Here is a 53,647-nt window from a genome sequence, read left to right as displayed (position 1 = left end):
ATATGATAGCCAAAGTGCAGTGTCCTGACCTTTATAAGGACAGCGAAGAAGGTAGAAACTGCTGCGCGATGTCTCAGCCTCGGCTGATCACTTTCCCAGTCCTTGGATCCCTGGACCTCTAGATCTCCGAACCGGGACATTGCACTTAAGGGGGAACAGCTCTGGCCCTGGCCTACCTGGAGGGGCCAGCTTTTCTACCCAGGCAGCTGGGCCTCAACCGGGACCCCTTTGCTTGTCATGACCAAACTACTAAGAAAGGGGAGCCAATGAGCCAGCCATACTCACTGTTACACTGCCATGGCCCACGCCACTACACGCTGGGCCGTGGGATCTCAGCCCTTCCCCAGATCCCATCTCAGTGTGCAGGTCAGGAATCACCAACCATCCGGCTGGCACGGGCCCCAACATTAACCTTCCGACAGGCACAGAGCCAGAGAGGACTTCAACCGCCTCAGGCCTCTATGCCAGCCCAGAGGACCTCAGCCCTTTCCTGTGCCCCCAGCCACCAGGGACAGGCACCCTCCTCTTCCAAGCCCCCATCAGTAGCGAAGACGACTGTGCCAGCCCCTACCTCGCTTGCACCAACCCCAGGTCCTATGGAGGACCCCACTGTTGCCACGGTGACCACAGACTGGCACCAGAATTGCGAGGGGCTTTGCCTGCAACAAAAGGCCCAGCTGTGGGAGCTGTTACTGACCTACTGCCATAGTTTCGCTACAAACCCTGAAGATGTCGTCTGGACACACACATGGTCCAGCATTCCATCGACATAGGGGAGGCACGATCCATCAATGGACTTTGCAATGCCCCCGCAATGTTTGAGTGGCTCATGGAAAAACTGCTGGTCAGCATGCCCCCTAGAGTGCCTGATGTACTTGGACAACCTACTGATCCATGGAAGGACCTTCCAGATGGCCCTGGCCTCCAGGCGAGAAGTGCTCCAACGAGTCACAGAGGCAGGACTGAAGCTACACCCTGAAAAGTATCTTCTTGCGCTAGGAGATTACCTTCCTGGGCCATTGAGTTGGACAGTATGGAGCCCTGCAAGGTCGCAGCAGTCAATCCAGTCACCCCCATCAATCCCTGCCAGCTGAGAGGCTTCCTTCTACTTGAGTCTTACTATAGATTTGTGCAGGGTTTCGCAATTTTTGCTGCCCCCCTACACTGTCTCCTGCGTAAAGACGAGCCCTTTGAGTGGACCTCGGAACGTCTGGGATTTCAGGAGGTTTATTGCTGACAAACTTTAAATTATATTTTTGGTCATTATGTATCGTGTCCACTTACTGTCTGGCATGACCCTGATGCTCCTGTTTCACGGCGATTTACTAGAAGAGAAATGGGTATCTCCATATAGATTACAAGATCTGATTCACTTTGTTTTATATATATATATATATATATATATATATATATATATATATATATATATATATATATATATATATATTTAGAATGTGTGGGTATTCATATTTTATGATTTCACTTGGATGAAAAACTGCGTATGAACCACAGCACTACAAATTAGGCGTTTTATATAACTGTCAGATGCACTGCTTTTTTTTTTCTGCTTTTCTGAACCATTTGTGTTATTTGATGTTAAGCTATACCATATATTTTTTTTAAATGATTATTATTGCTAAGGTCAACTACTGTTGGGTTTTATTATTTCAATGGAATGAGGATACACTGTGCCATTGCTTAAATATTTTAAATCATGCTATTATTTTTAAAGAACACTACTTTCTCTGTTTCTTTTAATAGGAAAGACAAGCTTCAGTTTATGACACATCAATAACTATTATCTCAAGGGTACAATATAGTAACTGGTGTTTCCTTGCCCATTCAGTAATTTATTCAAAGTACCAATACACCAGCAGAGCTTGGGATATTCTTAGCTTCTTGAATTTCCTGATGTTCTTTGTTCTATAATAAAAAATGTATTTCAGAGAGCAGTAATGTGATCATATTGACTTAATTTAATTTAAAGCTAAACACTATTAATCTCCTAAAGCTTGCCTTTTTAACTGTTCTGCCTTACTTTTAACCTTTAACATCCCATCTCCTCTGACCCACCCACAGAAAAAAAAAAACGGTTGCCTGATAATAACTCCTTTACTGCAAGTGGCTTTTTTTACCACAAAATCCACAAGTGACAGATAGCAGTGCCTGATCACTCCTAACATGATTTGAGCCCTACAGATGAATCTCTGGGGAAATTACTGTATGATTTTACCTCTTCCATGCTTGCTGAAGAAGGTAACACTGAATGAGGCAATGAAGTACTCATCTGAAACACAGACAATGTAGAATAAGCAAAAGCATTTCATCACCATGTACTAAAAATGTCATGTCACGTTTTAAAACATTTTCTCCAATAACCTGCTTGGTCTCTCTGCCACTTCACTGTCTTTATAATACAGTTTTTCAAATTAAAAATGACGGCACTTGATAAACAAAATCTATAAAACGTTAGGGGGTTTGAGAGGAAGATAGGAGTTTGTGGGAATTAACCAGATTAAATGTTTAAGAGATACAAATGGCAAAATCGTAGAGGAAGAGAAAAAAAAATAGCAAATATATTAAATGATTACTTTTCACAAGTTTTTACAAAGGAAGATACTGACAACATGCCCCACATGTCATCCAGTTCCTATCCAGTTTTAAATAACTTTAGCATAACTGAGGCAGAAGTGTTAAAAGGACTAGGAGCTCTTAAAATAAACAAATCCCCTGGGCCGGATGAGATCCTCCCAGTAGTACTCAAAGAAATGAAAGAAGTAATTTACGAACCGCTAACCAAGATCATGCAGCAGTCTCTTGACACAGGGGTGGTACCGACAGACTGGAAAATTGCAAACGTAATACCAGTCCACAAAAAGGGAAACAAAACTGAACCAGGTAACTACAGACCTATCTATTATATGCAAACTTATGGAAACTATAACAAGATCCAAAATGGAAAATTACCTATATGGTAACAGGGTCCTGGGAGACAGTCAGCATGGTTTTAGGAAAGGGAGATCGTGTTTAACTAACTTGCTTGATTTTTTTGAGGATGCAACATCGATAATGGATAATTGCAAAGCATATGACATGGTTTATTTAGATTTCCAGAAAGCTTTTGACAAAGACCCGCACAAAAAATTAATTCTCAAACTGAACGCAGTTGGGATTCAAGGAAACACATGTACATGGATTAGGGAGTGGTTAACATGTAGAAAACAGAAAGTACTGATTAGAGGAAAAACCTCAGAATGGAGTGTGGTAACCAGTGGTGTACCACAGGGATCAGTATTAGGTCCTCTGCTATTCCTAATCTACATTAATGATTTAGATTCTGGTATAGTAAGCAAACTTGTTAAATTTGCAGACGACACAAAAGTAGGAGGAGTGGCAAACACTGTTGCAGCAGCAAAGGTCATTCAAAATGATCTAGACAAGATTCAGAACTGGGCAGACACATGGCAAATGACATTTAATAGAGAAAAGTGTAAGGTACTGTACGCAGGAAATAAAGATGTACATTATAAATATCATATGGGAAATACTGAAATTGGAGAAGGAATCTATAAAAAAGACCTAGGAGTTTTTGTTGACTCAGAAATGTCTTCATCTAGACAATGTGGGGAAGCTATAAAAAAGGCTAACAAGATGCTCGGATACATTGTGAAAAGTGTTGAATTTAAATCAAGGGAGGTAATGTTAAAACTGTACAATGCACTAGTAAGACCTCATCTTGAATATTGTGTGCAGTTCTGGTCACCTCGCTATAAAAAATATATTGTTGCTCTAGAAAGAGTGCAAAGAAGAGCGACCAGAATTATTCCGGGCTTAAAAGGCATGTCATATGCAGACAGGCTAAAAGAATTGAATCTGTTCAGTCTTGAACAAAGAAGACTACGTGGCGACCTAATTCAAGCATTCAAAATTCTAAAAGGTATCGACAGTGTCGACCCAAGGGACTTTTTCAGCCTGAAAAAAGAAACAAGGACCAGGGGTCACAAATGGAGATTAGACAAAGGGGCATTCAGAACAGAAAATAGGAGGCACTTTTTTACACAGAGAATTGTGAGGGTCTGGAATCAACTCCCCAGTAATGTTGCTGAAGCTGACACCCTGGGATCCTTCAAGAAGCTGCTTGATGAGATTTTGGGATCAATAAGCTACTAACAACCAAACGAGCAAGATGGGCCGAATGGCCTCCTCTCGTTTGTAAACTTTCTTATGTTCTTACGTTCTTATGTTCAGAGGAGTAACTTACTGCACCATGTCTAATTTATCATACTTATGTTTAATGTCGAAAGGTATGACGATCTTTGTGGCAAACAATATTGTCATATGTGTGTTTAATGTACTCTCCTCAACCTAAAGGGTTTGGATCAAGACTTTCTCCTCAACGAAGGAATTTTTTTTCATACTGCACAAGAAAATTTCCTGTACAAAAAAAATGCTGCAAATTTAATCAAAATATGAAACTAGACCTGTTCGGTTACTATTAATAAATATTACAAATATTTTCATGAAAGAACGACTATCTGGAAATTGCATAGAATGACTATGGCACCTTTTATAAGCTTAAAATAAATACATTAAAACACAAAAAAATAAACACATCAGGTTAGTGCAGGGATGGAAATAATACACCTAATTCATAGCAGTTTCCTTCATTTTAGGTTTTAATATGTGCTAGATTAGCCCCACTGTACAGATAACTGATGTGTGGTACAGGCTCATAGTAAAACCTGGAGTAATATCTGAATGGGTTTAATTCAGTTCTGAGACATTTAAAATAATAATAATAATAATAATAATAATAATAATAATAATAATAATAATAATAATAATAATATAAATGACTTACATCAATGTTGTTAAATGTATTATAGCAGGGGTAGTATTTTAGATACCACTTGATGGTCAATGTCACTAACTCCGGACAGCTGAATGACTGAACTGAAAAAAAAAACAAGTTTCTTTTCAGAATTAAAGTGTCAGACTTACAATTCTAGACATTGCCATGTAATTAACCTGGTAATGTTCTCATTAAATTGTTCTTTTTAGAAAAAAATATCTGTGTTGGTGAACATATCATTTCTCAGTAGAAGTGGTCTTGAGGTCTGAGAAAACACAGGACTACACTAAACAGGCATGTAATGTGAAAAAAACAAAAAACAAACAAATAAAAAACACACATACACACAAAAAAAAACACACAGTACAGGTATTCTGGTATTACTCAGTAAATCAGCATAAAGACTATAAATCATTGCAGGTTTTTTTCACAGATGATGCTCTGCCTGAAAATGGGTTGATATGAATGGAATGAAACAATGCCACCTTCTCTAATGCCGATTTTATGCAAGCTGCTATACTGTTAATACAACGTTACTTAAGGTGAAATAACCCTATGAACGTTTTATTTTCTACAGATATAAACATTCAAGTCAATCACTCAAACCGTATTAAAATGATAAAAACAAACAACCGTGGACATTTAACTTTGGACAGGAATAGTTTAATTTATGACAGACATACTTGGTAATTTAGAATAGATGACACAATTTAAAAGCTACTGTCCAGACTGTATTCGCCTACTAGCATTATATAAAGCGTGCTGCTTTACCTAGATATTCGAACAAAGCGTCCATAAAAGCAAAAGCCAATACAGCACAGCAACCATGTTTAAAATCCAACGGTGATTGCTAGCGATGCTAGCGTCAGCCTATTGTAGAAATACTCAGGCTGTAAGTACAGTAAACTCAACTAGTGTACTAAAATCAGTAGTAAAGACAGAGTCATGTAATGACAGTAGAATACAACGCCATTAAAAAGTGGACAATGCACTACCTTCATATAATTTCTAACAAGTGGAGTCGAGTAGATCCTAGAATGAAGCGGTTAATGATAGTGAAAAAAAAAAAAAAGTGAGTAGTGTATTCTCTCTGGGAACCCCCCCCTTTAAGTTACAGTTTTGAGATTTTGTTCCTGGTGAAATGTATGTGTTTCCAAAAAGGTTGTTAAAATGTGTTATATAATACTGATTACTGACACTCTCCAAAAAAAAGAATCCTTTGCACAATTATTTTCTTATAAAAGTAAATTACTTGTATAATATTTCCCCAGTAATCATACTGAAGAAGTAATGGACAAGAACCACGTGAAACACTGAGATACTGACCAATGTCTTAGTTTTAGTGCAGGTAGACAGAATATCTTGTTCAGATGCAGATGCATTTTATTAGGGAGTTCATTCGTAAACTCTGTAAATTGGAAATCATTGCAGAATTTGTCCTGTAGGTGGCAGAATTGTTGTTCAAATGGGGCTGGTTCTTATAAACATAAACAGGTAAGCCAGTTGCATATGTTTATAGCTGATAACTAGAACTGAATTTGGGGGGGGGGGGGGGGGGGGGGGGGGGGGGGTATATTATACCGAATAAATAAGACAGATGATTCTGACATATGCCTGTCTCACAGGATGGTAAATCACAGAATTCTAAACGTTACATCAATTCAACCAAATCTGCAGCACTCAATACAAAAATAACTGATTGTAAAACAAATAAAATAGAGATGATTTAATTCATTTTTTCTTTTATAGTATCATGGACAATGTATGTACAAACAAGAGACAAAGGAATTGAGAAAAAGAAAAACTAAAAACGTGGACATCAAGAAATAAATTGCAGATTTAAAAACAGAACAAAATTGAGGAAAACATTTAGGGGAAAAAAACAAATGGATATCAATTTTCTCAAACACAATTGCACATATTTTACACATGCTTAGTCTATGTAACAATGAGACCAATATATTGACTGTATTAAATGTACAATAATATACAAATTAAACTACGTATCAGGATTCTTTACTGGCGTTTATGCCTCAGGGGGGCCTTGGATATATTTTGAAACACAATAGTATAACCCAGGAGCCACATACACGCACATTATTAAAAGTAATGTTAATGTTTGGTTGCAAAAGCCCAAAAGTATTAACTCTGCATGTTTCCCGTCACACTTGACATCATCAATGACATCAGCAATGACATCACTAAGCACATGACAAACTGTCCCTGAAGACTGGCCATACAGACATAACCCTGGGAAATCACAGTCCTTGCGATTGTTAACATGTTCAGTAACTGCATTAGCTTTCTCACAAATTACCTATAGTGTCCTTGACAAACACCATGGAATGATTCTAGTACCCTAGAATTTCAAGATCACTCATATATATATATATATATATATATATATATATATATATATATATATATATATATCATTGCTGATTTGATGTTTAGCTTCTATTTCACATTTCTGTCCTTTACTGTTTGGGTCCATGAAATAGTAAAGTAGTAGAGAATATCTGCCATTTGGAATTTAGGGACTGACAAAATAACATAATTGATTAACATAATTGATTAACTGATAGCTCACCATTTTAAGCATTATTGCCAGTTATCAGTTTATCACTTTCTGTTTCATTTGTAGTAATGTGTGAGTACCCTGCTGCATCCTGATTCAACAAGAAATTATGTGTGTGTGTATATGTATATTAATAGAGTTTATTGTTTTTCAGATGTGAAAGTCAGCAACACCTGCCATAACACTCTCAGCGTGACTTGTTTGCAAAAAGTTTAGTGGTACTGTACCACAACTCAATAGGAGATTGTAAAATATTGCCTCTGGCCGTTTATAAGTAAAACATTTCTTTAAAATCAATAAATACCTCCAGATACGAATACATTATATACGTAAAAATGTTTATACTAGAGAGGTCCTTAACAATAAAGCTTCCATGTAATCAAATACTTAATACATCTACAGTAATGCACTGCTCCAAACAAGTATGGGACATTAAGAGATATATAATGTATATTAGGTGTTGATATATAGCCATCTACAACTGACCGATTTGTTTGACTGGGGCCATGGATAAGATAATGGATATTCTGAGAGCAGTCAGTTTGCTGTGTCAAGGTGAGATAAGACAGGCTAGTGCATTGCAATGTCTGGAGCAAACAGTATTTAAAAAATAAATACATTTAAAAAAATACACAGGAAGCCTAGGAATCAGCTATGAACAATCCCCCGGCAGGATTATTATGTTCTGCAACAGCACATATTAATTACACCTGAAAACATGTACCGACTCATCACAATACCGCAGTTAATGAGGGAAAAAAAACACAGTAACAAATGTAGTCAGTCATACATGAACACATCCAACTAGGGCATGTTTACATGTATCAAAAGACACTTCAGTTTTTCTTTCCTTACAGCAAAATAACAGAATCCTCGGAAGACTGGTCTGCATATGGCAGATCATGGGCTATTCCACTGCTGGGATGCTGGGATTCCCCGTTAAGTAACAATGGCGTTTTTGCTTCTCCTGAAAAGGTAGCCGACTCCTCGGGCGCAATACCGAGAACGTATCTTTCAGCGCTGTCCGTGGAATCATGGATTGCTACCGTCAAGACAGACTGGTCTGCCGCAGCTGCCTGTGAACAGGGCTCCACGGTGTGTTGGGGGTCTGTCCGGTGTTCCAGCTCCTCACTCTCCTCAGGCAGGCTGGTGTTGATGTAGATGATGTCCTCCTTGCTGGACACCTCGGGTAACCTCTCTGCCAGCTTCTCGAGCCTCATCCTGAGCTCCAGAAACCCAGGCCGGTCTGCAGGGTCGCTTCTCCAGCAGGAGGATTTAATTTCATACCTGGAGAGGATATAGAAAGTGGATTTTTAATACACAGTATTATTATTATTATTATTATTATTATTATTATTATTATTATTAACAACAATATCATAGACAATGAATTATTTGATTTCCTCCCCCCACCTCCTACGTTTTTAGATTTCCATAAACAGCACTGCCTAATAACACCTTGTTGACTTTAAGAAAGTTTTTTGGCCAAAATAGGTGACACTGAATATTGTTGTGCTTTAATTGTGCGTCCCAGCACTAAAGGTGGTAATATCGTAATGGCTCTGATGAAGATTAGATGTGTATGAAGCTAGGTTACTGTATAAAAGTTGAAAGTCAGTAACATTCACTAGGTTACTGTATAAAAGCTGAAAGTCAGTAACATTCAGAGTCTATTGAAAACCCCACCCATTTTCAACATGTCCCGTGTATTGAGATACTCACAGCTCATCCAGACAATCTGCAGGCTGCTGTAGCCGGTGCCCTTGAAGGAGATAGTCGTAAACTTCATGATTCTGAACACCTGGATAAGGAGTCATGCCTCGTGTGGCTATTTCCCACATTGTAACACCGAAAGCCCACTGCAAAGATTAAAAAATAAAGATTTTAAAAAAAATATAAATAAATAAATATATATATATATATATATATATATATATATATATATATATATGATATATATATATATATAATATATATATATTAAATTTTTAATAAAAGGCCATTGCATTAAAGTGCACAAAGGAACACACTTTTCAGTTTATGAATAATACTATTTTTAGCATTTAAGAATGCACTGATTAAAGGTTCCCTTCACCAGCAGATAACATATTACATGAAACCCAGTTGAACTTGCTTACCCTCAATTACGAAACACATGGCATAGAGGGTTTAAAAAAAAAAAAAGCTGCAATTACAGGACACAGACAAGCGCTATATTTAGCTCTTGTTTAGTAAAAAAATACCAAATATTCATTTATTTTTTTTTGCCAAATTTGCACTTTGTATTTTTTTTTACATGATTTTGAAAGTTTGTTGTTTTTGAACTGGATGTTTTTATACCACTTTATTTTTTACAATGGAAAAGTGACCTATTTCTTATTTTTGTAACAAATAGTGTGTGAATCACTCAGAAAACATTGATGTGGGTTTGTTTGAATTAACATTTCATCGGTTTAATAGGCTCTCTATTCATTTGTTGGTGTTTTATGAATGGGTATGAGATTTACTTGGTGCCCTTGGGTTGGATTTATATTTTGCCTTTTTGCCCCCTGGAACTGCTTTAGTGCCCCTGAATTTCCACGCCCATAGACAACATTTCCTTGCCTTCATGACCTTAACTTTATGCCCTGTATTAGGACTGTTTGAATGCATAAAATCATCATATATATATATATATATATATATATATATATATATATATATATATATATATATATATATATATATATAAATAAATAAATAATGTATACCACATCACTCTTGGTAGTGAAGACTCTGTCTGCCAGACTCTCGATTGCAATCCATTTGACAGGCATCTTTGCAATTCGTCCTTGCCTGTAATAATCTCCACTGTAAATCTTCTTTGATAATCCGAAGTCTGCTACACAGACAGTCATATCATTGCGTAACCTGGAACGTAAGATCAGTGAGACCAATTAGCAATAACAAACAATAACCGCAAGATATCTGATTTACAAAGAAATTATGGGAAAACACAAGTGAGGAAATCAGAATTAAAAGGTAAGCACTATGTGTGGTATGTTTAAATAAACACGCTGCTTTGACTACATTTAACACAGAGCAGTTTTGTAGCGTGCAACGCTGCAGTAGTTTTATATGTATTTTAATAGAATGTAAAAAAGGCCGCTGCGGTAGTGAAAGGTATGTATGCACGCCAGGCAGCTCTACTGTTAAACTATAATGAACATGTCAATTATAATATCCTTATTTAACTGTGCCATTATCAGACTATACCTGACCCCTCTCTGTTTCTGAAAGTTGCCTGCTCAAGCAGGATTCAGACACCCTGTTTTCTTACCAAGACTATTGTTTTGATTAATATGAAAGCACTTCCCCAAATTCACAGCACAAAGCATGCTTTTTTGTTTTCTAACATTAACACTTGTTCAGTTTTCTTAGTTCAAATCATTGTAACCTGTTCACAATTTGTTGCAATATTATGTATGCTGGTTTTATATTCTTTAAAACACAGCACAATTATTAAAATATTCTGACAGTGTCAGTTAGTACTGAACCTCTTTCATTTTTAACTGTAATATGTTCTTTCAACAATAATAAATGTTATTGGTATGACAGTTTAACTTTAAATGATTTTATAACATGTATTTCTAATTCAGTTACTTCAGTATAACAGTTGCTAATATTATTCTCCTGAATTAAGTCTGACCCCTTTCTCTGTTCATACAGAATCCAGCTGAAGCAGGTTTTAAGACAGCCTAGCCTTTTGATAATTTTTTGTGTGTTGATTAGTATGAGACATTATTGTAAGCATTTTCTAATACTCCTACCTTCTGTTATCTGAAAGCAATGAAAGCAAAGTAACAAAAGAAACTGGCTACTTTCTCTCATACAATTGGAATATGCTAACAAGGCCTTATGATAAGAGCCTGCCAAGTTCAACTCCATCCAGCAGGTTCTTTCACAGACTGCTAATAATATTTTCAACTGGTTTTACAGATCTTTTGAAAGGAGTATATACAGTATTACTATAATTATTAACAAAGAGTATATCATATTATTTCAATCAATACAGTTTATTTAAATCATCCAATTAATGTCTAATAACAACAAGGGCCTTTACTTGATAGCTGCAAAAACTTGAATCTTGTTAGCTGGGCTCTCATCTCTACATTCCCATTCCCATCGTCAGTGGGCAAAAACATTTTAATTGAATCTGGGTCCATCAAAGAACCGCACATCCTTGCAACCGAGGCCTTCCATGCAAAAGGATCTAATGACTTGTAGCACAAAACGGACGTGCCAGAACCATCTGTGTCAAAAATTTAAACACAGGAGCAGAGGAACTCAAATTTGGAAGCAACAGCTCTCGTTGTGTGTCAACACTCCCACGACCTAAGCTTTCTTCCACTCTAAAAGAGATTTCTCAGCAGCAATGAGGGTGTTTTCGCTGATAAAGACCAACATTGCCAATACATTGCAAATCCCAAGTTAGAAAAGCTAAAGCCTGGATTGAACCTGAGCTGCTGTTAGAATCAAAACATAGAGCACACCCTGTGTTCATGTCAATAGCACGCACTTACATGCAGTTCCTCGCTGCTAAATCCCGGTGAAGGAAATTCTTACTGCTGAGGTATTCCATTCCCAATGCAATGTCTATCATAAACCTCAACAGGGTCTGCAGTGGCAACAACTGAAAGAAAATGTAAAAGGCATTCAATGTTTACCATGAATGTCAATGGAGCTTTCCACAAATATAAATAGGTTATTTGACTAGTCTCACTACTGTGTGACATATGAATACAAATGCATAGAGACAATACACGGTTTTAAAAAGCAATGCATGTTGTTTTTTTTTCATAACCAAATCACAGTGCTGTTAATGTGAAGGTCAATAGCTTTTTGTTTCAATTATTGCTTAGCAAATCATAAGGTTTTTTTTTTGGTATAACAAACAGTCTAATGATGCATTTCCCACATACATCTAATCTTAATAAATAATACATATGATACACACACACACACACACACACACACACATATATATATATATATATATATATATATATATATATATATATATATATATATATATATATATATATATATATATATATAAATGTATATCTTACTTGTGGGCTTTCATGGAGTCTGGAGCGAAGCAGAACGCTATGAAGATCCCCGTATTTCATAAATGGTAAAATGACCATTGGCTTGGGGAAATTCTCCCTGGAACTAACTTCTAAGCACACGCCTACAGTACAAAAAAAACAAACGCAAAAATCTAATTAATATCCTTGTCTGGATATCATGTTACAAATGGAATATTTATTTATTTATTCAAAACATTACTCTAAACACACACTTATCTCAGATATCACATGTGCAGATAGACCTCACTGCCTGGTTTCAAGTGCATGTATCATACTTTAAGATTTGTAGTAAGCACATGTCAGTCCCCTACCTAGAAGTTTGATGACGTTGGGGTGACAGAAGTCCTTCATGCATGCTGCTTCACCGAGGAATTCTTCAATCTCTCTCTTAGAGAAGTTATCCACTGAAACATGTGAAACAGAAATTGAAAATCATTATTTAAAGCTTTGTGAAAAAGGCCCCATCTGTTCAGGCCAATTCAGCTTAAAAAAGCAGTTGAATTGTTACCATGACAACACAAACATTTTACATAGGCCAGGCTTCTGCTGCAACAGAACTGAACCTGGGCTGAAAAACTGAACTGGCTGCCCTAAGGTAAAAGGGCATGGCAATCATGCAGGCTGGGGAAAACATATAGGGTCTCTGTAACAGGGCCTGGAGCCCTGTGCAGGAGCAGAGCCCTACTCCTATAAAGTGTATTTGTTTTGTATTATTATTTATTTATGTATTTAAATATGACAGCGAGAGCCGTGCTGTGACGGTGTAGCCATGTGTTTGTTTATTGTTTAGCAGCGTGGATGGGTAGCCCCATCTGCATTAGAAAGCTTGTGCAGAAGGTGGCCATCTCTTTAATTGATTCATTTGGTGCTAATCAAGAGATGGTCACCTATTTAAAAACCCTGCCGTTTCCCCTGGTCGGGGTGGGTGTTCGGAGGACGAACGGGAGAGCGAGAGAGGAGAACGAAAAAAGGAAACTAAACACAGTCTAGGAACAGTGAAGGCGGTTTGCCCAGCCTGACCTGGAGTTATCATTTTCTTTTTGTGTATGGGATTATTTTGCATAAACCTTTTATTTGCTCTGGGAGCAAGTGTTTTTGGTTTGTTTAAATATTTTATTTATTATTGTTTTTGAATAAATGGCGCTGCAGCGCGTTTCCCACTGCAGTATCTTGTTTGTTTTTGTTCCTGTTTCTGGCCTGACATCACCACACATCCATCCTGTTACAGTCTCATTTAAAGGAAAAAAGCAATGCTTACATTTCATGGTTTTCACTGCGACTTTCTGACTGCTTCCATCTGGCTGCTTCAGGTGGCCTTCCATCACTGAACCAAACTCTCCTGTTAACATAGATGCATTATGCATATATAATATAATTCTATAAAATTATTAACAACAACACTACTGCACTATTACTATGCTGTCCTTTTACAAATATAAACACTGTATTGTTTTTGGTTCAAACATGAAACATGTTACATATAGAACAGAAGTTGTTATATTCTCTCACTTAATATATTGTTGTGATGAGTCAAAGGGGTTTCGGTCTGCAATTCAGCCTCTCAACAGTAGAAGGCATCAAACCAACTCGGGATTTCCCTTACCAAGGTCTTGTGACCATGACAAAAGTCATCTTTATGAGGGGCGGCACCTTGGTGAGGGACGGAAGTACGCGTATGTAAATTCCAGCCACTGGAGTCAAGTGAAGTTAAGGATACCTGTCAGTCTGGGATTGGTGATCCACTGACTACCGGGGCGGTACTAAAGGGAACGTGCTACTGTGTTCTGGGTTGGTCCTGAGGAATAGAGGCGGGGAAAAAAAGGCTGGAGGGAAGTACTTGCAGGGTTGGACTGTGTTATTTACTTTTAATCACAGACGGAGGCCTTACTAACTTGACTCTTTTCTGTTTTTATTCCTTTTTGTTTCATTTTGGCTTTGAGCAGATCACAAAGAGGATTAAGAGGCTTCCGTTCCTTTATTTTTGATTACTCCAGCACTCCCTCCCTCACATCCTTCTTTATTGTTTTTTTTTTCTTTTCCGTGTAATATTAAATAAAATTTTTATTTTTTTACACGTAAATCGCTGTCTGGAAAATCCATTTTTACTCACACGCCTCACAATTGTATATAAAAACAACACCTAAACTTAGCCCAACAGACCATTTCTTACATTATTCACATGCATTCTGCAGATGCTCTCCCAGATAATATCTCCAAGATAGTATCATAACTCTTACCTTCTCCAAGTATTCTCCAAGTATCAAAACTCTTACCTTCTCCCAGTATCAAAACTCTTACCTTCTCCCTGTATCATAACTCTTACCTTCTCCAAGTATCATAACTCTTACCTTCTCCAAGTATTCTCCAAGTATCAAAACTCTTACCTTCTCCCAGTATCATAACTCTTACCTTCTCCAAGTATCATAACTCTTACCTTCTCCCAGTATCATAACTCTTACCTTCTCCCAGTATCATAACTCTTACCTTCTCCCAGTATCATAACTCTTACCTTCTCCCAGTATCTTGCCAATTGAAAGCAACTTCCTATCAGTCATTACATCCTGTAGTTTGGTTTGCAGGCCTTCATTTATTCCCAAATTGCTTACTGAAGAAAAAAGTAGTATTCCATCTATTAACCATTAGCTAAACACCAGGTTTCTAGATCATATGACAAAAAAAATGTCTACTAATTATGTCTTACTAATGACTAAATAACATTCTGACAATTATTCTTACTAAATGCATTGTCTGCTCTTTTTTATAATTCTATAATGCCCATTTGCCTCATAAAATGTACGCAAATAAAATATGTATCCTATATTAATAATAACAACACATTGTAGAATTCAGAACTACAAAAAAGGTAAGTCACTATGACCTACATCCACTACATGTGCAATCTCCTAACAAATACAGCTTCATCAGAAATTGGACATGCAGGTACGAAATATAAACACACACACATACATACATGTAACTTCAATAGGTTTTCTGTTGTAGCTCTTGGCTCTGTACTGTACAGCAGGTAGCAGTGCCTCTCCTCCACTAAAAGCATACCTGTCAGGATAACCAAAGATTTAGTCACATAAAACCACTGACGGAAAAAAAACACAACCATAAAGACAACTAAACATAGATACTATGCAGCCTAATGTTAAAAAAAAAAAAAGTATTCTTAATTTCATGCATTTTAGGATTAGTTCCAAATTAAACTTGGCACAAACAAATCTGGTATATTTATTTTCCTGGCATAGTAAGATTATCACTAATCTTGAATATTGTTGTGACGGACACTGCCAAGCCACAACTAATTAATTCCAGAAAAAACGTTCAGCTGAATAAACTAGGAATAAACTACAGGTGCTGCTTCACAGCAACTGTAGGAAAAGCCATGACTTTAATAACAGCACATCTAAACTACAGCAGTTACTTTAACACTATACTCATCTACTTAGCAGTAACAACCCTTATTTTGAGACCTGTGTTATGGGATGAGGGAGTTCCGAACAGAAGCTGCAGGAGGGTGCTGGTGAGGGTACAAGTGATGTAAACAGAGCTACAGGCTAAATGCTTGGGAGCACATGTCTATTAATTGCAACTAATTAAGTTTAAATACAAAACAAAAACCCCATTATAAACCACAAAGACAATTAGCTTCAATCAGCAGGCATAGAAATAACAACAAAATCAGGCTGACACAAACAGTTAACCGATAGCAAATCACCAACACACAGGAATTTGTTCACTGCTCCTTCTCCTCTCTCGCCCCAGACTAGGCAGAGGCTTCCCTTTAATCTCTCTATCCATGCCTACCTATTCATTGCCTGCTCATTCACACGCCTCAGCTTTTCTTACAGTCCTAGCGTTCTCATACAGGAAAGCAGAGGCACTGGAAATTAACCTTAGAAATGCACATTTCTGAGCAGGGTTCCACTATGTCACAGTGCGGCTGTTTTACAGTATCTGCTTTAATGCTGTGGCATTTCCAAGCTGCACAGCCTCTCTGTTTCTAAATGTGCTTGAATAGATTTGGTACCGATGCTGAACAAAATCAGGAAGCTGAACTTACCCAAACCGGGTCTCAGTCATTCTTTTCCTGATGGTTACAAATACGGACACAAGGAGTGCCATTACAATGACGAAGCACAAGGCCCCCAGGACGATATAGAAAGAATCCGGGCTTTGGGTCACAGGGGTGGTGGATGGAACAAATGTTATACCTGAATGGTAAATGATTGATAAAATGAATACGGCATGTTAGTAATAGCTTGCATACATGCACAACGGTTTCATGAGCAGATTGCATCCAATGCATATTGCAGCATGACAGCGCCAGGAATGATACTCATTGGAAAGCTGCAGTGAAAGCAGTGGTGCACACGTTTATTACACAAAAATACACTAAACACACAGGATATGACGGCCAAAATAAAAGGTTCACTCGCCACAACTCCACTCCTCTCCTCCACTCAGCACAACCTCTCCACTCACCACCAATCCACCCCTCTCAACACAACTCCACAACTCCACTCACCACAACTCCTCCCCACAACTTCACTCTTCTCACAACTCCTCTCCACAACTCCTCCCCACAACTCCATACCGCTCACAACTCCTCCCCACAACTCCACTCCTCTCACAACTCATTTCACCACAACTCCACTCCTCTCACAACTCCTCTCCACAACTCCACACCGCTCACAACTCCTCCCCACAACTCCACTCCTCTCACAACTCCTTTCACCACAACTCCACTCCTCTCACAACTCCTTTCACCACAACCACACCGCTCACAACTCCTCCCCACAACTTCACTCCTCTCACAACTCCTTTCACCACAACTCCACTCCTCTCGCAACTCCTTTCACCACAACTCCACCCTCTCAACTCTTCTCAATACAACTCTACTCACCACAACTCCACTCCTCTCTCCACAATTCCACTCAAACAAAGTCTTCCTCCTCTTTTCATACATGTGGCCATTGAAATAGAAATTAAAAAAAAAAAAAAAAACTAAACATTTTTGTCAGACAAGCCAAGTGAAAAAAAAAAAAAAACATTAAATACACAATAGGTAGTGCTGATGTTAATGTTAAACAAATCACAAACTACAGTGCCAACCCACAGGCGGTGCCAAAGCCAATGAGATGCTTCCTCTGGTGACTTCGCCCAGTCAGGACTTGAACCTTCACTCGCCTGGCTGTATGACTCACCCTGCACACCACACGGCTGTGCCTTTACCAGGAGAGACCTTGGGGGGGAACCCTAAGCGAACAAAATTATATCTATATATAATAATATTTATAGTATATACAGTAGAAAAAAAGTGAGGATTAAGCAGAGGAACATTGTATCACCAGCCTTCTATGTGCCTCTCAGTGTTTGATTATCACTGTAATAGATTTCTTGTGCTGAACTTACCAGCTCCAGGTACAAACACCACTACGGCTTTACTCAGAAGACCTCTTCCAGCTTTGGTAATGGCAGCCACTTGAACTGTGTAAGTCACGTTGGAAGCCTGTAACTTGTGCAAGGGGATTCGAGCTACGTTCTCAAGTTCCTTGAAGATCATCTAAAAAAAAAAAAAAAAAAAAAAAAAAAAAAAAACAGGAGCATCAGCATACTTTACTACAATGGAGATAAGGTGCAGGCTACTTCATCAGGAGAAACTTCATTTTGATTGCCAAATTCAAGAAACAAATACTGTTTATAATATCATATACACAGGGGTCTGTCTTAAACAATGTCACATCTACCACAGCCATTCACTTCTTTGAAAACCCGAATGTAAACCCTGCCAGTCTCAGCGTCTCTAAGATCACCATAACAGAGATGCATGTTGCCTTAGACATCAAGGACACAGGAGCACTTTCATTTGAACTCAAAACATTTCATTTTTACATCTTTCTTTTTTTCACTTAAATGTCAAAAGCTAAAAGTATAGTTGAAATAGATTTTGCCATTTGAAGAAAGATTAAGACTGAAAGAGGAAGGTAAGAATGTGAGCACCAAGTCTGTGTGGCACGAGGGAGAGCATGTGATACCAATGTACCCGTAGTGCCTGACCAAGAGCGAAAATGACTGCTTTGGACAGAGACAGGAAGGAAAGAAAGAAAGCACTGCAGTATTGAGAAAGCCTGCTAGTGTCTTTGTGATAAGAGCTGTAAATGGCTGGTACCTGTTACGCCAATACGAGACATCATATAGGAGGCATTTTTATAAAACGCACTCCCATATGGAAATGCTGTAACGCCGAGAGTCATCAAGAAGTACTATTTAAACCCCCGTAATATTGGGCCCTATTTTATATCAAGGAATGAAACAATTGTATAAAATGAGCAAGAAACAGCTAATGATACAGTCACATGAAGGGACAGCTGCATTTTTGTAGAACTATCCTTTTCTCAAAACTTTGTTGTCAATGTTGCCAATTGTACAGCTATGTACCGTATCACTATTTTTCTTCTCCTGTACCAGGTTTTTGTTTTCTTGAGCTAAGTTATTACAAGTGACTAATCACATCATAGCTAAATCACCACACACACACATTCCCCAGCTATTCTGTTATTCTAAGGCATGTTAGTCACAAGTGCATTTAACAATGTATACGGTGAAGGATTAGGTGTTTCTGAAGGCGACGACTGGGGCCGCATTCCTCAGGCCCATTTTTTAATTTTTTTATTTTCCATTTGGTCGCATAGGAGTCAGCTGACCTTGTCTAAAAATGGTCATGGCGGCATCAGCTCCTGCAAAAGGAAATGTACCACTTTTTGTACAACATTCTACTGTATCACAGTCATTGCCAGATGGGGTAGCCCTACTTTTATTTGTAGTTTTGTTATTGTGTTTTATATTCCTTTTAGCTTTTGCCTTTTGTTTGTGATATTATTACCTGTGTGTGTATGCACCCAATAACTCATTTACCATCGTTGGTACTGGAGTAACCCAGCAGCCCAGTGCCACCTTGTGGCAGAACTAATAAAATACACCCCTGCAGGGTTTTAAAAACTCAACTTACTGTGTTGTGTCCAGTGAATTCCCCACCCTCCAGAGGACTGAATACTGTTTTTAAATGAGGAAATGCCTCCCAAGATGGAATCCCTTTTACTTGGTGATCCAGGTGGAATATAGCAATACAATAACCTCTACTCCCAGGAAAATATGAAAAACACCAATTATGCCAATAGCACGCACTCCATAACAAAGGTTGCTTCACACATTAGTCATCTAAAGCAAATGGCCTATACTATACTTTGTTTAACACCAAGGGTTTTGTTGCTTAACTTGTCTGACTTTTAATATTGCAGTTATCTTTGCTGATCTTGCGGTCTGACTCATTTCCACAACGGGGACTGGCAGAACCAGAACACCTCATTCATGCACTGGTCGTGATTCTTCTTCTCTGAACATCGTGCTTGTAACCAACAAAAAGGACACAAGCACTGGCACACAGTGAAACAGGGATGAAAAAGACCAGATCACTATGATCCATTCCAGGTTTATCCTATGAGCTACAATAGACGCTGTGTGTGGATATCACAAGCCAGAGTGTGTCCAATTAAGCTCCCAGTTTCTGCTTCCTTATTTCCATCCCTGTTCTGGGAATCCATAAGATCATGCTAAAGGGTTAAAGTTAGATTTAAGAGTGTTGGGTCATAGTTTATTGTTGCACACTCACTGTATAAATATTTATGAGCATCGTGTTATTTTATGGCTCTGGTGTTACTTCACTTGATACAGATAAGAAAACTGCAGTGTTGCTTGTGTGTTTAAATAACCTTTAACATAGACCATAGTGTACAACATCCACCCTCCTAGAGGGTGAAAGTCCAATACAGCAAGTAACTAACTACAAAATGATAATTTTTAAATGTTAACCGAAATGTATGGGCTAATGGCTGGAGAATGTAAATCCTAACGACATAACTGGGTGCAGCTACTAAGCAGCAAACACTCTGTCCAGTAGGGCTTACAGACGTGATCACTGGTCACACAAGCACAAATAAGAGAAGGAAGCTGAACTATGACACCGAATGGGGGGAACATACGAGTCAGCAATTCTATTTTCCACACTTCCAATACTGAGGACAGCAGTCATAAGACTGACATTCTCAGAAGAATAGTCTACCAAAAGAAAACACAACAACAACTACAACAGAGGTGAAGCACGCTACAGTAAATACACTTCTCCATTCATGTTTAAAGGAACTCAAAACACACACAATTCCAATAAGCATTACAGGGCTGTATCTGTGTCCTTGGTGACCTCCCCCTATATTGATGTATGGAGAGTGAACAATAGGGAAGGTATGCAGGGCCTGGTTTTCATTACAATGACTAAAGGAGTGCTAGGCATTTTAATATAGAATGTGGGGATTTACCCTCTTAACATACACAATTCAGAATGTCCTTAATTGTATGGAACAGTGCAGACACCAATACTCAAAACACCCACACCTAGTGGAGTATAGTAGCAAGACTCTGCACTCGAAGATGGAAATAACATGGCTTGTAGTTGATTTCTTGGGTGCATTAAAGCTGAGTTGGTGTGATGCGTGTTGCTACTTACAGGGTGTTCTCGTCCCTCCTCGTTGATGAGCACCTCGTACTCACTCAGGATGCCATTCATCTGCTCCTCTGCTGGGCTCTCCCATTTCACTACCAGACTGGACCCGTTAAGAGCAACTGAAACACTCCCTGGGGCTGCAGAAGGGACTGGAAAACAGAGAGTTACGACATGTTAAATACAGGTTGTGTCATGGCATGGGCTTGTGTTTGTTCCTCAGGCACTGGCATCCTGTATTGTAGAAGGATCAACGAATGCTGCAAAACATCAAGACATTTTGCACTCTCATTTCTTACCCAGTGCTAGAAGGCTTATTGGAAGGAAGTTTGTATTCCAGCAGGATAATGACCCTAAGCATTCTGCAAAGCCTACAAAGGAATTTCTGAAAAAAGGTAGATTACAGTTATGGATTGGCCATCTCAATCCCCAGACTTGAATCCCATTGAGATGTTGTGGATTGACTTGAAGGCTGCTGTTGCAAAAAGGAAACCAAAGTCAATTGCAGAACTCAAAGCTGTATGTGTTGAAGAATGGGCAAAAAATATCCCTGGAAAGTAAATACAAAAAGTGAATTTCAAAATACAAAAAAACCCCCCAAAAAACTGCAAGCTGTAAAGGAAGCAAAGTGTGGGCACAAACAATACTAATGTAAGGATGCCCGAATACGTCAAAGTATGAAATTAGTTTTTGAATGTTATTTTTCATTTTATGCATGTTATGTAATACTTTGTTGTTTTATTATTAATTTATATGTTTCAATAGAACAATTACAAATTATAGAAATCACTTTGTGGTTTCTCATTTTTCTTAACTGCCAAAATACTTCTGTCTGCGACCAATATATTTGTATGTATGTGTAAATACAGTGCTCCCTCGTTATATGGCTCTCGGATATAACGCTCCTACAGCATGTCCCCCAATTCCCTACTCCCATTCCCTCTGCCCCTCTCCCGACCCGCTCTCTTTCTTGCACTTGGTTTGCTTGTCTGTGAACTACAGGCAACAAAGGGTTATTTTTTCTTGTACGATATCCCAAGATTGAACTTGATCAAGACAATGAATAGTTGTGTAGTGAGTATGAAGCCCCTATCTCAAAGTTGTCTTTATCATTTGGAAACCAAAAAGTCCCCCTTTACGACATAACCCACTGACTGGCTGACTGCATCTGCTTTTTGGAAATGTATTGCTGTATTTGCATTTTATTAAAATTTGTTGGGTACATGACACAGAATTCTGTGTAAATGGAACCTCTAATAACTTGAAGTATTTAGTAGCAATATGAAATATAATATAAAATGTATGGTGCATGTGTTGAAATTTTACCTAAGGGAACATAATAAGATAAGTACAAAGAAACTAAAAGACCTGGTCCCTCAATAATATAAATGAAACTGTAGCCTGGCACACCCAGGATAGGCATGCTCTGAGCACATTTTTATTGCCTTTATTTCAGGACAAAGGACAAAGGCTCTAGAAATGTTTTATGAAAAGCAATATCCGTTAAACAAACTCTTTGGAACCACAGGAAATTTAAATGCACCAAAAGTAGCTCAAAGAAAAAAGGTAAAAGATACCTCGATCCTTTTTTTTTTTTTTTATTTCATCGTCTCCCACATTGAACCCTTCAATATTACTGGCGTTAAACAAACAAGAAAAATGATCAGCACCTCCTTCAGTGGTATTAGTTTGTATCCAATAGCTGGGCCCAGACCATCCAATCTCATTCATACAGGATATGCTTATGTTGTATGATGTCATAGCTTTCAGCAGAGTGATGTCATTTTGATAAGGCGGCACTGTGACGTTGAAACGATCAAGGGAACTGGCATTGTTGGTTTTACCCATCGGACTCTGTATTACCTACAAAAAATGAATAGCATTAACAGGGTTTAAATCTATGTAAATATCTGCAAATATTTTGGTAGGAATTTTAAAGTGTACACTACGTAACACAATTTTTGTTCCTGGGTAGTAAGTGTTATTTCCTAATTGCTTATGCCTCAAAAGTATAGAACATGGCTATTATTCCCCACAAACTGTGCTTTTGTGACCAGGAAAGTGATATTTCAAAATATCACTATTTCCAATGGGAAAATGGGCAAATGTGAGTCTTTTCGTTCACATAAAGTCAGAAAAAAACAACATATGAAAATACAGTATAATTGTAAATCTCTAAAAACTACTCGCTTCTAAATCTTTTGTAGTCATCTTTGTATTACTTTAGTATAAATACATGTTAATTTGGATTCATATTTTGTTTTTTTCTGACTTTATGTGAACGAAAAGACGCACATTTGCCCATTTTCCCATTGGAAATAGTGATATTTTGAAATATCACTGTCCTGGTCACAAAAGCAAAGTTTGTGGGGAATAATAGCCATTTTCTATACTTTTGAGGCATAAGCAATTAGGAAATAACACTTACTACCCAGGAACAAAAAACTTTTTTTTTTGTTACACAGTGTTATTACACAATGTCCATTGTTATAGTTTAAATGCCAAGAAGACTGCTTGGAACACTAATGTAACTACTCCTTCCTGTAACCAAGTGGTTTATCCGTTAAATTGTTGTGTTTCTCACTTTCCGCTTGCTTGTCAATATACTTTGCTAAAACAAAATATAAAATACATCTGGAAAAACAACATCAAGAACAATAATCCTACTTGCATGGTAATATGATTGGAAATTCCACTGCTGTTACTGCCGAGTGGAATACAGTAAACCACATGCACAAATGGAGATACTCTGCCTTAACAGAACTGTGCAAAACAGTAGAGCCTACTGAAGTTAAATACAAAGCTTGATATTGTCCTATCTCAGTAGCTAAGCAAGACTGGGCCTGATTAATACTTGGATGGGGGACTTCCATGGAAAATAAGAGACTGAAGAAAAAGGCCAACTAGAGAGTCACTCTGCTCTGAACCAGAGCTCAAATAATACTCCAGCATGGTGCCAGTAAAGGCCTGCTATGCCAGCCTGTCCACGCTGTCAATTAAAAGATCTCACCAGCTTTCTTCATGAATACAGGTCAATATAATCCCTGAAAAGAGAGGCAGGACATTCCTGGCATTGAGATGCTGGATCCAGTGGATTTACTCATCTTAAATATCTTTAATAAGAGAAAGAACTAGAGGCAAAAGGACAATATCTTCTTTCAAATACTAATACGAACACATTGACTTACAGAAATCTGGCAGACGCTGAAAGGAGAGAACCCATCATGCCCAGGAATCCACATCAGAGATATGCTGTGAGCGGACTGGTGAGTGACGCGCAGATCTGCCGGTGGGGATGGAGTCTCTATCAAATGACATGCTATTAAAATAACAGTTTATAGATCTCTCATTGACTAACAGAAGCTGATTAACATGTGGATCTTATCAAGAGAAACGCTGTCTCGCACAAACCTTTAATATTAATGTGAGCTTCCTTGGATGTGGATACTCCCTTATTATTATGGGCTTCACAGCTATACTTCACAGGCTCATTTATACCTAAAGAGAGAGGGGAAAGATTTCGACCACAAGTTGGGGTTTACACAGAAAGAACAAGCAGAATTACATTTCAATGAGCAGCTGGACCGTGGCATTCTCCCTGTGATTATCAGATACTGTGATATATTGAAGTCTATTCCGAACAGTAGCGGATCTGAATAGCTGCATCTTTTGTGTGATTAAAGGAAGAGAACTTTCACTTTTCTGAATTGATACACAATAGTTTTTGGGGTTTTTTTCCTATAATTTCCTATAAGATAACTGTAAGGCAGAACAGTTTCTCTTAAACCCTCCAAACATTTCCGAGACAGCATATTTAATGTATTTTTATATTTACAAAAATAAAGTAAAATGGCAGGTTTGTTCCTACTTAAAATATTTAAACAGTAACACTGCTCGCGATTCAGACAAGCATTATGATATCATAGTTAAAAACACTTAACAGTATGTAACTCATCCCACTGAACAGATTTGTATGCTACAACATTAACCTGCAAACTAGTATGCTGACATTTGGAAAGAACAACTTCTGCTTTGGGATTATGTTAAAAACAGCTAAAAGTATAACATTTTCCCACATTTCTCATTAATAGAACAAGTGAACAGGGATTTGATGAACCCACATAAAAGAAAAATTAAAGTGTTTTTTGCCTCTCTTGAATTGGGCTGTCTGAATTTTACTGGTAGCCTCTGTTAGAGCCAGTTTTAATCTTAGTTTCTATAAAAACTAAAATCTGGCAGCAAATGAAAGTGTGAATGTGTAGACAGAATTCCCCCATTGGTCTTTACGGAAGAACTAGTTTCTTTATTAGCCAAATCATTCATCAGAACTTCTCAGTAAATGATTTCATATAAAATAATGTATAGCCTACTCAGAATTTTTCAGAATACCTACAGTATTGTCATGGTACAATAACAAAGTAAATATCCAGTCTGTCGTTTTTTCTAACGCAGCTTGTGAAGGGGACTTTTTGTCAATACATTCAACAGCTGTCAATCAGTCACAATACATGATCTGATCAAAACTGTAAATTGAACCAGAAGGGTGAACTTCTGCTAGAACTTGGGTTACAAAGAACAGACATATAATAAACTATTAAAAGTTTATACATGATAGGTATAAATACAGGATTTAGGAATTAGAAAAACAATGAAACTTAACCCCAAGCCCACATCAAGCACTTTTTTCATTTTAACATTTCCTACTGGCAACTTCTGCAATCAGTATGCCACTCTGCAAATAAGGAATGGGAAAAAAGCAGCATGTATAGAACAGACGTTCAAATGCCCTTTGCAGTTTCACTTCTGCAAATCACTGGTATTCGCAAGGGTGGGATTCTTTTTTCTGAGGAAGGGTAAGCAAAACTAACAATGAGGATTTAGGGCTTGCTTTTAACACCCTTTAAAAATGTCCAAAGTTTTAAACCTGAAGTAGTTTTGAAAGCAAAAATCCATGTGTCTAGGAAAGAGCAGAATAGCCCCTGCAGTGTTGGAAGCACTGAGTCTTTCTGTTTACTGTGGGGGACAGTAACATTCATTCTATTATATGCACAGTGGATATAATTGTGTGCATGTCTGAGTTACAAGAAAATCCTATTAAATTTGCCTAGTCTGTTTAACCTAGAATGGCATGCACACATTCACCTTTAAGCACCAAGACTCTGCTCCAAACAATGGCCGCTCTAATTATTTCAGTTATTTTCAGTGTAAAGTTCATGACACAAAGCCACCGCTAGAGTCACAAACACGTGCAAAACCCTTTCACTGCAGTGGAGGGTTAGCTCCTGTAAAAATGTGTGTATTATAGTGTACCAAGTTTGCTTTACTAAAACCATGTACTTTAGTTATTCACTTTGTGCCCACAGGGCTAGCACTGATACATCTCAATAGTGCAGCACTAATACAAAGACCCAAGTAGACCATACTCAGTAATAAAAATACAACAATTATTATACATCCAAAGTAACACACAAAATACACACTCACACATACACAATTATATTAAATAATAAAAGATTTTTATATTTTAATAACAATTTCATTACAACTAAAATAAGTTCACCTCAAAACGCAGGTCACATTGAACAGCAGTTTTAAACCAGCAGAGGCTTGATAATGATGCAATGGAATCTGGAAGGGCATTCCAGAACCCTAAGGCTGTGCCAAAGAAAGAACAACAACACAACTGAAGATGAAAAGGACTGACGATAAGAGCGACTCTGTGGAGACTCTCAGCCCAGGTCTTTTACGAGCACAGACTGTACTCTGTACACTGTAGAACACAGTGATGCAAAACTTATAGAAATGAACAAGAATAAAGCAGGACCTTTAATGGTTTAAGAGAAGTGACTAAGAAGGGTATCAGTAGAATCCCAATTCCAGTCATTCAATACAATCCTACAAGCACATTGTTGCACTGACTCAAGCTTCTTACGATCGAATTTTTGAAATGGGTCCCAGACTAAACAGTTGTACTGTAAAACAGGTCAAATGCATATTGGAGCGGTTTTCCTGGATGGGGAGATATTCATACATTTATCTTTGGAAATGTTCAGTTTCAAATAATAATTCCAAACCAAGCACAGACAACATTGGTATCATGCTGAAAAGCCAATGAGTCTGTTTCTGGATTTATAATTGTTTTATAGAATGTAATTTAATCTGCAAACATAATAATGCTGGTACATTATGAGTAGTGTATATTTGCCAAATCATTAACATACTTTTTAAACAATGGGCCTAAAACAGACCCTTGGGGAACAACAGATATCACTGGTAACTTAGAACAAAGTTGTCCCAGGACAGCAACACTTAATTAACGCCCCACGAGGTAAGAAGAAAACCAGCCCAAAGTGCCTTCACCAAACCTGTATTAGAAAGTTTTGATAAACAGTACTACAGAAAGTTAATACCATGATTCAGAGCAACAGAAAAGCGGCCAAAATGACTTTTTTTTGTAAAAAATAAAAATAAAAAAAATACAGGGGGAAATAATATGTCAGGGGGAAATGCATGTCAATCATTTAGGAAATCATCAGGCTTAATAATGATAATAATAATAATAATAATAATAATAATAATAATAATAATAATAATAATAATAACAACAATAACTAGTAAGAAACAAGTAGGGTGCATATATTATAGGAGCTGCTAAAATTAATGATTACACTGTGTAAATACAGTATAATCGTAAATCTCGAAAAACTACTCCCTTCTAAATCGTTTGTAGTCATTTTTGTAATACTTAAGTATTATATATATATACATGTTAATTTGGATTCATATGTTGTTTTTTTCTGACTATGTGAACGAAAAGACACACATTTGCCCGTTTTCCCATTGGAAATAGTGATATTTTGAAATATCACTGTCCTGGTCACAAAAGCAAAGTTTGTGGGGAATAATAGCCATTTTCTACACTTTTGAGGCATAAGCAATTAGGAAATAACACTTACTACCCAGGAACAAAAATTGTGTTACATAGTGTATTTATTATTTTAGTGAAATAACAGCATACACTTAGCACTGTAGAAAATGATTTGTGTATGGCTCTGAATCACTAGAGAGCACTCAATGATGGTAAATGTAATAATACTAAAGACATTCTAAAATTCAATGACAAACACGGTGGGCCTCATGCACTAAACAGCGGTAAGCAGTTTACCATGCAGTAAGCCTGTCACTGCGTGCTTTGTACACTTGCTATATTCACTAACCAGCGGCAAAAGACTTTGCTCGCGAAATGAATTGCATGGAAAAAGATACCGTGTGTGAGTCATTAACACACAATTAATAATGGTAATCCATGGAAATGTATTCAAATTACTGCGAGGGAGGGACTTGATATAAAAATCATATTTACTTAAAGGTGCTAACTTTCCTAAGTGGCTCAGCGTGTATTAAGTTTACCGCTTATTGAAACCAGGCGGTGTTTGTCTAAATCACAATATAAACAAAGCAGACCACAAGTAGTGCTGTGTGGGAAACATGATAAACGCCTATATCTGCTTTCAGGTACTGTAAAAAAAAAAATTCCAGGATAAATGAGTGCCTGTGTTCCACAGAACACTAAAAATAAAATGTCAAATATAGGCTACATAGGATGTATTTTGTTGGTTTTGTGGATTAAGAGGGTAATATTTTACCATACGGTGCTGTAATACTGTACATAATGACATGATTCTGAAAATGCAACTTACCAAAAGATAACCGCACGTGAATTGTATTACATAATAATTTCCTTTATTCAGATTCCAAATGTATTGCTTTCTCAATGCAAGATGCATTGTACGAATAGTCAGTGCTGTATACAATACCATGATGTACTGTATTTTTTCCATTATGACGTTGTACTGCTGAAACGGCCAAGAGACAGTTGTGCTTTTAACACATGAATTACACTGAATTATTTTGGCCTTGAAAACATTGCCATTTTTGTCATGGAAAAGACAACTGCTAGTACTGCACTAATTGTGACTTGCCTGTGCAGCATGTCGAAATCACCGGGTAACCAACTGGAAGGTTAAAGTTTCTTAAAAGAGAAAAAAAAAGAAACAAACCGCACGCTTGCAATACCTTCAAAAGAAACACATTTATATTGAGCTAACTTTTGGGTACAGGAGTACCTTCAAAATAAACCAGAGGGGGATAAAGGTGAACAAATACATATTTGTTTTCAGTTAATTATTTTCAGTTTCCCCGCTTTGACCGTCTCAAAGCAAGACATTCCCGGGCCGCCTCCCCTCATCCTACGGAGACCCACTGAAGATGCAGCTGGTGCCAGCTGGTGCCTCCTTGGTCTCTGTCATTCTGACAAAGTCAGAGCCAGATTACCTGTCCTTTGGAGTGCCCACATACTAAAATAAAGGGCATGCAATGCGTGCAGCACTTTGCATGCTATGATGACTGGCAAATTAATCATTTAGCTCGCCTTATTCGTGCATATTATTATATTAGTGAACAGAGCAGACACGCCTTCCTTTTTGCGCACAGTATGGGTTTCTCTTACCAATCAGCATTTCGGGTAATTTACCACCGTTCAGCGCACAAGGCCCATAGTCTATTAGGGCCATGCTTTCAGTGCATTAACTCCAGTCTTTAGTTACCTGCCTTTTTTTGAAAGTGGTAAAACACCTGTTAACTTTTCAAAACTAGAACCAAACAACTCAATAAAACAATCCCAGTTCTCTTCAGCACTCAAGGGGGTTTGTTTCACATTTTCTAACATTATCATGATTTTGTCTTCTTTCAAAATGAAACACGGAGCTGCACCAGATTGCTACCCAGTCATAAAGAAACAAATTTGAATCTTGTGCTGGCCTCAAAATCAACAACAGCTTTTACTCCAGAACTGCATGAGGCCCTGTGGTTTGAGATCCATTCAAATATACAGGGCCTGCGTCACTGATCTCCAACAATGTGGTGCACTCTTATTGGCATCACAGACTTGACTTGGCAGTGACAACTTTGAAAGTATGAAGCAAGGCTTTGGTTTCCATTTTAAATGGAAGCTGGGATGCAACTTTTGTTACACAAGTTGGATTCAGTCCACCCTCTGGTTTCTGGAAGCACATTAGCAAGCAAACTGTTTATTTATTTGCGCTACAAACACAGAGGAACTAATATGTCGATTCACTATAAAATCAGCCAAAAGTAAACTGGCCTGAAGGAAAGTTCCCACTATGTAAGCATCTTTTAAACTTCTAAAAGGTATTAAGCAGCTCTGTGCCTTTTTTTTTTTTTTTAAAGCATTCATCACTTTTATCAGCAATAAATCTAAACTAAAACATCACCCTCTGGATTCTTCATGAAATAAATCTATATTTTAATCTTCAGGCCTGATTTGTGGTTATCGGGAACATATGTTGGTGCTTACAAGCGAACAGACAACAACTGACCAGATTTACTAAGCTTTTGCCATGCTAAAAACAAATGAGTTAAATAAAAAAACAAAAAATGCAAGTTTCAGAACTGTTAACAACACTGGTGTGCGTAGAAGCCATTAAAATAACATTCGGAGTTCTCAAGTCTAGTTTTGAAACCATTAGCAGTTTTCTTATTTGCACTAGGGGAGAAAAAAAAAAAAAAACTTAGTAAATATGTCTTAGTATCTATTACAATCCTTCACTGGAAGCCCCAAGGCAAGGGTATTCTCCTACCTCAAGTGTACCTCCCTGCATTAAGAGTCACATTCCACATCCCTCCCCCCGCCCTGAGCTGCACAGTGGTAAGTTCCATAACACCATAATGAATTCTGTCAAACCTGATGCATTATAGATATACAGGTGGTAGAAACACTTTGAGAAGAAACTACATGTTATAATGATGAAGACATAAATACTCCTTGATAAGCATTTAAAGGTCAGGATCATTTTTATGTCTGTGTTTCTTGATTCTAGACATGGTTGAGGGTTAATGTTATGTATTCTGTTGTGCCCAGAGTAAGTACCCTCCAGCTGAAGTGTGGGGACAGCCCTTTATGTTTTGTGGAAAGAAAAATAGACTGAAAAAAGACGATTCAACAGAAAATAAAACCTGGCCTGGAACTTTTGACACATTGACCCCTCGGTACTAAGGTCAAATACACCCATTTTAATTATAGCACCACTATCCTTATAGCAGCTATTTCATAACAAAACAAACAGATAATACAAGGATAACTGGTAGGTTTTAGTATATCATCCAGTATTATGATTAAAAAAACGTGCACAAAATATCACAGTTTTTGTTATTTGGTCATTTCTAATAGCTAACATTGCCATGACTACATTATTGTAACCCGAGAGTACCATACTATCCTCCATCACATACCTTTAGGTTTCTCTACATGTGTTTGGCTATGACCTACTTTCCACTGAATAGAACTCCTGCCATATGAATTAAGGAGCAGTGTAGTGGGTTGGTAGCTGAATGAAGTGTTTGTTCCCTGCTATTCCCCCTGGCACACACAGTACAGTGCTGTGAGCAAAATAAAGTTCAGCACCCAGCAGAATCCAGCACTGCAACCCTCCTCAAAAACCTGCAAACACCTGAGGAAATAAACAGAGTTCGCAGAGCTGCTAAAAGTTACACTTGTTCAGCAGCTGCGTTTATGGTGGTGGGTGAGGGGTGGTGGGGTGTACATTGACTACCCTATTTGTAGAACAAAACAAATTGTAGATTGAAATGCTTTGATTTCCTTCTACTCTTAATTATACCGGGGCTGAACAAACATACAAACTCTTCCATCAGTAGACAGCAGGTGCTCGATTGGGCTGCAGTTACTCATGCTACCTGAGGAACGTTGTGGAGCATGTTTCACATATTTCCCTTGGAAGAATGTAAGCACCTTGCAGACTCTGATCTGCCTGGGATTCCGACAGTATTGTAGAAGGCATTTCTTATTTTTTGACCAACCGCTACATGTACAAAATGGAATTATGTCAGATTGAAATGAGAAGGGCATTCTGAGTCTCACAATGTTCTACTACATAGTTAGTCTTGTCTGCAGCATCTTTGATCCCCCACTCCCTATTTGAATCCCTCAGGCCCAAACATGTGCTAACATTTATGGGGCCCTGGCCCCTTCTTATCTCATCATAGGACTAAGTTACAAGGCAGGAAACTCGCTGTGCCCGCATCTGCACTGCTGAAAACCTGAATTAAGAGTCAACTCATCTTACTGCTTAGAAAAGCATGTACTAAAACAAGAATGAAAACAAGAAATGCAGAAAACCCAAACACGTTTGTTCTCTCACTGTAACAACATTTCAATCAAGGCCAGCCACGATTCTCAGCTGCAAACAGAGTGGAAGCTACAACAATTTAACTCTGAACAGCAGTTTCAAAGTCAACCTTAGAAGACCACACAAACATTCAAACATACTTCACTTTCTTATAAGCATGTAGATCTTATAATTTATGATGAAGTGTTTGAAGATATGTAGGGCCTCTTGTAGAGTTTCTTGAAAGTGTTAAACCTAGCTATGTAAAAAGAAATACCAGACAATGGGTAAAAGGGAAATGTGGTCCTTAATGGAGAAATGTCCTCATTTGTGACTTTCCTAAACGGACTCCCTATCTAGAAAGTGTAGTGAAGCATGGATATATGAAAAGATATATCTGTTTTTTGTTGTTTGAGTCCATAAAATGTGCAACATGGCCTGAAGGGCTGACTCCATGGGATGTGCAAGGTGGGAGTGTGACCCATTTCTCCAGTTCAGCCTGCAACCAGTGAGGTAGACATCGAGGGTAGCAGCTATGAATCCCACCAATGCTCAAGCTGAATGAGGTATGTATTAAATCTGTTACTTTAGTTTCTATTCTTACCTTGCACGGGCAGGTATGAGAGAGATATAGAGATATCGTGCTCGATCCTCACGTTGTCGCGAAGCCAGATGATCGTTACTGGCTCAGGAGGGCCCACGGCCTCGCAAGTCAGGTTAAAGGGGGTGTTCCTGGTGACATTCAAGGACTCGGGTTCCTTGATAAATGCCGGGAGCCCTACAGACAAATAACAAAAATATAAATACAATATATATAAGTTTATATATATATAAATATATAAGTTTGAGTACATCTGCTTGAAACCAGGTTTTTCATGATTATCTATGCTTTTAACTGTATAAACTTGTCTATCAATGCTTAATATTTCATTATATGATACGTGTACTTATATAAGCTGATAATCATAAGTGAATTGCATTCAAAAATTAAATTTTTAAATGAAAAAGTAAATCTTGTCAATTTCAATGAAATGGTCACCCAAAGCAAGGGGATTTCAGTCTGAAGCCCAAGTCAGTTAAAAGTCTGAAATGTGTATAACACGGTGTTAGAACACTGGCCTAAGTATAAAAGTGTCTTTGTTAGACGTTCTCTGAGTTAACTAGCATGTTACCTAATTAACCTTTTGTCACCAATTATTGTTAACAGGTGAGGGTCCATGATTACTATAAATATAGGTAGCATAGGCACAAGTTTGTCATTCCTGAATGTAAGGGAACAGAAAATGACAAAATACGCTCAGTTAAGCAGAGAAAAAAGACAGTCTAATTATTTTAAGAAATGAAGGTCAATTTTTAAGACAAATGGCAAGAACTTTGCAAGTGTCTGCAACTGCTATGGCCAAGACCAAACGATTTGAAGAAACTGGCACTCATTAGTACTGAACAAGGTCAGGCATGTCAAGAGTGACCTCAGAATGAGAGAACAAGTTCATTCGAGTCACAGGTCTGCGAAGCCGGCGATTAACTGCCCTTGAAATACAAGCTCAGCTAAATGCCACTAGAAGTACAGATGTTTCAATATCAACTGTTCAGAGGAATAAGGAATAAGAGGAAGAGACTTGTCTGGGCCAAAAAACACAGAAACTGGATGTTTGAGGAGGGTAAGTCGGTCTTATGGACCGATGAGTCAAAATCTGAAATATTTGGGTCCAACCGCTGAGTATTTGTAAGACGCAGAGAGAGTTCTGCATGTGTGGTTCCCACTGTCAAGCATGGAGGAGGCAGTGTCATGGTCTGGAGTTGCTTTGCTGGTGACAGAGTTGGTGATCTTTACTAAGTCCATGGCAAGCTCAACCAGCATGGCAATCATAGCATACTTCGGAGGCATGCCATTCCATCAGGATTACAGCTAGTTGGGCAGTCCTTCATTCTTCAGCAAGATAATGACCCGAAGCACACCTCAAGAACTATCTGGCGAAGAAGGAAAGTGAAGGACAACTGAATCTAATGACCTGGCCTGCCCAGTCTCCAGACCTCAATCCCATAGAACTTGTATGGGATGAACTGGACAGAAGAGTCAAAGCAAAGCTACCCACAAATGCCTTACATCTCTGGGAATTGCTGCAGAAGAGCTGGGAAGACATGTCGGGTGATTTCTGCTGAAACTTGTTAACCGAATGCCTTGTGTTTGTGAGTCTTTTATTAAGGCAAAGGGTGGCTATTTTGAAGAATCCAAGATTTAGAGACAATTTTCAATTTTCTTGAACATTGTTGATACTCCTTATGTTTTGTTTTATATACTGTAACATGTGTTTTCATTTTCAAGTATTTACAGAAACGTATACAACGTAAAGCATTGTCAATTATGAAAAAAACCTACTTTCCAGCAAGTGTACTCAAACCTTTTACTGGTACTGTGTATATAAAATATTCACAAATTGCCCACTGACTAACTAATTTCAGGCTTTGCCCACTGCTTCTCGGCCAGAGTCCAAATCACTCCTGCTGTTCTTTCATTCCAGTTCTGAGTGACAGGCAGACCTTTGGAACAAGGAATTAACACAAAAAACCCCACTGACCCTTGCGTAGTACCATCAGCAACAGCCGGATAGGAATCGAGATATATAAAACCAATGCCACACATCGAAACAAAAATTAACATGAGAAACTCCACTGACATTTGCATTTAAAAAGGACAGCATTATTAATAACGTAAAAACCAATAACAATAACAACAACAATAATAATAATAATAATAATAATAATAACTAGAACTGCCAGGCAGTTTTAAAGCTTCCAAGCTCAGTACAAGTTGAATATTTTGGCAAGCTTGTCAGCAACAGATCAGTTTTATGGAGTAGTTTCATAAAAAAAAAAAAAAAAAAAAGAAAACCCTGAAAATACCGCATTATTTCATTATCTCACGATACTTTATAACTTTTAACACCATAGTAGCCATGACCCGATCTACACACTGTAAGGAGTTATAAGCTGATTTTACATTTAACCTTAAGGACAGTTCAAAGGTAACGATCAAGGTAATTTTTTAATAGAGCATAGATGGGTTCCTAAATGTGTTCTATAGTAACCATTAACCTATATACACTCTAAGGAGTTATAAGCTAGTTTTACATTTTAACGTGACAGGTCAAAGGCTGCAGGCAAGGTCATTTTTGGATAGAGCACATGTGGTTTCCTATATGTGTTCCACAGTAACCATTAACCTATCTGCACTTTGTAAGGAGTTATAAGCTAGTTTTACATTTGACTGAAGAATTTGAAAGGTTTTTAAAGAAATGTGTCAGGTGACCATCTTGCTTTACGCACAAACACCATTTTTGAAAAAGTCAATTTTATTGACACAGATGATGCATGTCAACTTTGATTTAATCAACTAAACCGTGTTCAACTGAAGCAGTTTTAAATTTAGGAACGAAATATAGGTCTGACCCCCATCTTGTTTTTTGAAAACACCATTTTGCTATATTTGCATGCCACTGTCCCCTGGATGATGCCTACCAAGTTCAGAGTTAGTTGGTTAAACAGTTTTCAAACAGAAGCAGTTTGATGTAACATTTATTGCTGCAACTTGAAGCGGGTTTGGTTGCTGATGACATATGCAAAGTTTCAGATCAATTAGTTTACCGGTTCCCAAGAAGATTTTGAAAGGTTTATATATAAATCAGTATATAATGAATCAGTGCCAATAAACAAGATCAGCCAGGTTCAATCATTGTTCCAGTTTTTATTGCATGCAGGACACATACCTTCGACTTGGATCACGATAGGATCGGACTCAGTAAGTGTACTGCTGACATTTAGTCTGCATCGGTATTCCCCACCGTTTGAACGCTGCACGTTCTTCATGCTATGGAAAAATACATCATAATAACTGTGTAAAAACAACAAAAACAGTTCCAGCCATTTACTTAAAGAGAGACTTAGGGACCTTGTTCATAAAGCATTGACGGAAATTGCATAGGATCGGACTAACTATGTGTCTGTCAGTGTAAGCAAAAGAAACACTTGTCTACCCGAACCAGATTCTTGTAGATTTAGTTTGGACCAACTGTAACAGCAGCAGTTTTTTTTTTTAATTTTTGGTGCCAAAATAACAACCAGTCACCGTTGACTTGGCTTTGCATGAAACACAGATGCACAGCTATTCCTGCATTACCTTAAGGTTGACAGTGTGGTTAAAACCCCTTTGTCCATCGCTTGCAAGTAATTTAATCTGGTTTCCTGGCTGACGACCACTTCCTGTCCATCCTTCCACCACTGGATGTAAAGATCCAAGGAAACGTCGTAGACATCGATGGAACAGTTAAAGCTCACGTCCATCCCCTCGGAGAGATGGATGTTTCCCACAGTGGGCTTGAATTTCAGTCTTTCGATATCCTTTTGCTTAAGGTGAACGTTTGGGACTTTGGTGGTCGTGGCCAGTTGACTGGCATCAGTAATGTGGTGTGGCTTGATATGAGGTGCATGGGAGATGTCAAGCGAAAGAGCTGGGTCATCGGTTTTCTCAGCAATACCTGGAAAAAAGAAAAACTCCCAATTACTGCCTTGAGATTATTATGCTTCATTCTGCCAGAATTCCCCTATAAATGTTTGCTGTAGTATTCCATGATAAAACAAAAGCAGAGCCTTCACTAGTCCAACAAGCTGAGTCCACAACTCGTGGCCTGGCCCTCGATGCCCTCAATAACTCTCAAGAAACATCCACACAAAGTATCTTCCCACTTGGACCCTTCAGCAGTGAAGCTTTTTGCAAGCTTTCCAATAGTGCTTGTGTCCACGTTGCATTGGGTATTGAGATATGCAACAGGCTTTAACTTGTGATCAGCTCAAATAATTTGTACTGTTGCAGTGTGAATAAACATATCCCAAGATGTCCTCAATCAAAAGAATATTAGTTAATACATGTTGACAGTCTCTATAATTATTATTTTTATTCTATTTTTATTCATTTTTTCCCAATTGTCTCCCAATTTTTGGACTGTCCAATTATTATTCTCCACTGCAACCCCCGGACTAACTCGGGAGAGACAAGGATGAGCACACATGACCTCCGAAACGTGTGCCATCAGCAGCCTTTTTTTTCACTCTGCAAGCCTGCCTTGCAGCCGTCTCAGTCATTCCACTACGAATATCAAAACACAGAAACATTTGCAGATCAATCCAGAAAGGTATTCAAAAGTTTGAAGCCTCATAAGCATTCATAAAAATAAACAACTTGGTGTAAGCGGAAACAAACTGCTCCAGCAATTCAACACGGGGTAGTCTCTTACAAAATGACAGGACAAACAGATTTCAGAAACAGAAGTTTGTCTATTTATTTAAAATGATTAGTCGACAGCAACCACTGCCCAAGCAGTTTTTACTCCACAACTCCTTCCCACATTCTTAATAACTAAAGACAAGAGCCATTGCTGCAAACCATTGTACTGCATGGCTGCAGTCATCTCAAAATGCACAGCAGGGCATAAAGGAAATTCTACAAATTCTTATTTAATAAAATAAACTGTTATCATAGGAAACATGTTGCTTGTGCAGGAAACAATGCCTCTCAGATATTTTCATACTTCAAAATGTCGTGTTTTAGAAAGCAAAAGTACTGATGATAAAAATAATTTAATTCCCAAGCAAAAAACTGTGTAATCATTTGATTTCCTCATTTTCCTCCCCTTTTTAAACCTAGTTTCCATTAAAAGCCTTTCCATTTTCATTTGGCAAGTATAAAGGAATGTATACTTGTGTTCCACTAATTGTACACTAAACTAGAAATGGCACACTAAAATAGATGGTGTATCAGATACCTCTTATTGAGAATCATAGAATACAGCAGTGAACGCACTGTAAAGACACTGGGGTCTGAGTGGCCAACCAGCTGCAGAACTCAACTAATTGGAAAAATTCCAATCTGTCCTTTTTTGCTCACCTTTGTATAGAGACAGCCCTGGTGAGGAAGGTGAATAACTTGTTGGCAGGGTTACAATATGACTCTGGTACACTAGCAGTCCCAAACTACAGCCTTGGAAGGGTGTGTTCTATAGACTCTGCTGGGAGAGTAAAATTAAACAAAACACTAATTCAGCTTAAATGTACCTTGCTGAATGTGAACTTTTTTAAGAAAAAATGGCCATTTCATAAAATGAACATTTCAGATATGTGGGACTTTGTATTATCATTTCACAGTGATAGTGATGTTGGTATGTATAGCTAATTGAAGTTATTGTTCGTTTTATTTCTCTCCCCCAATTTAAAATGTTATTTATCTTGCTAATGTTAACCCTCTGACACCGTCCCTAAGATTGTCTACTTTAGGTGGGATGGCATTAGGACCAGTATGGTTTTTTATTTTTTGTTGTTGAAGGACGTAACCTTCACTGTGTTTTGCTTACTATTCTCTGCTTTAGAATACAAGTTTGTTGATTCAAAATATAAATCTTTCAGTGAATATGTTAACTTTTCTACTTGCAAACCACTTACCTTTTGCAACGAATTCTAGTAAAGATAGACTGTAGTAATGGATTTCTACTTATTATATTTTTTACAATACATTATTTGGACTGCTAAACTCAATATATTTTACATGTGTTGTATATTGCAATATTGATAGTTATTTTTTTAAATGACACAGTTAAGTAATTCAAATGGTTTATAAAAAATTGTTTCTTAGAATATAAAAAAAGTTTTTCTATCCCAGGAAAATGGGCAAAAATACCATCTTCTTTAGGCATGATAATTGTAATACAGCATTAGTGCAAGAATCGCATCTAATTGAAAGTGAAACAGAGAACCTTGAAAGAGGTTGGGTGGGTCATGTATAAGCATCCTGTTATAACTCTAAACTGAGAGGCACGTTAATTCTGATTAGCAAGCGTTTACAATTTGATTTAATTGATTTGGTACTAGATGACGACGGGCAGATTTATAGCCATTAATATCAGATTGTTTGATAAACAGTTGATAGTAGCAAACGTTTATGCACCCAACACTAATCAAGCAGTTTTTTTTAACACTGGTTTTTATCATTTGAGCAAATGGGGAGATGCACCTATAATATTAGGTGGAGATTTTAATGCAGTTATGGATGAATATGTGGATGAGATCTATTTTTCCGAAATATAAAAAAGATAAACACAACACAACACTTAAAAATATATGTAAACAACTGGATCTTGTAGATATATGGAGAGCTTTTAACCATTCATAGAGAATTCTTTTTTTTCCTCTGCACATATAACATTTTCAAGAATAGATTTTTTTTGTTTCAAATTCTATAGCAAAGACATATTAAAATTCCAAAATTGATGTAATTCACACTTCTGACCATGCGTAATATCAGTCACAAAGAAGTCATCATTTTACAAGCACAGGCAAAGCAAATGGAGATTTAATAACACTTTTGTTAATGATCTCATATTTGCAGATTTCATTAAAATGCAAATAGTTGATTTTTTAACAGAACTCCTGAAATTTCTCCAGATATTTTATGGGATACCCTTAAAGCTTTTACTCGAGGCAGAATTATACTCTGCAAAAAAACAAACAAATCAGCCATATTAGCTCTAGAAAATAGCATTAGAGAAGCTGAAGGCAAGTTTCATTCTGATCATTCTTCTAACTACACAGAACTGTTTAAGATTAAATTCCAGTTAAATAACATACTAAAACCCAGATAACTGAATTTAAACTTGAGAGAATCAAACGGCGTTACCATTTTTTTGGAGAGAAATGTGGAAAACTTTTGTCTCAATCATTAGGGAAGATTGAAAAAATCTCGTCATGTACCAGCATCAAAACAAAAGAATCTCGTCATATACCAGCTATCAAAAAAAAAAAAAAAAAAAAAAAGAAAATATAATACCTGGCCCTGAAGAGATTAATAATACATTCAGATCATTCAATGGCAAATTGTACACTTCTGAAAAAAATCCAACAATTGAAGAAATAAATAGCTTCTTTAACAATCTGAGGTTACTAAATCTTAGACAGACACGAGATGCTGGATGCTCCATTTACTTTAAAAGAAATGAGGCAAGTAATTCTCTGCCCAATGGGAAAGCATCTGGAGAGGACAGTTTCTCTATAGAATTCTAGAAAATTAATCAATCAAGTTTTGTCCCGTATTTTGTTAGAAACCTGTAAGTATGCATTTCAAACTAAAACTCTCCCTGAGTCAATGCATTTAGCAAATATTACTCTTACCTCAAAACCAAAAAGACCTTTTAGATTGTAGAAGTTATAGACCAATATCGCTTGTATAGTGCGATTTTGTAATAGATGACATCATACATCCTGCTCATGTAGGTTTTTTGAAAAACAGGTTTTCGACAAAACATATTCGTAACTTGTTAACTTTAACTTTATCAAACAAAAGTAGTGATGGTCCTATGACGGCTGTTTCTCTAGATGTTGAAAAAGCATTTGATAAATGAGTGGAATTTCTTATTTTCTGCTTTGGAAAATTTTGGTTTTGGGGTAAATTTTCAGAAATTGCTCAAAATATTGTATAACAGGCCTCTTGCTAGAATCGTCACAGGTGGGGTTACATCTGATCCAATTAGAAAGGGGTTTCCATCAGGGATGTATCTCCATTGCTATTTATAATTGGATTAGAACCTTTAGCTGCTCACAGCAGGCAAAATGACAGAATTCAAGGAATAGGCGCCCCTAATTCTCGTCAAAAAAAATATGCCTTATGCAGATGATATCCTGTTAACAATACAAAAAAATGAGTCAGATTCATTGCCAGTAACATCTGATACAATATCACAATATGGAAATTTGTCTGGATAGTATATAAATTGGGTAAAATCTGAAGCTCTCCCGATATCTAAATCCTGTTTTCCTTCACAACTAAAACAATATAACTTTACTTGGACCAGTAATGGAATTAAGTATTTATGAATAGTTATTAATAGAAATATGACCATTAAATTAAATATTATACCTGTGATAAATAAAACAAAAGTTAAATTGAAAACATGGAATAAATCACAACTCTCAATCTGGGGAAGAAGAGACATTATGAAAACGGCAATAATGCCAGTTATAGCATATCCCCTTTCAATGATTCCTTTAGGAATTCCAAACTGGTATTTCAAGCAAATTAACACTTTATTTTCACATTTGTTATGGAATTGGAAAAACCTAGGCTCAAAATAGGCAAACTCTTTTGTAGCAATGCAAATGGTGGTTTAGACATACGAAACATGTATTGGTATCACCTCTCCTATCAAAGTAGGTTTATAAAGCATGGCTTTTCACCAACTTATGCTAAAGATCCAAGTGGGATTTGTTAACTACAAAATTTAATTGGAAAAGTAATTTGTCAAGATGTAGCAATGCATGGCCCACCCAACTTCCACAGATTCCATCTTCCATAGATTCCACCCTATATTATCTCAATGTCACTTGCTTTTTAAAAGGACTGCAAGTTTAATAAACTCAGGTAAAATGCTATATAGGCCTTCTGGGTTATGGAACAATCCATCCATTTCTTTCAATAGGAAAACTATTTATGATGTTGATTGGAAGCAAGGTATAACTGTAATTGGTGATTTATATTTTAATGGTATTCATATTTATATTTCCCCTCACTTAGATTGTTAAAAGATCAATGTACGATTCCATTGCACACATCTAGAATGTATAATCATATTAAATATGCTTTAATGAAATTGCTAGACAAGAATCTTTCTTTTCCAAAAATGAGACCTTTGAAATATTCTTGACTAATAGCAGAAATTATATACACACTGCATCAAAAATGTATGCTTTTATCAGAGATAATATCCTTAGAGTCTGTAAAGTAAAAAATGCTTACAGGTTACATTCTCAGGAGAAAGACTGGTCCAACATATGTAAGACTGTTAAAAGTTCATTTATCAATGTAAAATTAAGATCAATTCAATTTAAAATTGTTTTAATAGAATATATTATACTCCTGTCAAACTACTTAGGTGCAATGTCTTAATCTAATAATTGTTGGCCTTGCAATGAAGAGAACGGCTCACTTGTCCATATGTTATGGACCTGTACAAAATGAAGCTTATATTGGGAACATATATTCAATCATATATCCAGTATTTTAGGTTTTTGTTTGAATAAATCACCCTAAATGGCTTTGCTTGTTCTTACTGAATACCACAACTTAAACAGAGTTCTAACCCAGTTAGTGTTAAGTATGTTACTTACTGCTAAAAAACCTATAATGTTGCAATGGAAAGAAAATGAAACACCACCACTTACTGTGTGGAAAAACATAACACTGGATGTTCTACTATTAGAAAAAACACACTATAGTTTGGAGGGAATTAAATGTAAATATAAAATACTTTGGTCAGATGCAATCAAATACTTAACTATTGCTGACATGTAATTCTCAAGAGACTTATTTATTTAAATTGCAATGTGTTGTATTTATTATCTAATTTTTTTAAGACACTATGCTTTTTTTGTACTATATTTTGTATTATTATTATTATACAGTGTGGCAATTTGTTTAGTACTGTATTTTAAGGTAAAGATCAATTGTATTGTATGTGTGTTTTGTTTATGTGTTTTAAATTAATAAAATCTTAATCTGAAAAAATATGTCTCACGTGTTTTAAATGCAATAATCCTGGACAGACTGGTCCTGAACATCTGGCCTGTGATTAATTAGAAAAAAAAGGCATAGCGGTCACAGTCACAGATGTGTATAATTAGGTTCATATATTAACCTGGAATGAATCAGTCTCACTTCCCCACTAGAGTGGTCCCTGGTCTTAAATAGCATTTAACTACTAAATAAACGCTTAGCTTTGTTCATAAATACATACATATTTCTATTTAGAACACACGTTGCAGTTACTGAGAGTCAGTGCACACAGCATGGGGGTTTGGGGTTCCGATTGTATGCTAACAGTTACTTATAGAATAAACATTATTTTGTGATTAAGCAGAGTTGAAATAAATGAGACAACGGCAAGTCAAACAAGATGCAACACTGTTTCCATATCACCGAATAACTTTCTTCAGCGGTGTGAATTAAAGTACAATTAGCAACTTGCAACATTTACTAACCAATTTGCAAGTTACGAGAAAAGAAAAAAAAATGAAAACATCGCTAAAACTTCGCAGAACTGCGAAATATAAACCATTTTGCAAGTTGTAAAAAAAAAAAGAGGGGGGGGGGGGGGGGGGGGGGGATTAATTAATGTATTCATATAGGCTACCCAATACATGTTCACAGATGCAAATCCGTTAAAAAAATAAATAATAATAATAAATAATTAATTAATTAATAAATTAATAAATAAATAAATAAAACTTTTCACTGCTACAATTAATATTGGCATTACTTACAATTAATGATCTGGCATTACCCTTAAATGAATAAATGTCTGTCTGGGAATGAATGAATGAATAAATAAATAAATAACTTCGTTTGATCAACGTTTGTCAGCTCCCCCCGAGTTGGAACTTTAAAACAGCTGTCTAAGCAAATTTGTGAAGTCCGAAAACTGCAAAAACCAAAACAAAGTAAATATGTATTTAAAAATAGGAAAAAAAAAGAAATGCAATCTTACCCGCTGTCAGAGTTCCACACATAATGTAAAGAATTAACGAAGTAGTCCAAATGTCCATGTGAGACTTCGTAGTGCAGAAGTATTCCATGTTTCTGTCAAGCACAAGAACAGCATCTAGCGGAATTTAACGTGTTTTTTTTTTTTTTTTTTTTTTTTGTTTTCCAAAAAAAAAAAAACTTTAGTTATCAAACACCGCCACATACAACTATACTAAAATACATCGTTTGAAACTGTAACGAGGAACAGCGGAGCAAGAGATGTTTGGGAAGCAGGCTACACAAACACGGGATATTTAATTGTGAGGCAGACTCAGATTTCTGTTTACGCTTTGCACCAGTGGAAGGAAGCACACTTGACTTTTTACGTCACGTAGGGTTTATTTAAGTTTTAGGAGGCGGGATTCTTTCCCCCTGCGTTTTCAGACGCTTTTGGAATTAGACTGTGCATGAATACACTACGACTCAAACGTATTAACATACAGAGCAACATTCATTTATATACGACATAACTAACACGCTGCATGTGCCGTATCATTTACTTATAGGTTGAATATTTCGTTATTTTCGAACAGTAACGTGATTGTATTCGCGACCATTTGTATGAATTCAGTTTTGTTAAAAATAAGTACGTTTGACAAAACCCTTTTCATACGATGCACATATTAGTGTGATTGGATGCTCGACTTTAAAGTTGATGTTTTTTTTTTTTTTTTTTTAATAACTTAATCTTATTATTAGTTTCTGTTTTGGTTCAAATGTCTCACATCACAACTCTCATCATTTTAGAATGATGCTGTACCACTGTATATCAACCAACCTCTGTTAGACCTTAAAATCTATACATTATTTTCATATTACCATATTAGTGTACAGTACCTTATAATAGCTATGCACACAACACCATAATATCTGACCTGGCCCACAGGAAGAATGACAAAAAGGACTTGGCACATACAGGGTTAATTACCCACCTGTTTCTGCCAGATAACCACATGACAGTGTGTGGAATATGGCACCTGGTTGGGTTTGCAATAAGCCAGCTTGTCTTATCATCAGTTACCTCATTAGCTCAAAAACAAATAGGAGCCTCTATGGAACCACTCTGTCCACCTGAGGAGCTGGAGTTACTGTGTAAAGCTGGATACAAAAAGAAATGAAGAGTCATAGGCTGCCAAGGTGATAGTCAGAGAGCAGTACTGCTGTAGACCTGTAATAACACTACTGCCTGAAAAGGGCACTCTTAGGGTTACATGGTTGATGTATTTTTGTTTCAGGAAATGTTAAAATGTTTCTTGTCCTAGTTCACCATAAAAGAAAACAGCTTAGATATATTATTTATTTATCCAGTCTATTGCCCCCATCAAAACCCCATTCTCTAAATATCTGGGTGCCCTTGAGCACTTCAAAAAATAAGGAGAATAACCCGCAAGATGTCAATCAAATTCTGTGTTGGACCTTACCTGTTATCTTGTCACAGGTGACATCGAACCAGGTATTATATGTACTAAGACACTGGATCCTTTTGCATGGAGAACTTCAGTGGCTAGGGTGCACGGCTCCTCGATTGATTCAGATTCGGTTGTATTAAGTTTGCCCACAGATGATGCAGAGCAAACTATAAGCTGGGTGCCTGCTGATATGAAAAATAGTGAGTTTTGGCCCCCTACTGTATTCTGGATGAATGGCATCCCTAGTAAAGTGGCTCTGTGTGAACAACAGGAAATGAATACAAGAAATATGTATAGATCTAGAATGCTTGTGGAAGGCAAAGAGTTAGTTCTGAGTAATGACATGAGAACTAAACCTCACCTCCGAATGTGTGGATGTGATAGATGCAGGGGTGATTCATTCCTAGCCGGGCCTAAGCCATGTCCAGCCTGCAGTCATGTAGCAAGACACTGTAGGTTTCTGTTTGAATGTAGTGATTCAGAGGGGTTCTCTTTCTCTCATTTGAAAGTGAATCCACGAGATGTAAAAAGAATTGTATGTATGGATTGTGAGGGAACAGGTCACTTATTAAAATGGGCACATCTGGGCAAATTAGAATGTAAAGAAGGTGTCCCTACTAAGCGTGTACAAGTGTCTTGTAGATACGACATCAAGGCCATAGTGACCCACACCTGTGATGCGAGACGATGGATTCAAGGGCCCATTGTCGTGTTCGCTGAGCCTGCCCGAGTTGAACCAGAGACCGAGGTGGAGTCTTGCTGGGAGCGAGCTGAAATCCTGGACAAGGACTGGAGAACTTAAAGTGAAATGTATTAATGTAATGATATGTGCTATAATCTTTTGTAGTATTTGTATAATCTTTTAGTTTGGAAAATTATAATCTTTTGTAGTATTTGTATAATCTTTTAGTTTGGAAAATTATAATCTTTTGTAGTGTTTGTATAATCTTTTAGTTTGGGAAATTATGTGAATGTGTAATCAAAAGTAATGTTTAATGCTACTTTAATCAATAATTGTGAAAATCATGCATTCTTTAGGTATAAAATGATGCCGTAAGAAACTGGTATAAAATAGTGTAGTAAGAAACTGGTATAATTTGATACATAGCCAGCTTTTGGGCAGTGGCCAGTCTTTGAGCAGTTTCTTATCAAGATGGGCTTCATTCCCAGAATTAAAAGACAAGTTTCTGTAGCACTTTTTTACTGTGTGAAGTAGGATGAAGTAGAATTTTGTATAGTATGCTTGCCTTAAGAAGTAGTATGAACAATAGCCTAAAATGCGCACACATGCTTAAACACTGCCTGTTATGATAAAATGTATAAAAACTGTTTCACATTTAAACAACTATGGGGTTTCTCTTAGTTCATCTCTTCTACTCCTATATTGGGAAGTTGGGGAATGGAGAAGATGAATGGAATGAAATACCTGATGTGCTTATTATGATGTTGAAATATAAAAAAGGGTAATTTTAAGAAAAAGAATAGATGGGTTTTAAGAAAGTAAAAACTTTATAACTTGTGAGCCTGTCTTGAAGTCGTGCCAGAAAGTAAAGGGATAGTTGGCACAAAGAGCGGAGTTCTCTTATCGAACAGCGTCAAGGTTAGAGTGTCTTCTCGCCATAGAAAAATTAGGAGGAACCTTGACTATCGCTGGAAATTGGAAAGCTAAGCGCACAACTGGCAAATTGGTTTTAGCTGGTTTTTGTGCAGCTGAAAAAATAAGAGATCATTCGCAGTTTAGCTGAGTTCGTCTAACTGTTCTATGGGTATTCCTAACAGCATGAACTTAGTTAAAACTACTGAATTCGTGCTGTTGGAAGGCTTATGGAATAGTATTACACTTGGACAAACAGAGTGTTTATGAAGAGAAACTCTATATTGAAAGAAAACATAAGACAAAAGTTCCCTATAATGTCTGCTAAACACACCAAGAAAGAGGGAAAACTAATTAGCAGAAATAAAATAAGAAAAAGAGATACTTAAGTAATCAGTTACATATAATCAACTTATAACATTTGAGACACTTTTTGAAGTATGATTCAGACCTGGGAAATATATTAATTCTAACAGATATATTTGCTTGTAATAAGACAAAATAGTAACTTGCACTCACATTTCAATAGAGACCTTGCAAATAAATAGCCGAAAGGTGAGACAGGTCATTGATCGAGAAGCAAGTGGGTTTTTCTCTGTTACAAGCTGTCCTCCCAAATTATAATAATAAAATAGTATCAATGACACAAGTACATTTAACTAATAGTGTTGTATATATTTCAAACAACACTTATATACTCAACAATAACATTAGTGTTGCATATATTTTAAACAACACTTATATATTCGACAATAACATTAGTGTTGCATATATTTTAAACAACACTTATATACTCGACAATAACATTAGTGTTGTATATATTTTGAACAACACTTATATATTCAACATAATATTTTATTTGTTTTACATAACTTTTTAGATAGAGGAGGGGTCGAGAGATGAGCTGGTGAGATCATGATCGGGTGTGTGGACCAGGTGTTATATTTCTATTAATTGTTGGCACAAGGCTCTAAATTTTTAGGCTGTTGTGTGCCAAAAAGATAAGAATTGGACTTGATAAAGATTCTCCATGTATTCCTATGGAGACGAATCCTATAAAAACTCACACTTTTCGCAAAGGGGTACCACAATCAAGACCTTTGCTTGACAGGGTGAAGTGGTCCATCACTTGCAGATCTCCACCAGACTGATTCCTTTGTTCACGCTACTTATCCTTATAATAGGAGGTAAGCATATTACTAACATTATTATATCTTACATGTATTGGTTGCATTGCTATAGGGTTTTGAAACTATGTTTTGGTTTTAAGAGAGTGTTATATTGAATGAAACTGAAATATAGAAGTGGGTGCTTATAAACTGCTTGTGTTGGAATTTGGAGGTCTGATCAACCTACCTTTTTCCAAATATTAAAAGCATTTTAATAAACCGAAGGAGCATTGCTCTGATTCGTAAAACTTAAAATAACTGAGTCTTGAGTGTCTTTCTTTTCGATTAAATAAAGGTTATATGAACATACTTACAGCTCGTCCAGTGCTCGAACATAAACCACTAGGGGTTTATAACATCTCTGTCCTCCTAACGTCTCCCCTGAGTTAAGAGTGTGCAGAGTAAATAGAAAATAAATAAGACTGAATAAAAAGAGTACGTGAAAATCTGCAAAACGCAGCAGACGTGACAAATGAGTCATGGATTTGAAGAGCTCACTTATCTATTCAGAGATTGCATGGTATTTTATAAGCAAGTGGTCTGAGCTTGGAAAATTAATCAGGAAACCCCAGAGCACCACAAACCAGCACAGGCTGATCCTTTTCAGGTGTATGATTGAGATCTGTTTCAATTGTTGTGGCCAAGGGGATATGTGAAAATCACTGTAATCACAGAAGCTCAATGGAAGGGGTACACAGTAGCTTGTCACAAAGTGTTGGAAAGGAGTGCTCATAATTACTTTACCACCACAAGTGACTCAGCATTGTTATTTTCCTAGTAGGACAATGTAAAATGAGTAATGGGCTAAACACTGCAGGTAACACAACATGGAAGTACTTCACACTACAGTAAGTCTGAAAAAATACAATCTGATGTGCACTGCCTGAGTCATTCTGAGGTAGGGCTCAAAATATGTTGCTAGTTAAAGGGCTTATCTATTAATTATGTGCTTCCGTTCACTGTGCAGTTTTGAAAGAACCACATGTTATACCAAATGTATTTTCATTTTCGCCTTCAGTGCCTTTCTTTCATGTCATTAACCAACCACCTGCTTCCCCCTAATGACTGGCGTGCTTTTCCGACGGTGACATGCTTTGACACAAAGGCATTGCTGAGGTGACATGAGGAAGGAGAAGTGTTTACCTGACAGTAAACCTGGCATAGTACCAGATATCATTTTTAAAATGAAAATACATTTCCTCTCTCATGTGCTTATAAAACTGTACCATAGTGACAGCATAATAAAGCACGATGAAAACACAGCTACTCATGGTATGGTAAAACATATTTTAAAAAAACGTGGCAAACCATGATATGGTAATGTCATAGTATTAGCAGGAGAAAATAATTGGAAAGTGCACATTTACTGTAGTAAAATTATGAGGGTACATGGAATTATTTTACTTGCTACAGCCCCTTTTAATGGTACAATTCTTATAATGTATACATTTAAGATATACATACTTCAAACGATTTGAATATGATATACGTGGCAGAATCCAATTTCAATTTGGACTAATGAGGACCTCTAGTGGTTGACTTGAAATCATACACTAACTAGTTTTTGTTTTCATCAATGCAAACTATAAAAGAGCCGTGGCAAATCACAAGTTTCAGGCTTTTCATCCCAGTGCTGTGTTCGTTGCAATAATTTAAATGAGTTATTTACATATATACCGTATACAGACAGTTACAGCAGACCCAGGGCCGTTGCAATATAGAGAAAAAATGTATGCAAAAGGCTGAGTTCCGCTATCTTGCCCAGGCTGAACCACAGCGCCCAGTCATAGACTGCGGTCAAGCTATCAGACAGATTTGAAAGATATCAGCCAGTTCTGAAATGCCGGTCAAGCTGTAGAACACTTATCTCGCAATCAGACGCTTAACTTGTATAGATAGTTTCTCTATTTAAATTTAAGCAGTGAAATTCTTCATTCCAGATTTAGAACTGCACTGGAATAAAACGAGCAATGAAATGCACTTTCATCCATTTTCAAAAGGAATGAAAATTTTTATATTTAATAAGTATGAAATAAATCTCACTATTAGCTTATTGTACCACTGTCAAAAGACGATTCTATGTTGTTTAAATTATTGAGAGAAGACATTTTTGCTGCTTACTATTAAAATGTATTTGACCAAAAACGTGTGTGTGTGTGTGTGGGGGGGGTTTGGTGTTGGACCCCCCTTATTTCACTGCACAAGTGTTGTACCCATGTCCCTCTCTCATATATCAAAGTATGATGTAATTTTACTGTAGCTTTTTACTTACAGCAAGCACAATATCAATTTTTAATATCCATTGGGGTATGTAAACTTTCAACTACAACTAATTTTCCATATGCACAAAAAGCTTATTTCTCTCAAATTTTGTGCACAAATTTGTTTCCATCCCTGTTAGTGAGTGTTGGAAAACATGGATTGAGAATTGATAAGGGGTTTGCTACGCATGTGGATTAGCAGAGCTATACTGGTGTTCTTTTCTGAAAAGAGACTAATATTGCAGATAGCAGACTGTTTGGTTCAAATTGCATGTACTGCTAACCATTGATAGAGACGATGCGTCTACAAACTCTTGCCCAACAATGACTGCAAGCTAACGAGATAACAATGCTGTGGACTAGAAGGGAACAGGCTCTAGACTTCAGAGAGATCAAAAGAGATAATCCCACTGGCATCAAAGGGGGTCGCAAGGAGATAACAAAAGGCAGATGTATGGACCTTTTGTCTCCAGGAGTGTGAAGAATGCACTGAGTTCAGAGGTTGTCACACTAGACCACACACACAGACACACACACATTAACACTCGCACAATAAATTAAATTACCTTGACCATTGGTTAATGTCAGAGAAAGGGGAGGTGGACCATCTATACAGAAGGGTATTTAATGTCACGCAAACATTGTAATTTTGAGTGTTGTTTGTCCTGTACCTGGGACCAGACTCCCTGCATATTTCAATAAACCTGGCAACTGACTGAAGAAAAGGACTCTGTGCATTTTCTTGAATCTACTTACTCACCATCTATTTTTTAAGTACTTCAGTGAGCATTTCTCCTTTGCCAAGATAATCCATCCACCTGACAGATGTGGCATATCAAGAAGCTGATTAAACAGCATTACACAGGTGCACCTTGTGCTGGGGACAATAAAAGCCCACTCTAAAATGTGCAGTTTTGTTACACAACACAATGCCACAGATGTCTCAAGTTTTGAGGGAGCGTGCAATTGGCATGCTGACTGCAGGAATGTCTACCACAGCTGTTGCCAGAGAACTGAATGTTCATTTCTCTACCATAAGCTGCATTCAACATCGTTTTAGAGAATTTGGCAGTACGTCCAACCGGCCTCACAACCACAGACCACGTGTAGCCACGCCAGCCCAGGACTTCCACTTCCGGCTTCTTCACCTGCTGGATCGTCTGAGACCAGCCACTCGATAGCTGATGAAACTGTGGGTTTGCACAACTGCAGAATTTCTGCACAAACTGTCAGAAATCATCTCAGGAAAGTTCATCTGCATGCTTGTCTTCCTCACCAGGGTCTTGACCTGACTGCAGTTTGGCATCATGACCGACTTCAGTGGGCAAATGCTTACCTTCGATGGCCACTGGCATGCTGGAGAAGTGTGCTCTTCATGGATGAATCCTGGTTTCAACTGTACCGGGCAGATGGCGTCGTGTGGGCGAGAGGTTTGCTGATGTCAATATTGTGAACCATGAGTGCCCCATGGTGGCGGTGGTATGGGCAGGCATAAGCTATGGACAATGAACACATTTGCATTTTATCGATGGCAGTTTGAATGCACAGAGATACCGTGACGAGATCCTGAGGCCCATTGTCGTGCCATTCATCCGCCGCCATCACCTCATGTTTCAGCATGATAATGCACGGCCCCATGTCGCAAGGATCTGTACACAATTCCTGGAAGCTGAAAATGTTCCAGTTCTTCCATGGCATGCATACTCACCAGTCATGTCACCCACTGAGCATGTTTGGGATGCTCTGGATCGACGTGTACGACAGCGTGTTCCAGTTCATGCCAATATCCAGCAACTTCGCACAGCCATTGAAGAGGAGTGGGACAACATCCCACAGGCCACAATCAACAGCCTGATCAACTCTATGCGAAGGAGATGTGTCGCGCTGCATGAGGCAAATGGTGGTCACACCAGATACTGACTGGTTTTCTGATCCATTCTCCTACCTTTTTTTTTTAAGATATCTGTGACCAACAGATGCATATCTGTATTCCCAGTCATGTGAAATCCATAGATTAGGGCCTAATGAATTTATTTCAATTGACTGATTTCCTTATATGAACTGCAACTCAGTAAAATCTTAAAAAGCCTCCCTGCTAAGCCAATTGTTTAATTTAATTGTTTTGTTAATTGTTTTCTTTAATTATTATCACCTGCACCTGGCAATTATTGTAAATTAGAGCCAGGTGCAGGTACAATGCACCTTCCATTGATTGAGTAGACTGTGCCCACAGGGATATTTGGAGACTTTGATATTTTTTGTACCCTTCTCCTGATCTGTGCTTTTCAATGACTTTATCCCTGACTTGCTTGAAAGCTCCTTGGTATTCATGGTTGAGTCTTTGCTTGAAATTCACTACCTGACCAAGGAACCTTACAGAGACAGATGTTTTTATTCTGAAATCATGAGAACCACTAATATGTGTGGCTGTTAAGGTCACTTTGTGCACCTGCATTAATTTAGGTTTGCCACAGCAAAGGGTTTGAATACTTATGCAATCATGACTTTTCCATTTGTACTTCATATTAATTATCTATTTCTTTCTTTTAGTTTTTGCTTTGAATGTGTGCAGTAGGTTGTGTATATAATACATGTTAATTCCTACTTCAAATTGTCATGACTGCAAGCCTTAAAGCAACAAAATGTGAAAACTGTGAGAGGGTCTCAATACTTTTGCAAGGCACTGCATATATATATGCACTGCTTTTTGCATTTTTCTTGTCTCAATCGTGCTTTACAGCCATTTAAAGGCATTTAATGACCTTTCTATTCATACCCGCACCCCCACGTTGAGAAGCACTGGGTACATGTGATGGTCTCGCCACCACAACAATGCACAGTTCACCCTGAGTTGCCGTGATCACAAGCTCTTGAAGACCCTGATGAACGAGAACCAAAGACCGCTAAACGACAAGCCTGACCTCCCCCCACCCAAACCAAGCAGCATCAACAACAGTCAAAGCAACACAACAGCAGAAAACACCAGTGAAGCACTGGAGTATAAACCACTGACACTAAGACATCGATACACGTTGTAACCCCTGAATGTGTCGAAGACTGTTGCACAGCAGTGTTTCTATAGGGAAGTTAGCGCTTTTGAGCAAATTATTATTGTGTTTTTGTTTTAATTTATTTTCAAAAAGCAATAGTAACTTTACTTTAATATATGATAATTTTGTGTACAACTGTAGGTGCCAATCTTCATAGATAGCATATAACGGCTATAGGGCTAAAATTGTCTTACTGTAAAAAACCTACAGTAAAA

The 53,647-nt window shown here is 37.4% G+C and overlaps 1 protein-coding gene across 1 annotated transcript; it reads right to left on the bottom strand.

The window, feature by feature from the left end:
• Window positions 1–7,270: 7,270 nt before the first annotated feature.
• Window positions 7,271–44,200, bottom strand: LOC121316724 (tyrosine-protein kinase Mer-like). Its single transcript, XM_041251838.1, has 19 exons — window positions 43,912–44,200; window positions 36,507–36,864; window positions 36,097–36,197; window positions 32,934–33,107; window positions 24,537–24,623; window positions 24,314–24,429; window positions 22,796–22,988; window positions 21,132–21,277; window positions 17,984–18,134; window positions 16,632–16,782; window positions 15,534–15,619; window positions 15,072–15,167; window positions 13,821–13,901; window positions 12,874–12,966; window positions 12,542–12,663; window positions 11,993–12,102; window positions 10,181–10,340; window positions 9,153–9,289; window positions 7,271–8,717 (listed from the first exon to the last, which is right to left on the bottom strand). Exons 1-19 carry the CDS (start codon window positions 43,997–43,999, stop codon window positions 8,282–8,284), a joined length of 2,886 nt encoding a protein of 961 aa, XP_041107772.1. The 5' UTR covers window positions 44,000–44,200; the 3' UTR covers window positions 7,271–8,281.
• Window positions 44,201–53,647: the final 9,447 nt, after the last annotated feature.

The sequence above is a fragment of the Polyodon spathula genome, chromosome 6 (genome assembly GCF_017654505.1).
Source record: "Polyodon spathula isolate WHYD16114869_AA chromosome 6, ASM1765450v1, whole genome shotgun sequence".
NCBI classification, from domain to species: domain Eukaryota; kingdom Metazoa; phylum Chordata; class Actinopteri; order Acipenseriformes; family Polyodontidae; genus Polyodon; species Polyodon spathula.
The sequence above is the reverse complement of the archived record's forward strand: the minus strand, read 5'-3'. Positions and strand labels throughout refer to the sequence as shown.

What these genes read in the sequence shown, in the direction of transcription:
- LOC121316724 (XM_041251838.1), bottom strand. Translation starts at nt 43,999, where the DNA reads ATGGAATACTTCTGCACTACGAAGTCTCACATGGACATTTGGACTACT. An exon ending in GTGTGGAACTCTGACAGCGG is followed by an intron (nt 36,865 to 43,911) that starts GTAAGATTGCAT and finishes TCTTTTTTCCAG; the next exon opens with GTATTGCTGAGAAAACCGAT. An exon ending in GCAGATTGTCTGGATGAGCT is followed by an intron (nt 8,718 to 9,152) that starts GTGAGTATCTCA and finishes TATCCTCTCCAG; the next exon opens with GTATGAAATTAAATCCTCCT.